At 34.6% G+C, this 72,089-nt stretch overlaps 3 protein-coding genes, 1 long non-coding RNA gene and 1 other non-coding gene across 6 annotated transcripts; 3 read left to right on the top strand and 2 right to left on the bottom strand.

Moving 5' to 3' along the window:
• The first annotated feature begins 26,098 nt into the window (after positions 1-26,098).
• Positions 26,099-26,719, top strand: LOC127126863 (ethylene-responsive transcription factor 1). Its single transcript, XM_051055866.1, has one exon. The coding sequence runs from the start codon at positions 26,099-26,101 to the stop codon at positions 26,717-26,719; it is 621 nt and encodes a 206-aa protein (XP_050911823.1).
• A 9,131-nt stretch (positions 26,720-35,850) lies between these two features.
• LOC127134163 (small nucleolar RNA R71) lies at positions 35,851-35,957 on the bottom strand. Its single transcript, XR_007807922.1, has one exon. It is a non-coding gene; the product is annotated as a small nucleolar RNA R71 (small nucleolar RNA).
• A 58-nt stretch (positions 35,958-36,015) lies between these two features.
• On the top strand, positions 36,016-37,137 carry LOC127130771 (uncharacterized). Its single transcript, XM_051059735.1, has one exon. It carries the CDS (start codon positions 36,016-36,018, stop codon positions 37,135-37,137), a length of 1,122 nt encoding a protein of 373 aa, XP_050915692.1.
• Positions 37,138-41,166: 4,029 nt separating this feature from the next.
• LOC127126862 (ethylene-responsive transcription factor 1) lies at positions 41,167-41,824 on the top strand. Its single transcript, XM_051055865.1, has one exon. The coding sequence runs from the start codon at positions 41,192-41,194 to the stop codon at positions 41,822-41,824; it is 633 nt and encodes a 210-aa protein (XP_050911822.1). The 5' UTR covers positions 41,167-41,191.
• A 13,923-nt stretch (positions 41,825-55,747) lies between these two features.
• Positions 55,748-57,115, bottom strand: LOC127126861 (uncharacterized). 2 transcript variants are annotated; one of them, XR_007805122.1, is made up of 4 exons: positions 56,917-57,115; positions 56,357-56,497; positions 56,144-56,255; positions 55,748-56,029 (listed from the first exon to the last, which is right to left on the bottom strand). It is a non-coding gene; the product is annotated as an uncharacterized LOC127126861 (long non-coding RNA). The 2 variants fall into 2 exon arrangements; XR_007805121.1 differs by having other exon boundaries at positions 55,748-56,255; positions 56,917-57,107.
• Between the last annotated feature and the right edge of the window lie 14,974 nt (positions 57,116-72,089).

The raw sequence follows: 72,089 nt of genomic DNA, 5'->3' as shown, positions 1-72,089 counted from the left end.
TCTTTTTCATACCCCTTAAATGAAGATGACCAAGATGTCTATGCCACAGCTTCACCTCCTGTTCTTCCTTGGCTGAGGAGAAAATTGAGGAGTAGTTTGAGACTTTAGGTTCCCATAGATAGCAGTTATATTTGGATCTGGATCCTCTCATAACTTCCTGATTATCTCCATTCGTCACAACACATAGTTCCTTAGTGAACTGAACATAGAACCCTTGATCACACAGCTGGCTTATGCTGATGAGATTAGAAGTTAGTCCTTTTACTAACAACATATTATTCAGTTCTGGAACTCCAGAGCTGCCCAACTTACCCACCCCTTTGATTTTTCCTTTAGCACCATCACCAAAAGTCACATAACTGGTAGAGTGAGGTTGTATATCCACCAATAAATTCTCCATACCAGTCATATGTCTTGAGCAACCATTATCAAAGTACTAGTCTTCTCTGGTAGATGCCCTTAGAGCTGTGTGAGCTAACCTAGCAACCCATTGTCGTTTCTTGATGGGGGCATTATGCTTATATGCCTTATGCTTCGGTCTGACATGAGGGGTTTGGTTAGGATAACCATGCAACCTGTAGCAGAAGGCTTTTATATGACCAAATCTACCACAGTAGTGACATCTCCATCTCTGAAATTTCTTCTTCTGATGGTTACTCATCCTGGTTCCCTGATGTTGAGACATTGGTTGTGACTTCTGCTTGAATTTCTGAACTTCAGCCTTTGAGCATTTGAGTTCAGCTGAGGATTTCTTCATAAAGCCTAAACCAGACATGGTTCCTGACTTCTGTCCCACCTTTAGGATCTCTTCCAATGTGTCCGTTCCTTTATTTAGTATTCTGATGGATTTTGTCATTTGATCTAGCTTGGAGGTCAGCAAGGTTATCTCACCATTTAGACCATCTATGACTGTCAGATGCTTCTTTTTCTCATCCTCCAGCTCCTTGATGAGGTTCTTCTGCTTTTCTCCTTGTACACACACTTCTGCACTTTTGACACATAGCTCTTTATATGATGCAACAAGTTCATCACAAGTCAGTTCATCTCCATTTGAGTCATCATCAGAGGCACAAATACTAGTTAGTGCAGTGACATGTTTAGCAGATTCTCCTTTAGATTCACTCTCAGATTCTCCTTCAGACCAGGTGACAGATAGCCCCTTCTTTTGCATCTTGAGGTAAGTAGGACATTCAGCTCTAACGTGTCCAAAACCTTTACATCCATGACACTGGATTCCCTTGCCTTGGTTGAACTTTTCTTCAGAGGTTGATCTTTTCCTGATGTCAGACGAGATGTTCTTGACTTTTGGTCTACCTTTTTGATCAATCTTCTTTATGAACTTGTTGAACTGTCTCCCAAGCATGGCTATGGCTTCTGATATGCTTTCATCACCTCCAGTACTTCCTTCTTCTGAATCCTCTTCAGTATTTGATACAAAAGCTATGCTTTTGTTCTTCTTTTCAACATTCTCACACAAGCCCATTTCAAAAGTTTGGAGAGAACCAATAAGCTCATCCACCTTCATATTGCAAATATCTTGAGCCTCTTCTATAGCGGTGACCTTCATGGAAAATCTCTTAGGCAATGACCTGAGAACCTTTCTTACAAGTTTCTCTTCAGCCATTTTCTCACCCAAGCCACCAGAAGTGTTGGCAATTTCAAGAATATTCATGTGGAAGTCATGAATAGTCTCATCCTCTTTCATCCTCAGATTTTCAAACTTGGTGGTCAACATCTGAAGTTTAGACATCCTCACCTTGGAGGTACCTTCATGAGTTATCTTGAGGGTATCCCAAACTTCTTTAGCCAGCTCACAGTGATGCACCCGTCTGAAGATGTTCTTACTTATTCCATTGAACAGTGCATTCAAGGCCTTAGAGTTTCCAAGGGCTAATGCCTCTTGCTCCTTGTCCCACTCTTCTTCAGGAATTTGCATACTGACTCCATCTTTACCTGTCTTCGTTGGATGTTCCCATCCTTTGTTGACAGCTCTCCAAACTTTGCTATCTAGAGACCTCAAGAAGGCTATCATACGAGGTTTCCAGTCATCATAGTTAGAACCATCCAGCATGGGTGGTCTATTTGAGTATCCTACATCCTTGTCCATGGTACTAGAAAGTAACTTCCCTAGATCTCACCCAAAAATTAACAGGCAGGGTGCCTGCTCTGATGCCAATTGAAATTCTAGTTAACAGACTATCGATGTCACACAGGATGTTATGACATCCGATTCTGCGCAGACAGGAATGTAAACAGCAAATAAGTGTAAGTGCAGTAAATAACACAAGGAATTGTTTACCCAGTTCGGTGTCACACACACCTACGTCTGGGGGCTACCAAGCCAGGGAGGAAATCCACTATTAGCAGTATTAATTCAGGCCTTAAACCACCTGTTTAATCCTATCACTTAATACCTACCCAATGCAATTTCAATCTTAAACTAAGACCAGAGTTCCTACTCACTCCCCCTCAATCACCTCAGTGATTACAACCTTTAATTAGATTAAAGTTAATGGTGAAGTCACACTTCAAACAACTCTTGATTGTGCTTAATAACTTTAATCAAGATACACAACACTCACGCTTAAAAGCTTAGAGTGACACAACACTTACAACTCAATGAACACCCTAGTCCAATGCAATCATCTACGTGATAATTGCTTGGCTCACAAGATACACCTAATACAAGACACACATAAAATACAGCAGTGAAGTATGATGGAACAATACAATCTTCACGCCTAAAAAAAACCCCGAGTTCTGAATGAAGGATTGCCATCCTTTTATATTGCAGCACTTGGGCCTTGTACTTGTATTTCCTAAAATTAAGGTCAAGCAAGTTAACCTAATTTCCACATATTAGGGTACTAACAAATAGGCTATTTGTTAGGTTCATTAATTGTAGCTCAGTTGTTAGTTTCCTGGATTTTAGCTCAGCTGTTGGATTCCTGAAAAATAGCCTGAGAAAAATACTGAAACAGAAAAACTAACCATCCTACAGTTTAGCATATGCTGTCAGGAATGAATGTCACAACATTCAGTTTGACGTCCAGAACATATACCATATGCTAAGTCTGTTATTTTCCTGAAAACAAACTGTACAAAATGCTGTACTGTAAAAGACCAACAGTCTATACTTCAGTATCAGCTTACAGTAATAAATATCAAAACATCCAATTTGACATTTACACAATGAGCCTTATGCCAGGTCTGTTATCCTCCTGAAGAACAGACTGAGATACATAATGAACTGTAGCAGAAAACCAACCTGCCTATTATTCAGTATATGCTGTCAATGATGAATGTCATAACATCCAGTTTGACATTCAAATAGTAGGCCTTATGCCAGGTCTGTTATTCCCTTGATAAATAGACTGAAATTAAATACTGAGTTATAACAGACAACCAATTGTTCTATACCTCAGTATCTGCTGTCAGGGATGAATGTCACAACATCTAGTTTGACATTCAGTAAATCCTGTATTAGCTAAACCTGCAGCATACTAGTCAAGTATGTCATGACATCAGTCAAGACATCAGAGTCCAGTTAGTGTTTTAACATAAAATGCAGCCAATCAAACATCTACAGAAGAGTTGCCACCGAATTTTATTTAGTTTACCTCTATCGGAGAGGAGAGGGGAAATAGTCGATAAAACCCTCGGAAAAGAGATGCGCACGGGAAGCGCTAAAAGAGAATAAGGAATCGGTCTCGCAATCGAGATTTGGGTTCGGAAGTCAGTTACGTAAGGGGAAGGTGTTAGCACCCCTTACGTCCATGGTACTCCATGGGAACCATTTGGATTGTTTTACATACATGAGATTTATCTATTATTGTTTTATTTTCAAAAGAATGTGTAAAAAGAAGGGGGTGTTTTTGTTATTATAGTGCTCGCCAAGGATTGTGGCCCTTGTGCCTACGTATCACTCATTCGGGGATGAGGAATCAGAGCTCCGTAGTTCGGAGTAGAAAATGTTTGTGTGTTGGTTGATTTTACCTTTGAGAAAAGGGTTTTCGGGATGATGCCCTAAGGCACAAAAATGAGTTTGATGAGTTGTATTATTTTTACCTTGAATAAGGGTTTTATGAAATGAGTGTTTGTGATTATATTGTACTAAAGTCTATGGGTGGAGGTGATTGTTCTAGACAACAAGCCAAGTGTCTTGCGTCAAAATAATCAGAGTAAGGGTAGGAATTCTCCATTCTCACTCATTCTCCACCACTTAAGGCTCGTGGCGCACAATAACAATCGTAATTATTAAGTGTTTTGAATTTGATTATGAAAATGCCGCTTGACGTTGAATCAAGGGTTTGATTTATTTTGATTATGAAATTTGGCTTATGCAACATGAATGCAAAGTAACCAACAAGAAATTAAAGAGTCTCATTGTAAGGTAGCCCAAGAGAAAGCCTTTTGTGTGCAAAAGTGACCTAAGCTAAACAAAGGATAATGGTCTTACAAACATGTCCCCCTAAGGTGGTGCCATGATGCCACTCTTACAACATGCATGTAAGTTACGGATGAAAATCCAAGTGTTTACAACGTATCACAAAGAGTAAAGGATGGCTTCCAAGTAAAGGTCCTAAGGTGAAATCCTCTAAGTCCAAGTTGATTAAGAGTGTAGTGAATATTTTTGGTCTTTATCATTTTATCATGTTTTTGTTATTTTTAATGTATGATGACAATAAAATAAATAACAAGTAAATAAACATGCATGATGAGTTTGTACAATGATGATGATAATGAGTACTTGAATGTAAATTACAAGGTAATGACATAAAAGTAAATCACAAGATAAAGAGTGACAATATCACAATAATAATGGTTAGTGAATGTAAATGACACATTAAGGGATAACTTATCATTGATGCAAAGTATTGAAGATGATTGAAAAATCAACTAACAATAGATTTGTAACAAAGAAAGTTATGCAACCCTAAGTGTGTGGTTAGTGAACAATAAAATAAATTGCAAGGAAGTAAAGTGCAATAATATAAATGTTAGAAGTTAGTAGTTAATGGTTAGTGGTTAGTAGAATAACAATAAGCAAATATAATAACAAGTTAATGTAAAGAGAATGGTTTCATCTATGTATCAAATGACCCAAACATGGTTGAAATAGAGGCAACCTATCAATGCCTCAAAGTATCATGAAGGATCTATTGATCAATCATTAATAAGTTTGAAACATTGAAGATTTTATCAACTCTAAACAACCATAGCCATGATTTAATAGATCTCATCAACCAATAAATATAAATGATAACAAGAAACAAAGTTTGATTGAAAATGGTGGATAAAAAGTAGTAAGAGCAAAAAATCCCCAAAAGGGTGTAAACCCAACAAAAAAACACTTGTCTCAAAGTTGACTCAAAACTCTCTCAAAACACAACCCAAGAGTAAAAACCCATTTTCAAACACAAAGCAAAACCAAAAATGTCAAGGAGTTTGAGTCCAAAATATTACCAAGATTGTGGTGTCAAAACTAGGTTGTTGTTGTGTTTGGGTTTGAGAATGAAGCAAAAAAAAAAGCTCGGAAGAGGGTGGCTATAGTTTTTGTGGTAGAAAAATGGAAGGGAAGAAAGTTGTATGTTTATGTGGTGGTGGTGAATGATTATGTAAGTGAAGGTTACAAGTTTGCTACTGTTTTTTGTTGTGTGGAGATGGTGGATTTTTTACATGGTGGTTGGGTGGTTCAAAGGAGAAAAGAGGGTTTGGGTGAGTTAGGGTTTAGGTTGAAAAGAGGGAGCTTGAATGTGATTTGGGCAGAGGTTTTGTGGCTTTCAAGCTTGAAAAATGAGTGTGGATAGTGCTCTATTTATAGGGGAAACAAAGGGGTTGAAGGGGGTGAACCAAAGGGTCCTTTGTGTAAAAAACAGAGCCATTTTTGCTGCCTGCGCAGGTGTAATCGGTTACCTTGATTAGGGTAACCGGTTACACAGTCCCAAAATGGCCAAAAAATCAGTTTTTGGCCTGGGTAATCGGTTACACTAATTAGGGTAACCGGTTACCCAATTTTTTTTATTTTTTTTTTTGAAATAATGAATGTATGCATGTGCAGTAGGGTCATGGATCAGATGAAAATTGTATCCGGGTAGGGTGAATTTTGGGGTATGACAAGTGTTTATGAACATATCTTGTAATATCCTTAATAAATAAAGCTTTCCTTTCTCTTTAGTAATGATAAACTACCTTTTAAATCCTTCAGTTATGGTTTATGCTCCAAAATAGGATAGCAGATGCACAAAATAAACCTTTTATTAATATGAACAAATGAATTACAGAGATAGGACACAAAACATAAAAATAACTAAGAAGAAGATCCATTCAGAAAGACCACCTTGACCTTAAAGGGGTCACCAGATCTCAAAGCTTATGTAAGCTTCAAATTATCTCCCCAGACTTGTGTTTCAACCTCAGTCATAGTTATCTCAACTCCTTGTTGAATGAAGAGTTTAGAAAGAACCATTCCATAAGGAATGAATCTTGACTTTCCCTCTTTAAAGGAGGCGAGAGCCATTTTTAGGTATTCAAACATAACTTGAGGGAAGTCAATGAAAGATAATAGCGACCCAAAACGCAACGGAAATTAAATTTTTCTCTTTAGTGATCCTTACGAATGGGCATGATCAGTGATAGAATCGTTACCTCTTATGGTGATTGAAACCCTTGATGCAGATCGAAGGAGTGATCACAAACATTGAATGGTGACAACGCCTCTACTCAGTCCACATGAACGAAATCCTTCAGTCTCAGTGCTAGCTGCTACGAATAAAGGCTTTGAGTGTGTGTGTGAGAGAGAGAGAGAAGCAAAATTTTAAGCTAATCAAATGCTTCTGCAGAAGGGTTCTATTTATAGAACCACTTGTGTGGATTGCAAGCTAAAAATCCCACTTAAGTGTATGTGGCCCATATCTTATGATATACCAAAATCACTTAAGCGCATGGTACCTTACCATATTTCGTATTCTACTTAAGTGCACCGTACCTTATGATGTTCTACAACTCACTTAAGTGCATCGTACCTTACGGTGTTCCTTATTTAGTCTATCTCTCATCAATTCGTCCTTTTGTGTGTGACCCTGTAGGTTCTCGCGACATTGGTAATTATATTAAATCACGTATTTAACATAATAAATAGTGAGCGGTATCTAGTAACACATCACTACTACCCAAGACACGAAAGTGTCATGTGATCTGACAAATCCTTTTATGATAATACTTATGTGTACAATTACCCTTTTGCTCTTATATCTATATTGAACACAAGGCATATACCGTGTCATCCTTGTCCAGTTCAATATTGGGCCCTTAGACATTTATCCTGTTACGCAGGATGAGCAAATTCCATCTAGGTTACTCATGTCCCTCAGCATGCTTCGTGGAGTACCCATCAACTGTCTTTATGGTCATCTAGTTACGGATAACGTTTGACCAACAATAAGATATTCGACTCTACATCTAGGGTCCATAGTGGTTTCAGGTCGAAGGATGATATACACCACTATCACCATGAGAATAACGTATGACACTTTGCATAACTTTCTATATAGTATTCTCATAGCGGGTCAATCCAATATAAATATTACTCTTAATATTCATACCTATGTTTAAGACCTGATAACTCCTTATCCATGATCCATGAGATGTGATCATCAGTCTATATACATAATAGTCTTAATGCTTTAATGTTATCCCACTTTACAACAAAGCTCGACTACAAATACTTTAAGAATAATGTCCTTATGTTGAATGAGATCTCATGATTAAGTCACACTTGATACATTAAACGGACTAGCTATTCTAGGGACTTTATTTAACAAACATAATAAAGAAAAAGCCTTTTATTATTAATAAATAATTTGATACAAGTACCAAAAGTATTGGCCTCTAGGGCTTACACCAACAATTAATCTTCAGATATGAGTTTAGAAGCAACATGGAAATATTTTTCATTAATATCCAAGGAAGTCGGACCTTGTTCTTTGGCAAGAAGTGTGAAATCAACATGTGATACCCGACTAATGCCTTATAATTAAGATTTGATACTTTGGATAGGTCAAAGAGGACTTCAAACATGAGATGATAAGATAAATAAGAATCCTAGAAAAGCATATCCATAACTACTCCTTATTCCTCACAATTTATTGAATTTGCAATAGATTTGGGAGTGATGGTGAAAGGAACACCAGATACTTCAGAAAGAATGACATATTCTAGACGCAAATCTTGAATATAAGCATTTACGCAAAACTCCTTGACTAAGTTAGTATAACAATGACCATAAAACATGTCAAAGAAATTGTCCCAACCATTATAGGTGACATTGCTTTGAAGATCAAAGCGATGAGCCATTATTTCTTCAAAATTAACTTGTCCTTCAATGATGATAGCTAACTGGTTATCCATCCCAAGATTAGAACAAGAAGTCACTTGAGACAAGAAATGATGCAAAAATAAAAGGTGCAAACAAACAAAAAAGAAGTTCCTAAAGAAGGAGATTTTATCAGAAGGATTCAAGACATCAATCTTTGCTTTAGGACCATTCAAATAATAGAAGCAAGAAAAAAAACATAAAGGAAATGTAAGATATGACAATATATATATATATATATATATATATATATATATATATATATATATATATATATATATATATATATATATATATATATATATATATATATATATATATATATAGATAGAGAGAGAGAGAGAGAGAGAGAGAGAGAGAGAGAGAGAGAGAGAGAGAGAGAGAGAGAGAGAGAGAGAGAGAGAGAGAGAGAGAGAGAGAGAGAGAGAGAGAGAGAGAGAGGCCACAGAGAATCCAAGGAGCAACATATTACAACTCTACAAATAGATCCATAACTAGCATAACAACTTTCACACATGTGGATGTTTATAAAAAGTTATAAATAATCCTTATTCTTTTTCTGAGTTTCAGAGCATGATGCTTTTCAGAGGCTACATATAATCAAAGTCTATTTAAGACTTTAATGAAGATGCTTCTGATTAGCATTAGTTTTTGATACTCTATTTTTCATAATCAAGTCCTGTTAAAAGAAGATCAGAAACCCTTTCTTAGATAATAATTAATCCCTTTAAAAGACGCAAAACAAATCATTAAAGAGTTTACTTGAATAATATCACTTTTATGATCAAAACTTTTGAGCTTACAATACTTGGTTCTGAACAAAGAATATGAACAAGGATACAAAAGAATATTTTCCACTTGTTCTGAAAATTCTTATGTAGACATGTTATATAGGATAGTTATGCATCAAGGAGATAGACACATAGACTAAAGTAAATAACTCTTTCATAAAAGCTGTCTAAATAAAAAGAAGGAGTTTAAACATACCTTAGATGTTGCTTTAAAACATCTTTTGTTTCCAACAATGTAATACTGATGGAATCAATCTTAAACACTCTTGTTGATGAACCTGGTCCTCGCTCAACACAGTCTTGGAGTAATACTAGTGACCATAGTACTTCTATAGTTTTTCTCCAGACTTCAACTATCCTTCCTCTTTCAGAGTTCGGATAAGAAACTATGATTTCCTCTTGAAGAGGATGCAGTCATATGTTGTCCAGACATTAGGATAGATGAACTAACACAAGCATATCAACAAATAGAAATTCAAAGTTTGGTACCCATAATCTTATGAGTCCTTTTGTGTTTATGACTCTAGGCCTTTTCTCAATGAGATCCCCTGCCTTAAGTTATGTTTATCCTTAATTCAGACTTTCTTCTTAAATAAATTATGTCATGGATAAGCTTTGACATTAGCTTCTGATCATTTCAGAATCTTGGATCCATAAATCTTGGGTGTTGAATTCCCTTGACTTTTTGACTTTGGGATCATGGTGTCTGGTTTCATCAAAACCACTAACTTTTAGATCTAAGGTCCTAACATCTGCAGAGCTTTTGAACTTGAGGAATATGGTTCTATCAGAAGCTTTGACTTCTTTGTTATTGACTCTGATGGGTCATAATTTTGGTCCCTTCAGTATCAAACACCAATAAGTCATAGACATGACTTGAAGAAGATGGTTTGGAAGGGTTCTTTCATATCAAGGTTCTGAAAAACCACACTTTTTATGAAAACCCATACCATCTCTTTTGCTATTGCTTACTCCATAGATCATGGGTGCAAGAAGACTTTTGCTAAGATCTATTGTTAAAAATAAAATTCGATTTATTTGTCCCATCGTTTTTCATAGATGCATTATAGTTCTGGAGTTAAAAAAACAGTTTAACTTGAGAAACTGCTTAAACGCATAAAAGTTTGTTGACCGGCCTCACATAGGGTGATTCCTACATGAATCACTTTACAATTTCTTAACACAACGCTAAATTCTATAGAATTTTGTTGATCGACCTCACATAGGGTGATTCCGACAAAGTGATTAATGTTCCCCAAGTGAACTCTGGTGTCAATAGAATTTCTACTTGGTTTCCCCAATAGATATCTCCCCACAGATTTTTCCCTGTAATTTCCACCAGTGAAATTTCATGAATTCACTAGGCGTTTCATATTAACAATATTCCTTAGAAGGATATCCCAAACAACTTTATCCTTAGCAAGTCTCTTCAAAGTACTTGTCCAAAAGGGACATCTCTTCACAAGGATAACTCAAATCAATAATCTCTCTGGTGGGTCTAATGTACAAGAGTTCCATAATAGATAAGCTTTACTGAATGATCCTTAGTACATCTTCAGCTAGTCTCCTGTGTGGTTATTCCCCAAAGAAAGTATTTTGTTTATTTCCCAGTAAATTTGCTTCAACCAAGAGAACTTGAATGCAATAGTTTCAGCCAGGATCTGCTGATTAAGATGTTTTCAACCAAGAGTAGTTGGATACATTATTTACATATATTATGTTTCGACCAAAAGCAATTGAATATTATATTTTGCACATTTTTGCTTTAACCAATAGCAGTTGAATACTACAGTTTAAGGAAAGAGTTGCTGATTGAGATGTTTTCAACCAAGAGCAATTGGATACATTTATTATCATATATTTATTTCAGCTAAGAGCAGATGAATACTATTATATTTTGCACAAAATTATCTTCAACCAAGAGTATTTGAAAGCAATAGTCTCAGCTGAGAGTTGATGGATATGACATCTTTAGCCAAGAGCAGCTGAATATGATCATTTGTTCCCCCCAGGAGAGGTTACATTCAATGAAGATCATAGGAAGAACAGTCAAGCAAGTTACTTCGTAACAAATCCATCTCCGGAGGAGTCTACCGCCATTCAAGAGCAGCTGAACATGATTCTCTGATCCCTAGTGATTTGCATAGCCTCAAAGAAATCAAGAGCATTGATTAGTTCATTTACATTCATGTTTAAGAAATTGAGAGTATTTCTGATCTCATTCACGTAACATCTAATAAATCAAGAGCATTTCTTAGTTAATTTACATTCATGTTTAATAAATAGAGAGTATTTCTTATTTTATTTACAGAGCATCTAAAAAATCAAGAGCATTTCTTAGTTCATTTACATTCATGTTTAAGAAATCTAGAGTATTTCTTATTTTATTAACATTCACACGGTTAAGAAATCAGGAGTATTTATTAAATCATTTGCATTCTCATGATTAAGAAATCAAGAGTATTTCTTAATTAATTTGAACTCATCTTTAAGGAGTTAATAGTACTTCTTAACATGTATATCATTAACAAATTGAGAGCATTTCTTAAACCATAATTTACATTCATATGATTAAGAAATCGAGAGTATTTTTTAAATCATCCGCACTCATTTTTAAGGAGTCAAGGTTACTTCTTAACATTCTCATGATTAAGTAATCAAGAGTATTTCTTAATTCATTTTCATTCATTTTTAAAAAGTCAATATTACTTCTTAAAACTTCATTTCATTCACTCATATCATCCAACGATTAGAAAATCAAGAGTATTTCCTAAATCTCGTTAAATTCATTTGCATTACCATTTGTTGATTAAGAAATCAAGACTATCTCTTAATCTCTTTTTGATCATTCATAATCATAAGTGTAACACCCTAAACCCCGAATAATAGATTTTAAATAAAAATAATAGGAAAATGATGTTACTCCATCATAAATACTTCATAGATTATAAAACAACAGATGTTGCACAGCAGAAATTTACTTAGAAACACCATAAAGCATGTCTGAATAAAACTGAATCAATACATTATAATAAAAATCTCCTAATAGTTGATTACAAACAAATCAAAGTAATGCAAACGAACACCCTTATCCCCAGTGTTACAGATCATAGCATTCTTATACGAAAACTAGAATATACGGAAGATAAAAGTCTATTGAGAGGCAATAACCATCTCACTGTAACACCTAACTAGAGTCCTGCTAATCACCTGTATAAAGCACACCACAAAATCAATAAACCAGAAAGGGGTGAGAATATACTTACATATAGTAACAGTGTGATTTTAGCAACAGAATGATATTAAAGAAACATAACATACATAAATGATATATATATATATATATAATATATATATATATATATATATATATATATATATATATATATATATATATATATATATATATATATATATATATATATATATATATATATATATTACAATCATAAACACACACCATAATAAAATGCAATGCTATGATCCACCAACTCCATCACCTATATGTATGTGGTACGAAAAATATATTGTGGAATCAAAGGAATGTTACTGATTTTATTCCACTAGTCCCTGGTCCTTCCCACCTAGACCAACGATCCCCACCAATGGATCTGAGGCAACCAAAATGGACCGAAGTCCCACCTAAACTCTAAAATACATAAATGCATGGTAATATGAATCACGAATACGCATTTCATGGACAAACATCATAATTCACCAAGATTATGTATAATAATATTCATAAACACCAAAATTATCCCAAAGGATATCACCAAAATATGTTCCATATACGAGCCACAAATTATCCAATAAGGATCATCCAAATTCAAATCACCTAAAATTTTATTTATTAAACAAGATATTCACTTTTCTTACACCCAAAATTATTTAGTTAATTATATTCCTAAAAGTGAGTTAAATATACTAACATTTTTATAATATTTAATAAAAGGTATATTTAATTACTCTAGGACTATTTTATCATAATTTCAACTAAGAACAAATATTTTGGTAGTTTTAACTTTATTAAAAAAAAAATATTATTATTCACCAGAAAGATTAAACAAAATTTGAAATTTATTATAATCAAAAGGTTAATCCTTATGGTATTGCCAAATGTCTTTAAATACATAAACAAATAAAAAATAAATTGTTGAAATTTTAGAAAATAATAAAACACTATTTTCGGAACTTAAACGAGTTTAAACAATTTAAAAACCGAATAGTCATTGCATAGCAGTGAGTTTGATATCTAGGACGATTCCCTTTCCGAAAATATATAATATGAGATATTCTAGCATCGGATGGCAAACTTGCGCAAAATTCTATTGAACCGCTCTAAAGCTCGGCTTCTCCCTCGATAGGTGCAACCAACCCTCCTACCTCAGATTTTCCAAGTTTCCACCTCTAAATTTCGAATTCTTACATCATACTATTCCCAATGACAAATTCCCAAAAATTATGATTTTCTCCAAAAGATTAATTTTAGAGTTTTTAGATTTTTCCCAAAAGGGTTACGGTTAACATAACCATAAAATAACGGAGAAAGAGTGACCAAATAAGATTATCTCTATAAACACTTTTGAGATATTATCATATAGAATTGACAAAAAAGGTTTATCACCTACATGTAATTTCATACCATACGGTGGTTTAACATCAAAATTTAATTTTATTAAGAAATCACCAAAAACCATTTTACCTATACAAAAATCATATCGATCATCATATGATCACCAAAACTGACCAAATGAAATCATCCCATTTGAGCACAGATCGTAACAACGATCGACTCCCAAAACCAAATTTTTAATATAAAACATATTCTATAAAACCAAAAACCAAAGGGGTTGGGCCAAGCCCCATATGGTCAGACCAACTGAGTATAATAAAATACTTGTATTTTGGTTTGATATATTTTACAGAGATGAAAAATAACAATAACATGACGCTGATGAGAGGGGTAAGGGAACCCTTATCATTCTGCTGCCTAAAACCCATCTTATAGTAAGCAATCTCCCCCTTACCTTATTGATTGAGCTTTCAAGGTCTTGGTGTTCCTCCCTCTCCAAATCGTTGCCTCAGGATCACACCCAAAATGGTCTCCCCAGACTTAGATGCGCTGTTTAGCGATATGTGTCAAACCTTAGTTTTTTCTTACGATATATATTATGTTTTAACCCAATTAAAGATTAATTCCCAAATATTTAATCCCAAAGAAAATATTTATTTAATTGATAAATAAAATACAATAAATCTTAAATTAAATAATTATTCAATTAAGCGTCACACCTTTAATATTTAAATAAAATATTTATTTGATTTTAAAAGGAAAAATATATTTTTAACATAAGGTGTCACCCTATATTTAAATAATTAAATAATTATTACTATAAACCTCGAATAATTATTATCGTTATTTTAAATAATGAAATAAAATATACCGCTCTTAACCAAATATTTTAATAATTATTAAATTATTAAATTATTAAAATACCCTCGAATACTCTAAAACTTCATAAAACACCCCAAAACACACCACATCGCATAAACAAATTATCAAATAATTCATAAAATGCTATAATTAAATAAAAACAATTAAATAAATTAGGGGTGTTACAACTCCCCCACTTAAAAAGATTTTCGCCCTCAAATATTACATGGTGAAAACAACTCTAGGTAGGATTCCTCCATCCTACTCTCCAGCTCCCAAGTCATGCTACCTCCTGCAGGTCCTCCCCAAATGACCTTAACTAGAGTTATCTATTTGCCTATTAGCTATTTAACCTCTCAGTCTGCGATCCAAACGGGAGCTGCTTCAACAGTCATGTTATCACGAACATGCATATCATCCATCTGGATTACATGCGAAGGATCATGAACATACTTCCGAAGTTGCGACACATGGAAAACATCACACAGGTTTGAAAGAGACGGGGGTAAGGCCACATGATAAGCAACTGCTATAATCCTCTGAGTAACCTGATACGGTCCACTAAAGCGAGGAGTGAGCTTCTTAGACTTCAGGGCTCTTCCAACACCAGTCACTAGAGTGACTCTCTCGAAACTTCAGAATTCCATTCTCCTCAATTTGGAAATCCCCATCGTTGCTTTGACCTACTAATGTTAGTCGATCAAGTAAAGCCAAATCCAATATCTGTTTCTCTTTGATCTCTTTAAGAAAACCACTTGTTAGATTCAACATGCCCAACTTCACACTATTCGAATTCACTTCACATACTAAGCTCAAATCTCTAAATTGTTCAATCATTTCTAGCTTCATGACCATCATTGCTCACATGTGCAAAGATGTCCTGCTCAAAGCATCTGCTACCACATTGGATTTACCAGGATGGTAATTCAAACCAAAGTCGTAGTCCTTCAAAAATTCTAACCATCTCCTCAGTCTCAGTTTAAGCTCCTTTTGATCACTAAAAACTTCAAATTTGGAACGATATAAGTAGTGCCTCCAAATCTTCAGAACAAAAAGAACGTAACTAACTCCAAATCATGTTTAGGATAATTCCTCTCGTGAATCTTCATTTGTCGAGAAGCATAAGCCACCACATGCCCATTCTGCATAAGCACTCCACCTAAACCCATCTTAGATGCATCATAATAAACAACAAACGATTATGTAGGATTACGTAGAATCAACATTGGTGCAGTTGTCAACTTCTTCTTCAAAGTTTGAAAATTTTCTTCACATGGTAGATCCCATACAAAAGGCTGACCCTTCCGAGTCAATTGCGTCAAAGGTAAGGAAAACTTTGAGAAACCCTCAATTAATATCCGATAATAACCAGCCAAGCCAAAAAAAATGATCTCAGTAACCGTCTTCGGAGCCTCCCACTGTAACAATGCATTAAATTTAAAAGGATACACCACTATACCGCCACTGGAAATCACATGAATCAAGAAGTTGACTTCCCGCAACCAAAACTCGCATTTAGATAGTTTTACAAACAAGTTCTTTTCTTTTAAAACCCGAAGTACAATACAGAGATGTTATGCATGCATTTTATCTGATTTATAGTAACTAAGAATATCATCAATGAATACCATAACAAACTTATCCAAGAACGGGTGAAAAGTTTTGTTCATATACTCCATAAATACACCAGGTGTATTAGAAACTCTGAATGGCATCACCGAACATTCCTAGTGATCATACCAAGTTCTAAAGGCAGTCTTAGAAATAACTTCATCTTTCACTCTTATCTGAGGATACCTCGACCTCAAGTCAATCTTACTAAACACACATGCTCCCCCTAGTTGGTCCATAAGATCATCAATTCTGGGAAATGGATATTTATTCTTGATAATTACTTTGTTAAGCTGTCTGTACTCCATACATAACCTCATACCGCCATCTTTCTTCTTCACTAACAATACTAGAGCTCCCTAAGGTGGTACACTGGTAAACTTCTTATCAAGTAAATCTTCCAATTTCTTCTTCAATTCAGCTAACTCTGCTGGAGACATTCTATACGGTGCCATAGATACCGGTCTAGTTCCAGGTATCAAATCAATGTTGAAGTACACTTCTCTTTCTGGTGGAAGATCATTAATATCGTCTAGAAATACCTCTGGAAAATGACACACCATCGGGAAATCATTTATCTTTGCTTTACTTTCTTCCTTCAGGGATGCAAACATCGTAAGAACTTGTGCTTCATCCTTCAGTAGTTCCTCCAATTAATTAGCAGAATCCTGCATCCATGCTTGAGCACCCTCTGGACCATGCTTTCCCTTGAAAGTTGGAGGTTTATTTCTTAGAAACCTGTTCAAACCACAATCACCTCCATCATCTTGTTGATTCTGCTGCCCGTCGCATGGGCCAAAGCTTCCAATGCATCAACGATAGCAAGGCCGATCCTTCCAGCCATATCTCTCTATTCAAGCAAGTAACTATTAGAAGAAACAATGTGTTACAGAGTTTAACTAAACTCGTCACACAAAAGCAAGTAAATAATTAACGAAATACTGGCCGATTGGATCGACTATGCTCTGATACCACTATGTAACACCCTAAACCTCGAATAATAGATTTTAAATAAAGATAAGAGGAAATGGATGTTACTCTATCATAAATACTTCATAGATTATAAAACAAAAGATGTTGCACAACAGAAATTTACTTAGAAACACCATAAAACATGTCTGAATAAAACTGAATCAATACATCATAATACAAATCTCCTAATATTTGATTACAAACAAATCAAAGTAATGCAAACAAACGCTCTTATCCCCAGTGTTACATATCAGAGCATTCTTATTCAAAAACTAGAATATACGAAAGATAAAAGTCTACTGAAAGGCAATAGCCATCTCACTGTAACACCGAACTGCAATCCTGCTAATATATATATATATATATATATATATATATATATATATATATATATATAATATATATATATATATATATATATATATATATATATATATATATATATATATATATATATATATATATATATATATATATATATATATATCAATTACAATTATAAACACACATCACAACAAAATGCAATGCTATGATCCACCAACTCCATCACCTATATGCATGTGGTACCAAAAATATATTGTGGAATCAGAGGAATGTTACTGATTTTATTCCACTAGTCCCTGGTCCTTCCCACCTAGACCAACGATCCCCACCAATGGATCTGAGACTCGCCCCTGGTCATTTCCACCAAGACCAACGATCCCCACCAATGGATCCGAGGCCACCAAAATGGACCGAAGTCCCACCTAAACTCCAAAATACATGAATGCATGGTAATATGAATCACGAATATGCATTTCATGGACAAACATCATAACTCACCAAAATTATGTATAATAATATTTATAAACACCAAAATTATTCCAAAGGATATCACCAAAATATGTTTCATTCACAAATCACAAATTATCCAATAAGGATCACCCAAATTCAATTCACCTAAAATTTTATTTATTAAATAATATATTCACTTTTCTTACACCCAAAATTATTTAGTTAATTATATTCCTAAAAGTGAGTTAAATATACTAACATTTTTATAATATTTTATTAAAGGTATATTTAATTATTTTAGGACTATTTTATCATAATTTAAACTAAGAAAAAATATTTTGTTATTTTTAACTTTATTTATAAAAAAATATTATTATTCACCAGAAAGATTAAACAAAATTTGAAATTTATTATAATCAAAAGATTAATCCTTATGGCATGGGAAAATGTCTTTAAATACATAAAACAAATAAAAAATAAATTATTGAAATTTCAGAAAATAGTAAAACGCTGTTTTCGGAACTTAAACGAGTTTAAACAGTTTAAAAACCGAGTAGTCATAGCATAGCCGTGAGTTTGATGTCTAGGACGATTCCCTTTCCAAAAATATACAATATGAGATATTCTGACATCAGATGACAAACTTGCGCAAAGTTCTACTTAACCACTCTGAAGCGCGACTTCTTCCTCGATAGGTTCAACCAACCCTCCTACCTTAGATTTTCCAAGTTTCCGCCTCCCAATTTCGAATTCTTACACCATACCATTCCCAATGACAAATTCTCAAAAGTTAGGATTTTCCCCAAAATATTAATTTTAGAGTTTTTAGATTTTCCCTAAAAGGGTTACGGTTAAAGGAACCAGAGAAAAAGTGACCAAATGAGATTATCTCTATAAACACTTTTGAGATATTATCCTATAGATTTGACCAAAAAAGTTTATCACCAACATGTAATTTCATATCATACGGTGGTTTAACATCAATTTAATTTTATTAATAAAATCACCAAAAACCATTTTACCAATACAAAAATCATATCGATCATCGTATGATTACCAAAAGTGACCAAATTGGATTATCCCATTTGGGCACAGATCGTAACAAAGATCGACTCCCAAAACCAAAATTTTAATATAAACCGTATTCTATAAAACCAAAAACCAAAGGGGTTGTGTCAAACCCCATATGGTTAGACCACATGAATATAATAAAATACTTGTATTTTGATTTGATATATTTCACAGAGATGAAAAATAACAATAACATGGTGCTGATGAGAGGGTAAGGGAACCCTTATCATTCTGCTGCCTAAAACCCATCATATAGTAAGCAATCTCCTCCCTTACCTTATCGATTGAGCTTTCAAGATCTTGATGTTCCTCCCTCTCCAAACCGCTTCCTCAGGATCGCTCCCAAAATGGTCTCCCCAGACTCACATGCGCCATTTTCCCCTAACTATCAGACTCTTCTTACGATATATATTATGTTTTAACCCAATTAAAGATTAATTCCCAAATTTTTAATCCCAAACGAAATATTTATTTAATTGATAAATAAAATAAAATAAATCTTAAATTAAATAATTATTCAATTAAGCGTCACACATTTAATTTTTAAATAAAATATTTATTTGATTTTAAAAGGAAAATATATTTTTAACCTAAGGTGTCACCCTATATTTAAATAATTAAATAATTATTACTATAAACCTCAAATAATTATTATCGTTATTTTAAATAATTAAATAAAATATTTCCCTCTTAACCAAATATTTTAATAATTATTAAATTATTAAAACATCCTCGAATACTCTAAAACTTCATAAAACACCAAAAACACACCACATCACATAAACAAATTATCAAATAATTCATAAAATGCTATAATTGAATAAAAACAATTAAATAAATTAGGGGCGTTACAATAAGCATATCAATCTACAACATAAAAGGGAAAAAATTGGATTTGTTTAGTATTTAAACTATCTTTCACCATGACGATCTGAAGACAAGTGTTCTTCATATCCTGCATTTAAATATGTTTAAATAGGGGCAACTGTCATACCCTAAATTTTACCCTGAGTTTTTACTTGCATCAACATAGTAAAATAATCTCATTTTATCATTCATTACATCCGTCAAAAAGCATTTATTGGACTTTTAGATGAAAAGTTAGGAGTTCTGACATTTTATCTGGTTTTTATGACATTCATTTAGTGATTTCGTGATTGAGAAGCCGAAAGACTTGTCTTCTCATTCTCAGTGCATGATTCATTCTGTTGCATCATGTTTTAGAGGTCCAGAGGATGGAAATCAAAAGTATTGTCATCATCTGAACCTTTGTAGAGTTTTAATTGTAATTAGAAATGAGAAGCAATTGGTCCATGAGCGCTTGCTTTGCATCTGATTATCTATTCACAATTATTCGATCTGTAAATCAATGCATTCACAAGACATATGCATTATATAATCATCACAACATGCATTTCATTCCGCATAACATTTTAAATATCGCTCGAAATAATTTTTCGGATCTACAGTTAGACTAGTTGAATCAATTTTCAAATGTACATAGAATTAAAGGGCGAAAAATTTCAAAATTGAGCTTGCAGACGTCAGTTTTATTAATCTAGGGTTCACGTAATTTAAACTGACGTGCTCGTTTTATTTTTTTGACTATTTTTTTGATCGCATTTTGATCAACCTGAGTCTTTTTACCGATCATTTTTTCTTAAAATTTTAATAAAAAATTATATGTTTTCCAAAGGTTTATTTTGTGCCGGTCAATTTAGTGCATTCATTTTAAATTTTTGAGTATTTCTTACGCTTAATTTTTATTCATTAAATCCTTTCATTTTTATTTGCTTTTCAAAATTTTCTAAATAATAAAATAATTTTTTATATTTTTGTTTTGATTTAATTTTGATTATTTAAATTAGTTTCATTTTATTTAATTTTTAACTAGTTGGGTCTCTTTTATCTATTAAAATATCTTTAAAGTATATTTTGGTATTTTTTATAATTAAGTAACCATAATATATAAACTAATGCATGGCTTCTGTTAAGGGAACCAATTAAGGTCCACAAACGGCGCAAATCCATACTCTATCATCAATTACGTTTCTTTATACATAAATGCTATTCTAACACTAGATTATGACACCAATCCATTTGACACCAATCCATTTGACACCTAAGCTATAAACATTATTTAGAGTGAGGCACAAATTCCAATGCACACAAAACTAATAAAATAAAGGAAAAAATGGTTTTTACAAGATATTCCCTCAGTCTCATAAAAAATTCCTATATGAACAATTTATGATTCTTAAGAAAATGATTAGATGAGTTGATTTTAATGATGAGATTGATATCATTTATTATAATACCCCTATTAATTATAGTTAAAAGAGTGGTTAAATAAAGTAAAAGTTAATAAATAGGAGTATGGTAGTGGAAAAATAGTAATAAATATTGCATTGATATTGTAAAAGCACAATTATTTTGAGACAGAAAAAAATACAAATGAAACACTCTTTATAAGGAGAAAGTATAATACGATGATATGATGTCAAATTAGAGTGTCAATATATCATTTCTCTTTTTTATATTTTCATTTTTTTTAGAAGAGGGGAGAGAAAAAGTTGACACCCAAACACACTCAGTACCTTCTCATCGAAAAAAAATAAAATTGAACAAGGAACTTGAAGAAAGTTTTCATTTCGTTTTCTTAAGGGATATTAACCATTCTTTCATTTGTTTTCCTCACTGCAACACCAATAAACCCTTCATATCTACCTCTAAAAACACAACTACAACCACATACATTATAGACACACGACAATTAACGTTACACCATTCATTGTGTTTCTTAATTTTCTTTTAAAAGTTTGAAAAAAGAAAAAGTGAGACTTTGTTTAAATAGAGGAAGAGTTTTTTTTTTTTCATTTTTGGGATTTTCTTCTTCCAGGAAATGTAGCGCAATACCACCATTCCTTTTTGTTTCATTTCAACTCACAACCGCCATCTCCTTTTCCTTCCACCTCCCTTCATGTGAACAAAAACCATCCACTCCATTTCTCTGCCATCACCATCTACATCTTAAACTCACCATACACATCCCTCAATCTCTATCTTCGAACTCACCATAGCTCAACTCCATACTCCCTCTGGCGAGCGTGTATCTTCCGCCTACGTGAAACCCGCGCGACCAACCATACAACCATACCGCCTTATTTTCTCGCTGCCGACCACCACCTCTGACCACTACCGCCGCAGAAAAGAGGAGCGAGAGAGAAGCAAATATCGGGAGACTTTGGAAGTTTTTTTATATGCGTTGTTTCTTTCCTTTTGATGTTTATTTGTTGTTATTCTTGTTTTTATTGAGCGAGATTAAAAAATGAGTTTGAGAAGTAAGAGATTAAGAGAAATGGAAGAAAGAAAGTGAAAACTTTATTGTTCTAGGATTTTCACGAGCAGCATGAAGAAGAGGAATTTGTGTTTTGCTTTTTTTCCTTGTCCTTCTTGGACACATGTCAGGATATAAGTGTTTTTTTTTTAATTTTTTGTTATGAGGTTTTGCTTTTTTTTTTTTTGCTTTTTTTTTTTTTTTTTTTCTTTTTTTTTGTTACTTTTATTTATTTATTTATTTTTGATTTATCTATTATTATTACTATCATCATTATTATTATATTGTTTATTATTATTATTATCTTTGATTATTATTACTTTTGTTAATTATTATTATTATTTTTATCATTATTATTATTGTTACTTATTATTAATAATTATTATTGATTTTATTTATTATTATTATTATTATTATTATTATTATTATTTATTTTTGGTGATTATTATTGTTAATTATTCTTATTCTTATTATTAATATTTTATCATTATTATTATTTTTATTAATATTTTAACATTATTATTATTTTTTGTTTATTATTATTATTATTTATTTTTAATTATTATTATTTTTATTATTTTTATTATTTTTATTATTTTTATTATTAATTATCATTATTTTTAGTATATTTATTGATTAATTTGATTATTTAACAAAAAAAATTTTAAAAAATGATTTATTTATCCCATCGGTTTTTTATAGATGCATTAGAGTTTCGGAGTTAAAAATTCAGTTTAACTTTAGAAACGACTTAAATGCATAAAATTTTGTTGATCGGTCTCATTTAGGATGATTCTTACATGACTCACTTTACGATTGCTTAAATAACGTTAAATTCATTAGTTCAAAACTCCGATTTATTTTTGGTTCCTTGACTTTCTCTTGCGCCTTCTTACAACGAGATTTTTGTTATTTACAGTTTGTTTATTCAGCTTGTTTTTGTCAATTACCGTAGTGTATCCTCATTCTACAAATTGTATCCTCATTCCCGTAATGTGTAATAAGTTTATCGCTTTCATTTATTCTTATTGTATTAGTTGATTGTTATCCAAAGATTAAAATCAATCTTTTTCAGAAAAAGAACAAAAATGAACACTCGATCCAACGTCGAGTCTTTTTCCCAAATCAAATCCAAATTGAATACAAAGTCGAGCACATTTCTCGATTAACTCAAACTCTTTTTATAATCAACTTGCAACGCTTGATCCAACATCAAATTGTTGTTGTAAAACTTTTTTTCATAATAAAATTGAAAGACAAAGGACCAAGAGATGTACATCTCTTAAGACCCCTTTATGGTCGAGCGTTCGAAGCACACCGAATTCAAAACAATTGTTAGTCTTTCAAATAAAAAACAAGTTAAAACAAACTTGGAATGAGGGACAATGAGACCACATCCATGCATACCCCGAGTAAACGTGCGCTTGGTGCACACCTCTGTCAAATGTTTACTCACCTTCCGTAAAGATCAAATCTTCATGATAAAAGCAACTTAACCAATCAAACTTGTTTTCTGCCCTATGTGCGACTTTGAAAACATTTTCAGAAATGAGTGTGCTTTATCGATAACCAAGTGAAACAAAAAAAGACTTCCGCTTCCAAGAGCGAGCAATAAGTATAGATTTAGTCACTCGATATGTCTAAAGGACCACCCCTTAAAAGCGATCAACCCAATAGTTCTTTCTAAGTAGAACTACATAGTCTTGAGTTCTCCATAGCACCTGGAGATACATAGAAGCAGGATTGAGAAATCTTATCAAACATACCTTAATAAAAAGCACCCATTTAATAAAAAATGTTCTTTTTTTCTCTTTTCTCACTCGATAAGTAGTAGAAGATCGCAAACAATATCACGCTAAAACTCTTACACGAAACTAACTAAATGGGCCTCATTGTGTACAACGGATATGAGGGGTGTTAATACCTTCCCCTTACATAAACGACTCCCAAACCCAATTTGGTTGTGATGACCATTTCTTTTTCTTTTTGTTTTTCGTAGGTTTTATCGATATTTTCCCTTTCCCTCTTTCGAGAATAAATAAAGTGCGGCGACGATTCTGTTTTGTTTTATATTTTGAGCGTTCCTTACGCTTATGTATTTTTCACGCCGCGACAGGTTGTACGTCAAAACTATTAGGTGGCGTGACATGAGTTTAAGAATGAGACTTGCTGATGGAGAAGGATCATCACGTCCATCTGTATTAACCGCTGAAATGCTAGTAACTGTGACAAACTTAGCGCATATCGAGGAAACACGTGAAACAATGATAAGAAATGCAGAAGTGGAAGAAATGAGGATAAAGCAAACAAAGATGGAAGAAGAGATGAGGAGAAAATCAATGGAGTTTGGAAATGAGTGCGTACATAGATTTGAACAATTTATGGGCTCACAAATGAACCAAGGTTTTGGTGGTGGATATGGAGGAGTCCGTGGATACAAAGGAGTTGATGAGGAGGAGGAGGAGGAAGAAGAAGATAATTAAATTGTTTGGAATATGAAAATTTTAATATATATTTTTAAATTTAACTTTGGTGGATATGGAGATTATTTATTTTTATTTCGCCTTTAATCATGAATTATTTTATTTTATAATTTTATTTAAATTTTATTATACGTAATTTAAAACTATCTATTTATTTATTTATTATATTGATGATATTTTATTATATTATATTATAATATTTATAATAATATAATTATAATACTTTTATATGCAATATTATAAACTTTAGTAAGGGATTAAACCCCTCACAAATAATCAGCCAATATGCAAGGGTTAATCCCTTCATAAATACCAAAACATAGATGCATTTCTCAGAGGCTTAGTCCCTAACAAAATACTAATACATTGCGTCATCTAACTTGCGCTTACGGCTGCGTGTCAGTAGGAGAAAATTTGGAGATTATATTTTGCGATGGGCTTAGTCCTAAACTAAATAGTGACGTGACAGACGCCTCGTAAATAATTTCCGATGACCTATCCCCTCATAAAAAAAATTGTGAAGAATTTTTTGCACTAGAAAGAGGTTTAACCCCTAACTAAAAATGTTTTTTTTTGTAGTGAAAGATATACTTAATGTAATAAAATTGGTTGCATTTAATTATTTTATATATGATTGAAAAATGATTGAAAAGATGAAAAAAAGGAAAATGAGAAAAACGTTAGAAAAATAATTTAATTATTTATTACTTAATAAAGTAAGAAAAATATCAATTTACCAATAAAATTCTCCTATTTTTATTTATGTGTCAGAATGTGAAGTGAAGTTAAAAATGAAAATTTTAAAGCATTTTGTTTTCTTAACTCTATAGGAGAAGTCAATAATATGATAAACGATGTAACATATAAAGAAAAAATGAGATGCTAAATAAATCTAGGAGAACATTATAAGATATAAAAATATTTTTGGTGATAAACAAATTATAATTTTGCACGCCGGTAACCAATATATTAAACTAATTATATTCAACAAAAGGAGAAGAGATTAAAAAATTATCAAAACAGAGGTTTTATAAATTGTATATTCATTTCACAACTAAAAAAATCTATGACGTTTCACAGAAGTTACCATAAATGGAGGAATATTATAATTAAACAAATGAAATAACACCACGCGGTTTCAATATCGATTTTTGAATAAACAAATCCATAAACCAAGAACTGTTGCTATATATAAATAAATAAACTGAATATAGCACAATATTCTCTCGGTGCTCCCTCTAACACTAAAAAATGGCTTCCACCATCAAAGAATCAGATTTTGAATATTTTGAACACATTCAACAATACCTTCTTTTTGATGATTCCAGCAGTCTTACATCTCATGAAACTTTCCCAAACCCTAAAAGTGACATTGATTTAGACACTGCTGTAGAGGTACGTGAAATCACGCCTCCGATATGGAAGCCATACAGAGGCGTGAGGCGTAGGCCATGGGGAAAGTTTGCAGCGGAGATAAGGGATCCAAAAAAGAATGGCGCTAGAGTTTGGCTTGGAACTTATCAGACTGAAGAGGAAGCAGCTTTAGTTTATGACAAAGCTGCTTTCAAAATGCGTAGCCGGAAAGCCAAGTTAAATTTTCCTCACCTCATTGGTAACGATGTCTCCACATCGGAACCAAAGAGGGAGGTTGTTTTGAAACGGGACTCGCCTGAACTTTCTTCATCTGAGGAAAGTTTTGGATCGTCGCCACTTGGATCGAACAGGAGGAAGGGTATGGCTGACCTACTTAACAAATTAGCTAAGAATAGAAGTCAAGCCATGGTGGTTGAGAATGAAAAGTCCTCAGAAGCAGATGATTTTGAGCAATGGGTGAATGAGTTGAATGATTGCACTACAATATGGAGCTCATAGAGTAGTTGTGTTCATTTTATGCTTTCTTTTAATTTGTGCAGTTTCATGATATTTTTGCATTACCCTCTTGATATTTGAGGGGTGATGTTTAAACAAAACTATAACAATGTTGTAACTTTTCCAGAAAAGTATTTCTTTGGTTTTGATGTTAAGTTGAAAAATAATGCATGTTTACGATGCACAAATTTCAGTTTTTGTTTCTATAAGGCAAATAATATATTAAAATTATGCAAAGATTATTCTTAGGTTTCCGATAAACAATCTTTTTTTTTCAATATTAGACCCTAGCATTTTAATATTCAAATGTATAGAAGTTACACACATTCTCAAGTGCCTTTTTAAGTAGCCATTTTGATCACCAAATGTGTTTTTTAAATCATTTTGATCCTCTCAACGCTCTTGAGCCAGGTGGTTGATGGAATTTAATGCTAATACATTGTACTTCCATTCTTGCATCAAAACTAGAGGTAATAGAAACCATATCACGACTTTGAAAGTCGAAGATAGTCGAAAATTACTTGATATTTTTCTCGATACTTTTTTAGGCTCAATCTGATTGATCCCACGTTGTTGTAATATGCTTTAAAATTTCAAATGAGAAAATATAAAAAAAAAACAAATTTTAATATTAATATTTTTCGGGCTTGTTTATCCGCCGTATTTAGGATCCATTTGGGTTTTTACAATTATAAATATGATTCTCTCCCATTTGTTGTGAACACAAGTTGTAGAAAGTGCATAAGGTATCAACTCAACTGAGAAGCAAAAAGTAAAATTTTATTTTTGTGATTTGACCGTCTTTGGGGATTATCTAAGAGATTTGAAAAACAATTTAAACACCTTGGGTTCGTGTGACTCTTATATTGATAGTTGGAGATATTGAGAAATACTTTGATAAATAATAAGATTTATCATTTTACTGTCCCTATACAACCTAATCTCTTGTTTAATTCGAGTAGATTTATCATTTTATTTATGTTTTAATGCATTATAGATGTTTTTGCAGTATTTAACTTAGAGCATAATAGGGGCTATCTCTTCTAATTTTGATGTATATGTTGCTTATTTTTTATGTAATATTCTGATGAGCTAAGGCAAGACAGTTGAAGACAGAACCTGGGAGTTCAAGCTGGAACAAAAATGAATTCAGTTAAGGAATGAAATGAAGAATCAACTGAATCCCTAGGGCATACGTTGATAAGGAGCTACATTTGGGAATGAATATTTGTTTGTGTGCTGGTAGAACTCCATTGAGTTGAGTGGATAAGACTCATGGCACTACAAGGCAAAAGAAGGTACAATATTGTTGTAAGAAATAGTGGAGAGAAAAAAAGTTTCTTCTTCTCATACCTTCTAGTGCTGACTACTGAAGCCTGGTGCGACTGAAGTCATCACTTGCTGGTTATCCACCACATGGAAGCTTTACGTTACTTTTAGGTTATAATTTCCTTTTCATCTCTTCTTTAAGAATGTTCCTTCAGAACTAGCTTTGTAAGTTGTACTCAACTCATCATAAGCTAAACCATTTATTTGTTGAGAAATGAGAAGTTAATCTGAAGTTGTTTTTATGTTAAAATGGTGTATTATTTAGTGCCTTGTTTTATTATGTGGTAACATGTTTAAATATATTTCTTTTAACAATCAACTTAGAAAAAGATAAAAGCTTGTTGTTGCGAGAGATCCAACAACAAGTGGATTTCATAATAAAAGTAGTTGCATGAGTAGGATAGAGGTATCCACTCACTTAGTTTGCTTAGAGATAAGAAACTTCAACTATAAAGGAATTTCAGAAGACAAACAAACGTATCCTAGGATTATAAGTGAGACTTAGAGATTTGTTACCTTGCCCTTGTATGCATATTTTTGATGTTGTAGAAATACATTTTGAGATCACTCGCTGATCTTTTCTAGAACGACACATCACATCATATACATATAATTACTTCATACATATTAATCGATCACACGTCAACATATACTCTCTTGATATATTCACAGCACTCTCTCTACAATATTGATTTACTGATTTGAGAAACATTGAACTTGTGACCATCTATTATTATTTTTACTCTTACTCATGCTTAATATCTAAATATAGTTTCTTATAAAATCAATCACTACGCCAAAAACTGGAATAGACAGCGCACCTTAGAGGGCGCTTTATTACAAAAGCGCCCTCTAAAGTGAAGCGAAAAATAAGGAGCAATAGACAACGCACTTTAGAGGGCGCTTTTGTAACAAAGCGCCCTCTAAGGTGAAGCGAAAAAATAAGGAGGAGATAGAGGGACAACAATACATGGCGCTTTTTAGAAAGCGCCCTCTAAGGTTACCCTTAGAGGGCGCTTTTAATAAAACGCTGTTATAAGTCCATGTGCATTTCCAGCTTATAAAGCGCTTCTGGAAAGCCTTAGAGAGCGCTTTCATAAGCGCCCTCTTAGGCCCCCTTTAGAGGGCGCTTTGTTTCCACAAGCGCCCTCTAAGGTGAAACGAAAAAATAAGGAGGAGATAGAGGGACAACAATACATGGCGCTTTTTAGAAAGCGCCCTCTAAGGTTACCCTTAGAGGGCGCTTTTAATAAAGCGCTGTTATATGTCCACGTGCATTTCCAGCTTATAAAGCGCTCTGGAAAGCCTTAGAGAGCGCTTTCATAAGCGCCCTCTTAGGCCCCCTTTAGAGGGCGCTTTTTTTCCACAAGCGCCCTCTAATGTCCCCTTTAGTAAACATTAAAATTATAACATACTGCGCGTTTTGTTATTTCACTATCTGTTATTAGCGTTCTTTTTCACGTTAGGGTTCTGAGGCGTTTTCCTTCCACCTCTGTTAGATCTACATGCGCGTTTCCTCCTTCTACCAATCAAAGGTACACGCTTTTCCCAATTTCTGTTTTACCTTATTACTGCGCGTTTCCTCCTTCTTTTTCATGTTATTGCTTTGTTTTAGCTTTGCCCAATTTCTGTTTTACCTTATTACTGCGCGTTTCCTCCTTCTACGTTTGTTTCGACCATGATAGCGGATGCAATAGGAAATTGACGGTTGGTTTTTAGTGACCATGATAGCGCATGCAATGTGTTATACGACCTAGGTCCGAATGTGTTTGAACTCTTCTGAAATTGTTTTTTGTTTATTCTAATTAGTAATGGATAATACATGGATGTCTTCCAATCGATTGTCGAGAGAGTACGAGAATGGGGTATCAGAATTCGTTAAGTTTGCCGTTGCGCACGCCGAAGACCCCAGTAGAATGATATGTCCTTGCTTGGGTTGTTGTTATGGAAAACGGGTTGACGCAGTTCAGTTGACATCGCATCTAATGAGGCATGGAATTGATCGAAGTTATACATGTTGGAATTTGCATGGTGAGAAAAGTAACGATAATGTTGAACCGAGGGATAGTACGACCTATGCCTCAAACTATAGTGGCGCAGATACATACGATTGTGATCGAGTTGAAGAGATTGCAGAAGCACTTGAAGGAGATCTTAAGGATTGTCCCGAAATGTTTGAGATGTTGGTAAGTGATGCAGAGAAACCTTTGTATGATGGTTGCACTAAATTCACAAGATTGTCTGCGGTATTAAAGTTGTACAACTTAAAGGCGGACAATGGGTGGTCGGATAAAAGTTTCACAGAGTTATTAGCCCTTTTGAAAGATATGCTTCCTGAGGATAATGTTCTTCCCAATCGAACATATGAGACCAAAAAGATGTTGTGCTCTATTGGCATGAGCTATGATAAGATACATACATGTCCAAACGATTGCGTTTTGTTTCGAAATGAGTATGCATCGTTAAATGAGTGTCCTAAATGCGGTGTCTCACGATATAAGAACAAGTTGTCTCCAACAAAAGTCTTGTGGTATTTTCCTGTTATTCCGAGATTTAGACGCATGTTTCGTAGTGAAACCGATTCAAGACACTTGACCTGGCATGCAGATGAAAGAATTATAGATGGAAAGTATCGACATCCGGCAGATTCACCACAGCGGTTGAAAATTGATAATGATTATCCTGAATTTGGAGAAGAATCAAGAAACCTTCGCTTGGCATTATCTACTGATGGAATGAACCCACACGGTATCCAGAGTATCTCACACAGTACACGGCCCGTGATTATTATGATTTATAACCTACCTCCATGGCTATGTATGAAGCGTAAGTACATGATGTTGTCTATGTTGATAACAACCAGGGAATGACATAGACGTGTACTTGAAGCCCTTAATCGAAGATTTAAAGATTTTGTGGGAGACCGGTGTGGAGGTTTATGATGGATATAGGAAAGAAAGTTTCAACTTGAGGGCGATGTTGTTTGGCACAATTAATGATTTTCCAGCATACGGAAATCTATCAGGGTATAGCATAAAAGGTCAATGTGCGTGTCCTATTTGTGAAGATAAAACAGATTGGAAGCGCTTGGAGTTTGGTCAGAAGAATGTCTTTCTCGGTCATCGGAGATTCTTAAATTCAAATCATCACTACCGTGGATGGAGAAAGGCGTTCAATGGAGAGACAGAACAAGGCAGAGCTCCACCTATATTGACGGGTGATCAAATTTTTGAAAAGGTGAAAGATTTGGATACTCAGTTTGGCAAGCCTTTTGCCCACACACTTGTCAAAAGTGGGTGGAAGAAGAGGTCAGTTTTTTTTGAATTGCCGTATTGGAAGTCCTTGTATGTGAGACATTTTCTTGATGTTATGCATATTGAAAAAAATGTATTTGAAAGTGTTATTGACACGTTACTCAATATACAAGGAAAGTCTAAGGATGGCCTTAAGGCAAGAAAGGACTTGATAGCGATGGGAATAAGAACTGAATTAGGACCCTTGAAGAAAGGAAAACGAACATATCTACCTCCTGCTGCTTATACTCTATCTAGAAAGGAGAAAAAAACATTGTGTAAGTTTCTAAGTGAAGTTAAAGTTCCAGAAGGGTACTCTTCAGATATTAGAAGACTTGTGTCTATGAAAGACCTCAAGTTAAAGAGTTTAAAGACCCATGATTGCCATGTTATAATGGAACATTTTCTCCCAATAGGTATACGTTCTATTCTTCTAGAAAAAGTAAGAAGCTCTATAACTAAGTTGTGTTCTTTCTTCAAGTCAATTTGCAGTAAGGTGATCAATCCTGCGATCTTACCAATGTTGCAAAAAGAAATCGTTATTACTTTGTGTGAGCTTGAAATGTTTTTTCCTCCATCATTTTTTGACATAATGGTACATCTAGTTGTTCATCTTGTGAAAGAGACACAATTGTGTGGACCAACTTATATGAGATGGATGTACCCTGTTGAACGTTATATGAAAATATTAAAAGGGTACGTGAAGAACCGAAGTCGACCAGAAGGTTGTATGGTTGAAAGATACATTGTTGAAGAAGCGATTGAGTTTTGTACTGAATATTTGTCTAATGTTCAGTCAATCGGACTCCCCAAGTCTCAGCTTGTCGAAAAGAAAGAAGGAAAAAATCTAATTGGAAATAAAATCGTGGCAGTATCAAGGGTCGAACGGGATCAAGTGCATTTGTATGTTCTGCACAATGAGAATGAGGTTGAGCCGTATGTTGAAATTCACAAGGATGTTCTCCGAGGTTTAAATCCCAATAGAAATGAAAATTGGATAGTACGAGAGCACAATCGATGTTTTATACCTTGGTTTAAGGATCATATTTATTCAAAGTATTATTCAGATCCCGCTTCAATAACAGAAAGGTTGAGATGCTTAGCATATGGTCCAAGTTTCCATGTTTTTTCTTATAGCACATACGCGATTAATGGATACACATTTTATACCAAAGAACAAGATGATAAAAGTACTATGCAGAATAGTGGTGTCACCGTGGTAGCTGAAGCAATGCACATATCAAGTGTGAAGGATTTAAACCCCAAATTTGCAAATCTGTCGTATTTTGGTGTTATCGAGCGCATTTGGGTGTTTGATTATGAGAAGTTTCAGATTCCTATATTTGGTTGCAAGTGGGTTGAAAATAATAACGGCATTCGAATGGATAAGTCAGGATTTTTGCAAGTGGATCTTAATAGGGTGGGATACAAAGATGAGTCTTTTATTCTAGCCTCTCAAGCTAGACAAGTGTTCTATGTCAATGATCCGAAAAGTACGAAATGGTCTATAGTTCTTTTATCCAACAAAGTAATTGATGAAAACACTGGAGATCAAGGTGATATTGATGTTGAGATTGAATCGTTTACCATAAATGATCAAGATGAGAATATTATATCAAATGATTCATATATTAGAAATGATCATAATGAGGGTATTTGGATCAATCCAACCGTCCGTGTTGTTAAGAGACATGTAGAACATATTCCAACCAAGAAAAGAAAGAGAACTTAGTGAAAAAGGTACAGGTCAAATGATTTTAATTGTTTTCTTTATTACAGGTAAAATGACTTTTATGATTTTAATTGTTTTTACATTTGTCATCTGATTTTAATTGTTTTCTTTATTACAGGTAAAATGGCTATTATGAAGTCAATTGATATTTGTTTAGGTGGAGATGTTCTATTGTCGTCAAGCCTCATTCGCGTAGATGATGATGCTGGATATTTGAAAGTATCCCTCTACGACAATGGAACATCTCCATCTAAACAAATATCAATTCTATCTTCAAAAGATAAGGGTGTAAAATTTGAAGTACATTGGAGTGCTGAAGACCAACTAATTGAGCCTAACGGTTCAATGTTGGCAAGTTACATTGGTTTCCTTGTTCGACAACATATTCCGATTACATGTGATAATTGGAGAAGTCCGGACTTGAAGGTTGGCAAAGAAAAAATATGGTCGGAGATATAGGTACTTACCATATATTGTTATATGTTTTTTGTTGCATCAACTTTGCAGCCCTGTATTGTAGGCAGAATTTAGGACTTCTCAAAGTTGATTTCTTGTTGCTTTGTCGTTCATAAAATACACCACTAAATTCTCTGCGTTTAATTTTTAATTTTTTTTCATCAGGCTTGTGTCTCAATAGAGGTTGGGTATCTACCTAAAGTTACTTTTGTAGTGGTCCAAAAGAGACATCACACCCGTCTCTTTCCTGTCAACCCCAAAGAGACCGATAGAAGTGGAAATATTATGCCAGGTTTTTTCAATATATTTCTCAACGCAGCTGGTATATATTATCATTTGAATTTATCACTTTTTGCTGATTTTGTTGTTCTAAATTCTCAAAGGAGCCGTGGTAGACACCAGCATTTGTCACCCTAGGGAATTTGATTTTTACCTTAACAGCCATGCAGGAATTCAGGTAATATTAGCTATGTCATTTAACTTTATGCCATTGTTTACTATTTGTTGCTCAATCGCCTTTTGACAGTTCTGTGTTATTTGCATTTGGACGTGTTCTTTTTGCAGGGGACTAGTCGACCAACGCATTATCATGTGCTGTATGATGAAAATAAATTCACTGCAGACCAGCTACAGAGTTTGACCAATAACTTGTGCTACACGTAATGGATGTGCGATAGAACTACTAGACAGCTTTTGGATATACAGAACATGTTTGCCACCATGGGTGGATGGGCGTTATTTTGTTTAGTATTGGTTAGAACTACTAGACAGCTTTTGGATACAGTGGTCACTGTTGGTTGCTATGTTTTATTCACTTAAATGTATATTGTTGATCAAAGAATCATATATTAATGTTGTATATATGGAGGATTAATGTTGTATATAAATGGATTCATGTTGTATATATCAATGGATTAATGGTGTATAACATTGGATTAAAGGATGAAATCAATATGAATTTTACACTTTTGCAGCATGCGAACAGGTTACCAATTAAATATATATCCACTGTTTTTCAAACAAATTTTTTTAAAATAGCTAACACTTTAGAGGGCGCTTTGTCCAGAAAGCGCCCTCTAAACACTTTACATTGACAACTTTAGAGGGCGCTTTTTCCTGAAAGCGCCCTCTAAACACTTTACATTGACAACTTTAGAGGGCGCTTTTTCCTGAAAGCGCCCTCTAAACACTTTACATTGACAACTTTAGAGGGCGCTTTTTCCTGAAAGCGCCCTCTAAACACTTTACATTGACAACTTTAGAGGGCGCTTTTCTTTAGAGGGCGCTTTTTCCAAAAAGCGCCCTCTAAGGTGTCCCTTTATGGACCACTCCAGAGGGCGCTTTTTTCTAAAAGCGCACTATAATGTGGCCACTTTAGACAGCGCTTTCTCCAGGAAAACAAAGCGCTGTCTTTACCTATGCCAGCGCCAGATTAGAGGGCGCTTAAAAGCGATGTTATAGGCCAAAATAAGCGCCCTCTTTTCCCTTATTTGGCGTAGTGAATCTAAGTTACTTCCACTCCCTGTGGGTAAGATATCCTTAATTTTTTATCACTTGCTAATTATAACGAACATGTATACTTGCATGTAACACGTTTTCAGTTAACAAGTTTTTGACGCCGTTGCCGAGGAGTGCTAAGTTAACATTTTGATTTTTTATTCAATACTATTTTTTTATTTAAGCATTTGAGCTTCTAACGTTTCTATAATCTGGTGTCTCGGTAGTTGCCTAGTTGTTGTATGCATGGGGCTTTGAACCCGGTTTACAGAGGCGATCCTGAACTTGAAAGAACTCTCAGGTTGCTAAGAAGATTTCAGTTTCTGGACGTTTACTAGGGAGTCCTCCTCCCTTCCTTGCTATAAACATAGAGGAACGACAAGGGTTTGTGCAAGAAGATTTGGTACAAGAAAAAGTTATCATGGAAAAAAACAACATCATTGGAATTTCATATGACAGAGCACGTAACATTAGAGACTATGATGTGTTTGATCCAAATGCCATGAACACAGGAATCATTAGCCTGAATTCATTGTGGCTTGGTTTAAATTCAAGCCTATGATGTTCAAACTGCTGCAAACCATTGGCAGTATTCAGGGTCTGCAAATGATGATCCCCACCTGAACTTGAGACAATGCCTGGAAGTTTTCAGTAACTTTATGATTCCTGGCATATCAGAAGATGCCTTCAGGTTGAGGTTGTTTCCTTACTCATTGAGAGATCGAGCAAAGATTTGGTTGAACTCTCTTGAGCCTAATTCCAAAGCCACTTGGAATGATTTAGCTGAAAAGTTTCTAGCTAAATACTTTCCCCCTGTTAAGAATACCAAAATGAGGAATGAAATTACCTCTTTTAGGTAAGGGGAAGATGAATCTTTATTTGATGTTTGGTAAAGGTTTAAAGATCTATTGAGATAGTATCCCCATCATGGAATCCCAATCTGCATTTAACTTGAGACTTTTTATAATGGATTGGTTCCTTCATCAAGGAATATGCTTGATGCTTCAAGTGGTGGCGCGTTGTTGTCAAAGTCTTATGAAGAAGGTTATAAGTCGATTAAAAGCATTACTACCAACACTTATCAATGGCCGGTTTCAAGAGATATCCCTACTCTTAGTCAAAAGAAGCCAAATGGAGTGCATGAAGTTGCTGAAACTACTGCTCTTGCTTCTCAAATAGCTCAGCTTAACCAAATGATGAAGAACATGATGACTAGTTCAGTCATGCAAGTTGCTGAACCTGTGAAGGTTATGACTGACACATCAGAAGTTGTGTGTGTTTACTGTATAGGTTCCCACCTATTTGAGGACAATTATGATAATCCAGTATCAATCAACTATGTTGGTAACAACAAGTATAACAACCCGTATAGCAACACCAATAACCCTGGTTGGCACAATCATCCAAATATTTCATGGAGCAACAATCAAAATCAATCCAAACCTCAAGCATCTCAAACTCCACAAATTCCACCTGGTTTTTCCACACCAAACTATGTTGTGGCTAATAAAGGGAATAACCGGTTGGAGAACATACTTAAATCCTTCATTCAAGAGACCAAACTTAAATTTCAATCTCAAGGAGTAAGCATTAAGAACCTAGAGAATCAAGTCGGGAAAATTACTACTGCCCTTAGCTCAATAAATATGGGTGCTCTCTCAAGCTCTATTGAAACTCCAGCCACAACATCTGGAATAAATAATGTTGAAACATGTAAGCTCATTATACTTAGAAGTGGAAAAGAATGTGAAGGAACAACCTCTACAAGAAATAAGGTGCCAACTAAAGAACTGTCAGTTCTGCACAGATCAGGCAAGAAGAAAGCTGATGTCAGTGAGGAATTGAGTTCAGAAGAAGGCAATGAAGAAATACTAATACCAGAAATAGCTATGTTGAAGACCATTAGAATTACTTCAAATCCTGAAAAGAAACCTTCATGCATGCTAGAGGTCGACAAAGTGCCTAGATTTACTCAAGAAAGACCACAACCTCCATTTCCTCAGAGAATTAGAAAAGCCAAAGAAGAACAACAATTTAGCAAGTTCATGGAGATTCTTAAACAACTTCATATCAACATTTCATTGATTGATTATATTCAACAAATGCCCAACTAATCCAAATTCATGAAACATGTTCTCACAAAAATAATGAGAGTAGGAGAATTTTCAATTGTTGTTTTAAGAAATGCCCAACTAATCCAAATTCATGAAACATGTTCTCATGCCATTATCCATATTCAAGAAATTGGGAATTAGAGTTGCCAGGCCTACAACACTTACACTTCAACTTGCAGATATGACTATATGATATCCTCAAAGAAAAATTGAAGATGTGCTAGTCGGGGTGGACAAGTTTGTATTCCCTATTGAATTTATTATCATGGACTTCAATGCTGATGAAGAGACTCCAATTATGTTGGGAAGACCCTTCCTTGCCACGAGAATAACTTCGATTGATGTGAAAAAAGGAGAACTCACGATAAGAGTGAATGGACAACAAGTTGTCTTCAATGTCCTAAATGTTTTTCAATATCCATATGAATAGGTAGCTGACTGTTCTATGATCTCAAGTTGGGAAAGTATCATCCACATGAACCTTCTCAAAAGCAACAATGTCTTAGAGCAAGAGTTGGGAAAGTTAGATAAAGACAACAACCAGCGGGATGTAATTGTGAGTGGACCTCTGTGTGAACCAAGTGGAAAGGCATAACCTATGGAAGTTCTGGAATTATCTCCAGATGAGAAGAAGCACAATTTCCTTTCAGTAGACAATCCTCCTAAGTTGGAACTTAAGCAGTTTCCTACTCACCTGCAATACGCTTACCTAGAGGCAGGACAAAAGTTGCCAGTAGTGGTTGCTACAAATTTTCTGATGAGCACTCAGAAAAGCTTTGGAGACTTCACTGGAAAAAAAGGAAACAAATTGAAGACCTTAAAGTCATCCAGAAAATTATTGAATGTGACACTCTGGAAATACACCAGAATCATCCAGAAAAGCATTCGATGCAAAAGGAATCCATACTCTGGGGAACATCAGAGACATTTAGAAAAGTATTGAACGAAAAGGAAACTCATTCTTACAAGATGTCATAGACATTCAGAAAAGCATTAAATGCAAAAGGAGATCTAAACTCCGGAAATATGACAAAGTCATCCATAAAAGCATTAGATGAAAGGGAAACCAATTCGGAGATTCTTGAGTAGACATCTAGAATAACATTGGATGGGAGGGAAACAAACTCAAAGGCACCTAGAAAAGCATTGGACCGAGCTATTAACGAAACTCAAAATATATTTAGGACATCCCGAAAATTATTAGATGAAGGGAAAGAAACTCGAAGGAATCCAGAAAAGCATTGGACCAAGTTATTAACCAAACTCATTGATATATTGAGGACATCTAGAAAAGCATTGGATGAAGGGAAACAAACTCGAAGGCATTCAGAAAAACATTGGACCGAGCTGCTAACCAAACTCATTGATATATTGAGGACATCCAGAAAAGTATTGGATGCGAATTGAAATGATTCTGAAGATACATCTGAAAACATTCATAAAAGCATTGAATATACGGGAACAAGTTCTGGAAGAACATCAGAACGAAAAACATATCTGAAAGAGCATCAGATAGGTGAAAAAAGGGGTTACAAGAAAACATCATAACGATAGGCATGTCCAGAAAAACATCAGATAAGCACAAAGAGGTCCTGGAAAAATATCATAACAAATAACAAACATATATGGTAGAACGTCGGATAAGCACAACAGGGTTCTGGAAAAATATCAGAACAATGGACGTATCCGGAAGAACATTGGATAACAAAGAAAAACTAAACTTGAATGGATAAATTAAGCATAAAATGCACTTTGAGCTATGCTTGATATTGAATTTTGCATGATATATGAATGATCGATGCATGACATGCAAATTCTTATGACAACTGAGTTAGACTCTTTTGGTGAGGTAGGGTTGGAACTTTGATTCCACAACACAGGGAACTTTGCCTTCGGAAGATGCTTTAAACACACTTCTGTGACACTTGTCAATGTATCAGACTAATGATCCCTTTGATGAGCTTGCTTGGGTATTTCTTGAAATAAACTTTCCCAGATTGACTGATTTTTGAACTAACTACTTTACTGTGCGCTTGAAGCGCTTGCCCCGACATGAGTCTTGAAGAGATTTTCTCTCGGTCAACTAATTATCGAGGTGGTTTGACTTGATTGACATATTTTAAACTGATCTTCTCTAAATAACAAGATCTTGACTTTGATATGCCCCTGATAGGATCACTGGTCAAGTTTCTCAACTGTTTGAATTTCCTTGAAGACGAGTGCTTACTTGGAAATAAAAATATTCATTTAAAAAATGGTAATTTTAATGTGATGCTCATGCAATTTTTGAAATGAAAACCATTATTGGAATGATATAATTGATGTATAGCAGTAGATCACTGATCAACGTAGTATTGGTTTAGACATTTAAAGTGAAAGATAATGTGAATGTATGACATCAAAATAAATGATTAACAAATCTCTTTGGAGCCAGTTTACGCAACCTTGCTGTAATACGCTTTCAAAATAAAACTAACCTCAATTAGGTATTATGAGGGTTGTAACATGACATGGTTCACGATTTTTGAAACAAAGGATATAAGACTAAAAAATTTAATTTAATCCAACTCATTCTCCATGATTATCTCCGACTCGACATTCAATTAATTCAACTTGTGCATTCAGGTTCCAAGAGACTTGGAATTGCATTGATGATGATGACTCAAAGGCTAATGAGATTTTTGAGATAACAATCACTTCTCCCTTTTTTTTTATAGTCACATCACTTTGTTCTTTTGTCAAGAATTTTAATTATCCTTTTGATTTTGAAATGACATTTAACTCATCTTGTTTTTGCTGAAGTTTTTTTTTATCCCTAATTTTTTTCTAATTATTTTTATTGGGATCCTGATTTACACACCTTCAGATAAAAAATTACTCAAAAACTAAATATTGACAATTTTCACCTACTCTAAAGTCATGTAAACAAGACGCATCTAACTTAGATAAGGTTTTTGCAGGAAACATTATCATTCTTGTGGTGCAACATAGGGTCGACACCATTCCAATTTCTTGGGTTACCAATCGATGTTAACCAAAGGAGATACTCTACATGGAAATCAATATTGGAGAATATAAGAGATTTTTGAGTTCGAAGGGTAGGTATTTATCTATTGGGGGAAGAGTGACATTATTAAACGCTACATTAAATTGTATCCCGATATATTGTGTATTTTTTCAAGATTCCAAAGAAAGTAGCTTCTTTTCGTAATGTGACCTTCCTTTCATTTCTTTTCCTTTTCCTCTAGTTTTCTTCGCTCCTACATAGTTAAGGAAATCCTTAACCCAGAAATAGAATAACCAATTAATGTTAATATAGACAAATTTCAGATTTCATGTCATAGACAAATTATAAAACCTAATCATTTTAGGTTTCATGTCAATGTCACATAGACAAATTTATTGACTTTAACTAACAGATAACATAAAAGATTATCGTAAAATATTTTAAATAATAAATAATTAAATTCATACTTGTAAAAGTTAAGAAATCAAATAAAACTCTCAATCAAAGATAAAATGAAAAATATATTTAATCTAAATAAAATGATTGCTTATAATATAAAAAACTTAGATTAGAATACAAAGGTGAATCAAGTTGGCCTTTATTTGGCCTACATGTTAATTTAAAAAGTTTCATCACTAAAAGACATTATCCGCATACAAGGTCATCTAATATTATATAGTGCATTATTTATCATTACCATAAATGGAATATTATCCATTAGGTATCTAAATATTTAACTATATAAAGCAAATTAACGTCAACGAAGGGAACAGACAACAGAGATTAAAAATATCAAAACCAAAGGCTTTGTATATTCATTTGTTTATAACATTCACTTGCACAACTCAAAAATCCATGAAGCTTCACCGAAGTGGCCTTAAAAGGAATATTAATTTAAAAATGAATAACACCACGCGGTTCAAATGTTAGTTTTTGAATAAACAATTCAATCAATTAGAATAGTAGTTGCATATAAATAAAGTATAGAGCAATATTCTTAGCACTCACTGTTAGATCTAAAACAACACTACTACACTCATTCAAAACATGGCTTCCACCACCAAAGATTCAGATTTGGCCTATTTAGAAGACATTCAACAATACCTTCTTTGTGATGATTCCAGCTTTCTAACATCTTATCAACCTTTTACAAGCCCTAAGAGTGACAGTGATTCAGGCACATATGTAGGGACGGATAAGGTAAGCGCGCCTCCGGTGTCATGGAAGCGGTACAAGGGGGTGAGACGTAGGCCATGGGGGAAGTTCGCGGCAGAGATCAGAGATCCTAAAAGGAATGGTGCTAGGGTTTGGCTTGGAACTTATGTGACAGAGGAAGAAGCAGCTTTGGCTTACGACAAAGCTGCTTTCAAAATGCGTGGCCATAAAGCCAAGGTTAATTTTCCTCACCTCATTGGCAACGACGTGTCTACGTCGGAGCCAGAGAGGGAGGTGATTTTGAAACCGGATTCGCCCTCGCCCGAACCTTCTTCGTCAGAGGGAAGTTGTGAGTCATCTTCACCTGGGTCGAAGAGGAGAAGGGGTATGGCTGACCTACTTAACAAAATAGCAAAGAATAGAAGTCAAGTTATGGTGGTTGAGAATGACAAGTCCTTAGAAGCAAAGGATTTTGAGCAATGGGTGAATGAGTTGAATGATTGCACTCTAATCTGGAGCTCCTAGAGTAGTTCTGTTAATTTTATGTTTTCTTTTTATTTGTGCAGTTTGCTAATTTTTTTGCATTACCCTGTTGATATTAAACAGGTGATGTTTAAGCAAAACTACAACAATTTTAATGTTGTTATTTTTCCTAAAGAACTTTTTTTTTGGATTCGATGTTAAGTTGAAAAGATTTTTTTTTAAGATGTACAGTTTCATTTTACTCTCTATCTGTTTTTAAAATAACTGTTGTTTAATGGTTTTCAATGCGGATTAAGAAAAATAATATTGTTTAAAATATTGTACTCTTAATAAATTAATTTTATTAATGTGTTAAAGTAATGTATAAAATAATAGTTAAATAATACAATTAGAAAAATAATAATTATTTATATATTAAAAAATTAAAATGATATTTATTTTAAAATATTTTTTTTAAGGTAACAGTTATTTTAAAACGGATAAAGTGTTTTTTATAAGACAATATTCATATGTGCGCCAAACTATACCAATCTTACTCATCATTGATGTCATGACAAATGAGTCCAACAGTTAGCTGAAAGATAAAGAAACCAATTTTCGTTACTTTGTACTCTAAAAAATGGACTATTAATTGTTGTGGGGATGAATACTCGCTTATACCGAAAAACATTTTTGGAAGACAGATTATAATTTATTGTTAATGATGGTTAATGGATTGTTTATAATCTAGGGTAATGCTAACTTGTGTCCTAAGGACATAAGTTAAGAAACCTATTTATAGAAAATTTACATTGAAAAAATTAATGAAAAATTTAATTATATATTTTTGTTAAAATAAGTGCACAATTTCCAAAATACCATTTTTATATTTAGTTCTTAATTTATGTTCCTAGGACACAAGTTAATATTACCCATAATTTATAGTTGATATTAATAATGATAGATAATTGATAAATTAATTGAAGTGTTTGATAAAATTAGATATTAACTAATTTAAAATGATATGATTGTTTATTATTCTATGTATTTAATATATAATTATTTTAAATTTCAAATTATTATAAAGGATCAAAGTGAGTTTTAATTAAAATAAAAAAATGTAAAAATGGAAGAAAAAAATAATAATTTATAAATTATAAACTAAAATATTATTTCAAATTTCAAAAATGAATTTAAAAAACATGAGAAGGTCCAATAACGAACCAATATAGCATTTTAGTCGCGGAACAGGTGGAACCTTTTTTCATGTCGAGCAAACAATTCCCCACATAGGATTTCTACCAACCATTCAGATCAGTCGTTAAGTGCAACCCACACCTTGCCACGTGCGCTCAATTGCCAACCACTTCTCTTATTTAAAGAGGAAATCGCGTCATTTTTCAGATATTCAGACCTCTCTCATTCAAACGTCATTTTTCAATTTCATATTGACTTAAGCATTGAAGTGCTAATTTTGCTGGTCAATCTCCTCTCCACAGCATATGAAACTCAAAATCACTGCAGCAAGCTCAACATCCTCACTTTTCAATCGACTATAGTTACACTACGAAATATTAATGAATCTCATGCTTTAAAAATAAAATAACTATAAATATTTACAATAGTATATCTCAAGCTTTTGAATGGAGATCACTCATTTCAAGCTTCCAAATAAGTTGGTTGGATCATTATGTTGGTAAATAATTTGTTAACATATTTTTCAATTGATTCCCAAATGATATGTAGGCGGTAGTTACCAATCCACTATCCAACTTTTTTTTGGAAGAAATATCAGTCAATCTCAATATGTTTTGTTTTGTCATGTTGAGCCGGATTATGTGCAATACTTATGACCAATTTATTATCACAAAATAATTTAATATGACACTCACATTGTATCTTTAATTATTCTAGAACTTGTTTCATTTCACAAATTCCTAATGTCATAGCTCTAAATTATTCTTTAGCGCTTGATCGAATAACTACAATTTGCTTCTTACTCCTCCAAGCAACAAGATTTCCACTCAAAAGGATATAATAGTCTGAAGTAGATTTTTTATCAATCAATGAGACGTTATAATCAGCATCATTGTAAGCCGTCATAGTTAGACTTTCACAGTTTTAAACAAGAGTCTTGTTCCTGGAATGGATTTGAGATATTGTAGAACACAATCAACAACTTGCAAGTGTCTTATCCTCGAGTCATGTATGAATTGGATCACCATACTAATTGCATATGCCAAATTCGACCTAGTGTGTTCCAAGTAAATAAACTTTTCCACCAACCTCAAATACTAACCTTGTCAACATTGACATTTTCTTCCTCATAGATAATCTTATGATTTTTCTCAAAAGAAGTACTAGTAGGTTTGCATTCAAGTTTCTCTATTTCTTGAAAAAAGATCAAACTCATATTTTTCTACAAGATAAAAGTGTCTTTATTTAATTGAGTTACTTCAATTCCCAAGAAATACTTGAGTTCTCCAAGGTCCCTTATTTTAAATTCAACTGATAACTTATTTTTAAGTAGTTGCCTCTTAGTCAAATCATCTTATGTAACAGTAATATCATCAAGATAAATAAGAAATTCATTTTTATTTCTTCCTTGTGTATGTTAAAAAAAATTGTGATCTCTTTGTCTTTTCTTATATCCCAAACACAACATTGCCTTTGTGAATATTCCAAACCATATTCAAATGGACTTCTTTAATCCATATAAGGCATTCTTCAATCGACACGCCTTGTTGGATCCATCCGCGGTACTAAAACTAGTGGAATCTCCCTATATAGTTCATACTTAAGTTTCCATGCAAGAACACATTTTAAACATTTGATTGTTATAATTATGTCCATAATAAGCAACAAGAGATAGTAATAAGATTTGAATTATATTCATCTTAGCCACTGGTACAAATGTTTCTTCCAAAATCATATTGGGATGAAGTTGTTTTGCCCATTTCTTATCTAATTAATTGTGTGTCATCTTGTATTATAGTTAATGTTAGTCATGTTCAATTTATGATCTCACTTTTCTTTTTTCTTCTATTTTACAGGGTCTCGAATCTAGAGTATTTGGTTGTATAGTTATAGTCCATATTCATAAGCAAGATTGAAATAAGTTGGATTTTTGTGCCCTTAGATGTGTCTTTGTGGCTTTACCTTCTAACAAAAGAGAGGATAAATGTTATCATTCTCCCAATCGTAAGTACTTTGTTGTTAAAGATGTCAACTTTCAGAAAAAATATGTTTTACATCAATCATCTTCAGCCTCAGTGGGAGATCACAAATGGCTTCAACTCTGAGTTTGAGTGTTTTACCATCATCCATAACTTCTTTAAAACATTCTAGTCTACTTCTGAGCCTAAGTTTTTTCCTATTATGAGTAAACTTGCTCCTAGTTATAGTCATGAATTTATATCTAATTCTAATTTCATTCCTCCATTGCCTTCCATTTTGAAAGAGCCAACAACTTTAGCCACAACTATGGTATATCAGGGAAAATTTAAATCTAAGATGCTCCATAAACAACTTCAATCGCATGAACCAGAGGTAAGTATTGAAAATGATGATTCTTTTGGTGATTATCAAATATTTTATACTTATGATATTGATCCGAATGATTTATTCAGTGCTTTAAGAAATAATAAAAATATTGTTCCTCCAAATATAGATAATATATTTCTCAATATGTCTCGTCTAAACATTTTTCCACGTAGTATCAATGTTTTATTGTAGATATTGATTCAGTGAGAATTTCAAGATATGTTGAATAAGCATTGAAATAAAAATATAGGGACCAAGTTATGAATGAGGAAATTAAAGATCTTGAGAAAAATGGTATTTGGGGTATTGTTTAGAGACAGGGAGGCAATAGCCAGTTGGGTGCATATGGTGTTCGCAAGTGTTTTTAACAAACAATCACAAGTTTAGTTCACTTGTGAGATTAACTCAAAAAATATCGAAAGCAATCTATACAAAATAAATATACAAGAAAATGTGTTTGTGAATTGAATGTGAATATATGTATGAAGACAAAATGAACACAAACTTTAATAGCGAAAAAGATTGGATCAAAACAAACAAAAAGTGCAATAAATGACATTACACCGAAAATGCAGTAAACGACAATTAAAGCAAAACGTTTCAATTAAGGATACGTGAAAACAATGAAAGAAAGGGACGCAAACTCATACATATTCCTCACAAACTATTTCTCTCTTTGACTCGGGTACTCCAGTTCTATAGAGAAATATATGAACTTTGCGACCTTGATTATAATGCATGAGCATGCTATTTATAATAATCCATAGATAATCATCTCCAAAAATTTGTTCTTAGAAAGTGGACATGAATCAAGAACATGCAATTTAGTCTTCTGAAACACCTCCATGTTGTCAGAACTTACAAACGGCTGAAAACCATTATTCCACATTCGTAAATGCTCCAAGCATATAACTGTCTTCTTGTCGAAGGTAATTTGTAAAAATATCTAGTGCTAAGACAACTCCTTTCAAGTCTTTAGATTCCAAAATTATCTTAGGTTCTTGACATCTGTCGAACGCTTCGACTTCGACATGGTGTCGAAAAATAAGCTAGATCTATTCTTGAGATTATACCAAACTATGTTAATCATGCTAGTCGAAATGCTCTAGTCGACGTATGTTTTCCTGTCTAAGCTTGTCAATAAATACTAACGCTTAGTATTTCCTCAATGTATCATTCTTTGTTGACTTTTCTTTAACTAGAAATTCCATGCTAATAAACGCCCCTTAAAAATGTCACTTCTATCATGTTTCAAATGGAAGAAATGTGGTGTTTTTTGTAACTCTTTTTCATTGTTCCAATAACCTGTACATGTCACATCAATTAGACGTTTATTATTATTTTTTTATTTTGTCATCATGATCACTTTCAACCAAACCATCACATCACAGACGCGCATACGACTGGTCATGACCATCCTTAATCTCCTAGGAGATTAATAAATCACCAACTTAAATGAAATTAAAAAATAAATCATTTAATTTCAATATTATCATCTTTTCCCATAACCTTTAGTGGCAATTGTTGATCTGAATTTCCATTTGCCCAAATGTTGGAGAGAAATTTGAAGTGTTATCTTGCCCCCTTTGGCTATTTAAATGCTTCTTCATCAACTCTCTTTTCTTTCACCATTTCCTTCCCTGAAAAAAATAAAACAAAACCATAGAGAGCTTCTACAACTTCTATTATCTTCTCCCACACATTTCTTTACTAGAAAACTTCTGAGAATCAACAATTTCTCCTAAAATTGCATTCAGACCTGCATCACACGCTCCCCTTCCTACTACCACTAAAGAACCTCTTTTTATAGATGATTGCACCTCCATACCTGAGCTTCCCATGGAATATGGGAGGAGAAAGGTCTAGTATTCAGACGTATTAATTCCTTACTCCATTTCAGGTACCACTTTCACTTTCATGGGTCCTCTTCCTAGGCACGTTAAGAAACCCTGTGTTCTGAAACATTTCTTCCCTAGTTACCCTTCGTATGAACCCTTAGTCTTTCAGGATGAACCTATTGATTCTAGTTTCTTCAAGAATAGGATATTTTGGCCATCTCTGATTGATGATGATTCCTTTTATATTCGGTTGTTGAATAGAGTTCAGCAAAAGAAAAAGCACTTCAAGAAAGATCAGGGCATTTTTCACCTGATACAACTCTCAAGAGTCGGACCTAGATACAAAAACCACATGCTCCTTGTAGCCATGTGCTTCTGAGACATTTCCACAAATACATTTCACCTATCTTATGGGATGGTAACCCATACGCTCTTTGACATCGCCACTATTGTCGGTCTTCGACCAAATGGAGAGCCTTTTGAGCCTTCAAAAACCACCAAGACCAAACTCGTATTTGTTTTTACCAAAACTACCTACAGAAAATTCATCGACATAGCATGTAAGAGATCATAAACACATAACTTTCCTGACTTACCGACTTTCTCACCATGTCTTCTGCTCTTGCTCGGTATTTGTACCTCTAGCCATCCAACTTCGTGAGGGGAGGAATGTTTGCCTCAGCAAACTGATCTTATGTGGCCTATATGAATCCTTGGTGCTAGCATCTCTCAATCTCAAGGAACGATGACATCCTGAAAGTCTCCAGGTGGGTGGCCCCATCTGGCTCATGCAATTGTGGCTTAACGCCACTTTTGAACCTTCTTTGAAATCTAGGATTCCTCTTAATTTAAAAGCGAAGGTAGAAGGCTTGAGGCTCGCTTAACTCACTTTAGATGATGGGAAAGCGGTGTCTAATGAGGCTTTTGAGACTTATTATGATATGCTTTACAGATTTAAAATATTTGTTTCAACTATGGCACCATTTGCCAGTTGATAATATGGACATGTGTGGTTTAGGAAACCATTTACACATCCCTCGCCAACCGAAGAGAGGGAAATTAATGACATCTTGCTAGAATGCTTCCAACCCGTTATTATGTGGAAAAAACTCAGCTCCTCAAAAATGGGGATAAGGGAAACTGCCTATCATCTAAACTTGGTGGCTAGGAAATTTGGTTTAAGTCAATTACTACCCAAATCCTTGATCCCCAAAGAAGACATTATCTTTTTTTCCACTGAAAAACCAGGCAAGGAATGGCTTATGAATTGTAAGGTTTTCTTCGGGAAGAAGAAGGTGATCCTCAATTCTCTCGAATTATCTCTCTCTTTCCATTTCACCAAAGAGTTTGAGGACTGATGGTCACTTTCTTACCAAAGCATGCCAGACCCCTACCTTATGGTCCAATGCTTGGACGACGCTTTCTCCTTTCTGCGAAACTTGGATAAGAAAAGAAAAGGTAAATCTTGTCGATTTTTTTTAGGATGTAAAAATACTAAGGATATAATTGCTTTAATTTTTTTTAATTTCCTCTTGGGCTTTAACCTATTTTTGTCAACCTATTACAGACATTTCCCACAATCCAAAATCGTAGACCGCTGTCTCTCAAGGAATGCGCAGTACAAGAGGGGTATGTGCTACCCAATAAACTTTACAGGTAAAATTTCTAACCTCATTTTTCCTTTAGGTCATTATTTTTTTGTCGACTTCCAAATCCATTGGTTTTCTCCTTCAGGATCGAAAGAAAGGTAAAATGTATTCTAATGTAAGGCCCTTAAGAAAAAAGAGCAAACAAAGCAAGGACGCTGAAACTTCAACTAGTGAAGAAACTCTAGTTTGCACTATCTATTTCTCACTCTTTGGAATTCATATTCCATCTTATTTACATCTTTAGAAACATGCCAGTCTCCACAGAAAGAGGTAAAGTTTGAAATAGTGAAGAAAGTCTGCAGTCACCCTCCAAAGTATCAGATAGAGGTCGCTATCAGAGTCGCTGATGTCAATTTAGTTGGTCAAGATTAAGATAAATCCTTTGTTGAATCTTCTAGCTTTCAACACAGGAAGAAGAAGAAGAAGATGATGATGATGATGATTAGACAAGAAACCATTATGGTTTTTAATGTTGAAGGTACTATGGAAAGTGAAGTTCTCAAAATGAAGAAGAAGAAGAGAGATAACATAACTCCTCGCCAACCTGCTCAGATCCCAGGGTGTGCATACTCAAGTCCCCATCTCGATGTTAATAAGGTAACTTACTACCTTCTTTCACTTTAATTTGACTCTGACTATCTTGAAACTCTAATGTTAGTCCAAACTCCTTTTTACTTAGGAAGCATGTTGATGTCGACCTTACAAACCTCCAGGCACAACCAAAGAAATTTTTCTCCCATGATGACTTCTCCAGTATCAAGTATACAATGCCTTCGACAACTAATTCACCATCTGACCATCCATATTCCAATGTTGAAGATAGTAGGACAATTGTTGATCAAAAAGAAAAAACAATTAGAAGGAATTTGTACCCTATTGTAGAGACTGCTGAAAATCAAGCAGATGAGCTTACGCCTGAAAGGAAATGCCCGATCATGCCTGAAACCAATCATCCCCAGACTAACAGGTTTGAAGCTCCAATGCCAAAGAATCCTGTCCATTCTAGTCATGCACAAAAGGCACCAGGAGATGCTTTGGTCAAGAAGATTTTAGGTATTGTCCTGCCTAACAAAGTTCAAGAACCTATTGGGTATTCCTCTCATGAGGGTAGGAATAAAGCATACACATTCATCCCTTACTCCAAGGTATCAATCCCAATCTTTTGAGAGCCTCAGTAATATTTTTGGATCGACAATAAGTGCAAAAGATATGGGGATCAATCAGGAAGAGAATCCAGCCGAGGCCTTCAAGAGAATTATGGACAACCAAGAAGACTTTATTGATATATCCCTTGCTTTGCCTGATGTTCAAATAGATGATGATTTTGCTGAGTTGTTCCAGCAGCTAAAGTCTAAACTTATTGACATGTACCTTATTCAAACCATCAAGGATAACCTAATTTTTCTCTTTGAAATCCAAGGGTTGTTATTGAAGCTAAATAAATCAGAGGTGCCGAATTCTATTGTTGACTTCGTATTAGATTTTGAGCGTCTTCTTGAGCATGTTGTTCAGTTTGTTAAGCTTAAACATGATTATGTTAGTCAACTTGAAAGGAGAACTGAAATTATGCTCCAGTAACTGGACTTAGTCTCTCAGTCTCAAAGTCGAGTTGCTGAATTGGAGGTAAAGGCTAAAGACAAAAACACACTAACTTATGTAGAGGCAGACATCCTATAATGGACTCAACAAATGGACTGGTTGCTGATAAAGATCAAAGCAGCGGAGAAGGAGAGGGTTAAGATAAATATTTCTTAATTTCCTTTTGTCTATGATAAATTGGTCGAAGAAGCCAATACTGACATTGGACATTCAAAGACTGCTTTCTTGTTGCATGGGGAGGTGAACATACTGAAGGCTAAAGACCTCATGATCGATAGAAAGCTTAAGCGTACAAAATTACACTTCAAAGAAATAAAGAATAAATTAAAGTCTTGAATTTCTTGTTTCCAATGTATTTTTCCTATTGTAGTGACTGTCTATTTTGGCATTTTGAATATATACCATTTTGGCATACTAATTTGTGTACATTATTTTTCTCATGACATTTTGACTTCTTGTAGCACAGGCTTATACCTTTTCAAGTATTTACCATTTATTCTCAATATTCGAATACCAAGACTTAATTCCTCAATCTCATAAGCGTTATTTGAAAACACTTGGATAATTTTAAATGGTTCTTCCCAGTTTAGTGACCATTTCCCTAAGGCTATATCCTTTCGATCCATATGTAATATTACCTTCCAGACATAGTCACCGACTGCAAAGACCTTCGACTTAACCTTTTTATTATAAGCCTTAGCCACTCATTTTTTTTCTATTAAGAACGTCTAGGGAAACTAACCTTTCTTCGTCCAAGTTGACCAATTAGTTCGTCATCATGTTCTAGTAATGGTTGGATGGGATCTCACTTTGCCTTTGGATTCTTACTGATTGCAAGTATATATTAGTAGGTAACACTACATCATATCCAAATGTCAATCAAAAAGGTGTATAGTTAGTTGCTTCCTTATGAGACATTTGACAAGCCCAAAGTTCTTTATTTAAAGTCTTATGCCAAATTTGTGGCTTCTGACCTACATGTCTTTTGAGTAGGTTGATTATGATATTGTTTGCAGCCTCGACTTGACCATTTTCTTAGGCGTGATAAAGGGTAGAGGTTTGAAGTTTGATTCTTAATTTTGAAGCAAACTCAACCATATTTCGACTAGTGAAAATTGAACATTGGTATGTGGTTAAAGTCTCAAGAATCTCAAACATGCACATGATGTGACTCTAAATAAAATTGATCATAATATCTTGGTCAACATTCGCCAAAGGCACTGCTTAGACCCATTTAGTAAAATAGTCGATACTTACTAAGAAATACTTATGACCTTTAGATGATGTAGGTCTAACCTTACCAATCAAATCTAAAGCCTGACCTCTAAATGGTAAAGGTTTGACAGTTGAGTGTAACTCACTAGTAAGGATATGTTGGATCCTTGCAAGCTTTTGGAAATCTTGACACCCTTTCGCAAAATCTATGAAATCTTTCAACATTATGGTTTAATATTTCCTTTGTAGAAACAACAAACATTTCATCTTATGGCGCGCTTGACAAGTGCCACGTGATCCACTATGGGCACTGAAAATTTACAAATAAGTTTTGCTTTCGTTAAGGCACTTATGTAAAACACCTCTAGACGTTTTTAAACAACTCGTTTCCAACGATGAAGTAACCTAATGCCATATATTTGATCTTTCGATTTTTTTGTTCTTGTTTGGTTTTTTAGGAACTCTATATTTGATCTTCGCCAATCATCATTAGACAGATGGTCAATGGCAAAAGTTTCAAAAATTTCAAGATTTAGGTCTTCCAACTCTTATACTTTCGCCAGCTTTGACTTTAACAATCATGGGAAAAATGCACTCGTTAAAATTAATTTATCTTTGACTTCGGTTAGATCTTCCAATTTTTCTTTGGAGGCTCTATACCCTGAAGCTATCTGGGCTAAATCATTGGCCTCTTCATTCTCAAATCAAGGCACATTTTTAATGTCGACTATGTCGAGTCTTCTCAACAATGAATTTTCCTTGACAAAATACATTACTAAATTCTTGTTGATGCACTTGTATTATTTTGTCAACTACTTCACCACTATTTCTGAGTTGCCTCTACTCTCGACTCTTGTTGCCCCCAGGTCTAATAATATCATAAATCCTGACCTTTCAAGGCGACAATAGGACCTTTCATGGCCTTTAACAGCACGTACGTCAGAGAATACTCAGTTAATGCCAATACCCATTTTCAAATTCTATTATGTAGAATTGGTTTCAACAACATATGTTTGACAATATCAAAATGCGAATAAAAAAACACATCCTTGATTTGATATAATACTTCAGTTTCATACAAGAGAAATATAAGGAAAGACACAACTTCTCTATTAAGCTATACGTAGTTTATGCACCATTCAATACTCAACTGAGATAATATATGGCTCTTTCGACGCCATTATCATCTTCCTCGAAAAACGTACTGCCTATCGTCGAATCCGATGCAGAAATGTATAATTTCATAATTTTCTCTATAATGGGGGGGGGGGGGGGTAAGAATACTTGAGGTTTCGACATGTACGTCTTGATGTCATCAAATTCTTTTTTATGTTATGGTTCCCGTCTAAATACTTACTCTTTCTTCATACATAGTAATGGCGGAAAAAACTATCGTCTTGCCACTTAGATTTGATATAAATCTTCTTAGAAAATTTATCTTCCCAAGCAGAGGCCGGAATGACTTTTTATTCACTGGAGGTTCTGTGTTGAGTATGGCCTTTGTCTTGTTCAAGTTTATTTTGACACCTTTCTTATGGACCACGACGTCTAGAAAATCCTTTACATGGACACAAAAATAACACTTTAATGGATTCGTCTTAAGTCTATATTTGCTCATCCTTTCAAAGGACCGTCGTAGGTGGTCTAAGTGACCACATTCCGAAGAGGCTTTGATGACTATGTCATCTGTATAAACCTACATAAAATTTTCAATAAATTCATAAAACATAGAGTTCATTACCCTCTAGTAGGTCACGCCAACATTTTTCAGGCCAAAGGGAATCACCACCCACTCATATGTGCCTAAGGCCATATGGCATCAAAAAATAGTTTTTGACACATCTTCGTTTGCAATAAAAATTTAGTTATAACTAAAATAACCATATAGAAGACTTAAATACTTAAAACTAGCTGCTGAATCAACTAACATTTTTGTTAATGACATTGGGTATTCGTCTTTTGAGCGGAAACATTTAAATATCTAAATTTAATACAGACTCTGAGAGTTCCATTCTTTTTAATCACTGGGACAATATTCTCTAGCCATTCGACGTACTTGGCATGTCTTATAAATTTGTTTTTGAGTTATCTATCAACCTCTTCCTTGATCTTCAACGTGACTTATGGAACAAATCTCCTCGGGGTCTGCTTTAATAGCCTTTTGTTAGGCCTAATTGGTAGTCTCAACTCCACCAAATCATGACTAAGTCCAGGCGTCTCGTCGTAATCTCAAGAAAAACAGTCTTTAAGTTCCTTCAGAACCTCATTTACTTATGTTTTCAAGCTTGGGTCGAGTTTGGAAGTTATGTAAGTTGGCCTTTTGGTCGTCCCATCTCCTAAATCTACCTCTTCTAAAGAATCTTAAGCTTGCATCTTTTTGGTAAAGCTTTTATCAAGAGCATGCAATTTATTCTTCTGAAACGCCTCCACGGTGTCAGAATATGCAAACTCCTGAAAACCATTATCCGACATTCGTAAGTGCTCCAAGTATATAATTGTTTTCTTGTCGAAGGTAATTTGTAAAATAACTCTAGTGCTAAGACCACTTCTTTCAAGTCTTTGGATTCGAAAAATATCCTAAGCCTTTGACGTCTATTAAACGCTTTGACTTTTACATGGTTTCGAAAGATAAGCTAGATATGTTCTTGAGATTCTTTTAAATTATGTTCATCACGCTAGTCAAAATGCTCCATCGACATGTTTATTTCTATCAAAGCTTGTCAATAAATACTAACACATAGTATTTCCTCAACCTAGCATTCTTTGTTGACTTTTCTTCAACTAAAAATTCATGGCTAACAGATGGATTCATATAATAATAATGGTTGTTGCACCCCAAAATTTGCCCTCCATTTTTGTTTTTCGCTAACCCATAACTTGAGATCTATCTATGCTCATTCGTGTCTCATTCATAGGCATCATTCACTCCATTAGTGGATCACCATATATTCAAAATTATTGGCTTGTGGAACTAGGGTTGGTATATGTAACAACTTGAAAAGTGTGACTTGGACTTTCATAAAAGCATAGGGGATGTTCATCCATTGAATGTTGGCACCTTTGCTTGATCCTCATCCCCTATAACCTCTTGTTCTTGATCCATTCATGGTGATTGCATGGTTTGGTCTCATTCACTTGAGCCTGAGTCCTTTGGGCCCCAACCCAAGTCTTGGGTTTTTTACATCCATTTTCTCTCATTCTCATGGAATTTCATCCGGTCACCCCTCCATGTCTAGCCCATAACTTGTTCATGCCTTGCTTGGCTTCATCCGGTCATGGGTCATTCAAGTTCACTTCATGTCAGACCGATGCCTTGGTTTTTGTTCATGAATCTTTCATTAGGTCATAGTCATTGTCCACCTTGGTCCTGGGTAGGGTTTAAGAATTCATCTAAGTTTTGTATCATCGATACACTTCCATTGGTTTGGTCATGGTCCATTCATATTCAAGTCTTATCATGTATCACATCTAAGTTTTGATTGCATAGGGTTATGTGATTGGTTGTTCAAAGTTCACTGGCCATATCATATAATTCGTCCCTTACCATGGTTTGATTAATCCAATTCAAGGTTAATTAAGTCTTGATTGATGTTCATCCAAGGTCATATTCATGGTTCATTTCAAATCAATTTTATATCATAACATTCAAAATACATTCTATACAAGGATTCATTCAATAAAAATTTATCCAATCCATTTCACCCAAAATACCAATCACATTCATTGTATAATCATACAAATCTTCATACAAAATTAAAAAAATAAATAAACTTTGACCAATTATTGACTTTGATCAACAATTGACTTTTTAATCAACTTTGACCAAAATCAACTGGATTACAATCATGAACCATTAAACCAAACCATTCCAAACATCCAATACAATCTTCCATATTAAAACTTAACCATTCAAAATAATGGTTATTACAATTTAATAAAAATTCAAGTCATTTTCCATATGCTAATATAAGTATTCAATGTAACTTTCCATTTTCAAACGAATCATTGAATTCCATTCAATACATTTCAATTCAAGTTTACAATTCAAAACCAATTTGGAAGTCATTCATATTCATTCCCATTAAACCATAAATCATTCAATTTCCACACATTTAATTCCCATTTTTCATACAAAATTCCAATCAATTACAATTCATCATTCATCTTACTAGTTATTAAGACCAATTTTGTTTACCATTCGTTTACAATCAAGTTCAAATTCTAATCCATATTTTGAAATTTTCGGTTACAATACATTACCATTCACAAACTACAAGGGAAAACCTATAGTACTATACTATTCCATCCAATTACATTTCAACAACCAAATGCCACGATCTTCTCTCCGTCAATGAGCATTGCTATAACGCATCCCATTAATCCAATGCGCAACCCAAGTCAGGCTTCATTAAGCAAACATTAACCTGCACCGGAATAAACAATTACCAACTGAATCAACCATAAGTCCAAATTCATATATAGAAAATAGAAAAAAAGAAAGAAGGATAGATGAACAAATGATAGAGGCGAGAATCTACATGAAAAGAAACTACCCTGCAATAGCTGCTACACACGCTCCAATCACGGAAGTTTCCGCCAAGAAACCAATTTCCGACATTGTCATCACTGCTATGCAGACGGAGGCTCAACCTGTTGTCATTAAATTTCAACTCACCGAACATTGATACTGTAAGGAAAAATCAAGGGCGAGTGGAAATAGTGTATTGTCGGTAGCTAATAATGCATCTCACCCGGAAAAGAGTTTGCAGGGGCAGAACTTCACGATTCCAGTTCAGCCATGAACTTCTCTTTCAAGCCATGAGTAACACCCGATATTGTTGGCAGCAACAGACTTCAGGTGAGGAGTTGAGGTGGTGTTATCCGAGACCTTCCTGCAGTATCAGTTTGCCTTACTTAATAGAATAAATTCCCAACAGGATTTCACAAGAGAAAGCTCACAGAATTTACTAAGCAGAATAGAACAGAAAATGAAATACCAAAATAGCTGACATAATGCAATCTTTCACACTAACTGATCTCAGCTAATCAGTTTATTTTTCACCAAGTAAATTCATTTCACAAACATTAATTTCATCTTAATTTGAATTTCTAACAGAATATAACATCTAACTAACTGTGCATTTAAATCTGAATTTCAATTTAATTTCTAACAAACTGAAATTACATTTGATATGAGTTTCATTTGGAATTTCCAACCAACTTGATAAAATCTCTAACTGAATATGAATTACAAAGAATTTCACCTGAATTTGTGAAGAAATTTCTAACAGATTCTGTTATAAAAACTGACCTCATTGTGACTCCAAGGGCTTCACTCCAATCTGCTTCACTCCATTCTTCTTCACTCTAACCTTCTTCTGCCAACACCTTCTTCTACCAATCTTCAAATTCTTCACACTCCAATCTTCTTCACTCTATTTCATCTGCTTCATTCTGCAAATTCTTGACCTTGTTACATTTGCCGTGAATTTTAGCTGGTGCCGGTTCAGGGTATAGTTGTTTGGGCCTACGACCCAAATGATTTTTTGTTCTTTCACCCATGGCCCGCCCATACACCTCTAGATTGTAATGCATATGTCTGTTGGGCCCAGGGTTGGGCCTCCGCGCCCAGGATATCAATGAGCTCACCCTATACAGGGCCTGAGTCTCCTTTCTTCATTTTAGGCCCAGTGTTATGATTTGTGATGGTTAATCATTTGGTTAATTAGTAAATTAGGGATTGATTTAGCTAGATTTAGTTTTCATTGATTTTAGAAATTGAATTGCAAATTAATTGTTAATTAGAACTTTTTGGAATTTAATTAGATTTAGAATGTTAGCTTCAGAATTTAATTAGGTTTTTTTAGATTCGATTAATGTAATAAATTTTTAGAAATGGTTAGAAATGTTCTTGATTAGGGATTAACCTTGATTAGAGATTTATTAGTTTAGTTTGTCTTAGAAATATGATTCATTAGATAATTGGATATCTTTCTAGATAATTAGATTTTTTAGGATAGGTTAGGCATATTTGTTTCTTGTTTGATTTTTATGGTTAGAAAATTAATCCAAAATCATATTTTGTGAATTGACCATTTTACCGTTTAGGGGTTATTTTGTCATTTTCACCATACAATTGCATGTTCCCTTAGAATTTTTAACATAGTATTTTAATCCAGTTTGAACCATTATAACATGCTCCCTTAGGTTAGATTGATCATTTCTAACCCTTAGATTAAAATTAATCTTAATTTACAATTGTTTCAAACCTACGATTTGAATTTATCAAAAGTAATTTTGATCAATTAAATCCTTTGAACTTGTATAATCCCACAATCTAAATTTAGTGGCCAAAAGACTCTTGGTCACTTAATAAGACTTTTTCTCTAAGCTGTGGAGCTTGAAGCCTCAAGTCAAATTCTCAGTCAAGGCATCCTCAGTCACATCAAGCAGCGGATTATACAAGATAAATCAAAGGTCAACACTATGTAAATACGATTCAAATTGTACGATACGAGTCTTAAGTAATAAGGAATGATGAGACAGAGTTTCTCTCATCCTTGTCTAGAGTGACTTTGCATACGGGGCGTAGGCCCTAGCTATTCAAAGCACTCGCCCTTGTTCATAGACTTTAGTTCAATATGAATCGAATTAAAAATACCAAGTCTCCTTCATATAAGACAACATAAACACAAAGAGCAACAATGAAGATTCTTCACAACAACTTGTCAGTTATAAGAAGTATCACACACCATGAGCCTTAAGTAGTAAGGAATGGTGAGATGGATTTTCTCTTATCCTTGTCTAGAGTGACTTTGTGTACATGGTGTAACCCCTAGCTATTCAAAGCACTCTTCCTTATTCATAGACTTTAGTGTGATTCTTGTCAATCAACTGTCAAGTCTCTCTCTCTCTCTCTCTCTCTCTCTCTCTCTCTCTCTCTCTTCACAATTACAACGAATAACGACAAAGACTCTTCTCCATCAACTTGAAAGTTAGGATGGGAATTATATGCCACGAGCCTTAAGTAGTAAAGAAGGAATGATACTAGAGCTTTCCTACATTCATTATGAATATCTTTGGGTGCGGGACGTTTGGCCCGTTGCTTATCGTATCTACCTTTATTCATAGACTTTAGTGTGACTCTTATCAAGTAACTATCAAGTCTATTCCACTCTTTCATTCAATCATTCTATCATCTCTTCTTGCCTTCTTAATCATATTGCTTTCAGCCCTAGTGGGTTGAACTATCAAAGCTCTGATTTCCTTATTGCATTATAAGGATCCGTAGGCAGGAGAATCCAGTTTCTTCGCGAGCTACCCTATTTATTAATCAATCTTCCTCCATTCATCAATCAAGACCATCTTTTTGAGATCAACTATACTTTTCCTTGGACTCCTTATACATCCTTTTAGGATGATATAGTGGCAGTCCACCTCATCAATTAAGAGTTGTTTGGATTACCTCCAAACATTTAATTCAGTCTTTTTGGGTTTAGACACCACCTTGCTCTTCGATTCAAAGTGTATCTCCTTCTTGGATCCAAGATACTATTCTTCTTTGATCTCGAACTGTTTGTCCCCCATCCAGTGATATAATGTTCCTTGTACACAATAATACTTTCTCTTGGCCCCCGCCTATACCCTTTTAGGACGATATAGCGGCAGTCCATCTTGCCAATCAAGAGTTTTTTGGTTGGCACCCTGACACTTATTTCAGTCTTTGTTTTTGGCTTTACCCTATAGCGGCAACCATGCTAGCCCATGTACTCGTAAATGCCTGTTTACTCTTTGATTTCAAGTTCCATCCATTTGTGGGTTCTGTTGATACCATTCTTTTGGTACAAGTTATATTTTTCATAATTTCTCTCCCTCTCTTTGTTCTCGTGGTTCCACGAACTACGATTGCTCTGACTTTCTCATTGCACGATGAGAATACGTAGGCACGAGGATGCAAATCCTTGGCGAGCATACTTCTAATTATTCATCCTTATGCCTTAGGGCATCATTCATATCGTTCATGATCCATTATCTACCTTCGATCATAAATCATTCACCCAGTGACATACTATCTCTTTGACATTGGAATACACTTTCTTTGGAATTCCATATATACCCTTTTAGGACGCCTAGCGAAAAGTCTGGATTTCTACCTAGAGTTGTTTGCCTTGTACCCAAATATTTAATTCCTTCTTTTTTGGCTAAATATCAGATGGTGGCAACCATGTTGTTCTACGTATCGTTTAACGTCATTTCCCTTTATGGTACAAATCTCACTTTTCTTATGGATTCCAATATACCTTGACCTTCGATTTCAAACAATACTTCCTCAGTCACTTATTACCAAATATTCATTTCTGTGACTTTGGTCACTTCATTCCATTCATCTCCATGATACATTCATATTCTACCTTCATTCACCCCATGTGATATACTAGTTATCTTTGAGCCAAATACACTACCTCTTTGTGCTCCTTCTTGCGTCACCTTGTGAACCAAGAGATGTTTGGGACTGTGCCCAAACACTTATTTCTTCGTATTTTCGACATTACCCTATAGTGGCAGCCATGCTAGCCCACGTACTGGTACGAGCCACCACCTTACTCTTGGGTTCTGTAAGACCCCAATTTTGACCCTAAGATCCCTCATGTTATCTCATCATATGCATTAACATTGGGATCACACCTTGACATCCTCCTTACCCTTCCTTCGTTGGGTTTACATTGGGAGAGATCACCAAGCATATTTTTTATTGTATCATACTTTGTTTTTCATTATTTAATAATCAAAATACCAAAAAAATATGTTAATGTATAGTTTGTTGCTTTTGTAGGTAGTGTGTATGCTCACCTATGCTCCATCAAGCTCATATCTAGGGTTTAAGACCCTTAGTGCAAGGAGTGTAATCAATAAATGGTTCACATTGGCTCTAAGCATCATATATGGATCCTCATTATCTTCACATTTTATTTTGATAAAGAAATCATCAAAAGTTTGGAGTTGGTTTGCCTTGGAAACCCTAATTCATCTGGGTATCTTGTGTGACTTCCTCAGCAAGTTTCTTCAACAATTGATCAAATATTTCAAGGGATACTTCATATTACATCATCTTATGCATATATGATCCTCCATGAGTCCCAAAAGTCAATATAATATCAAGCTAGCAAGTTGGTTCATGGTGGTTGATCAGAGAAAGTCAACTGGTCAAAACTGGGGTTCCCTAGACCCTATCTCCTACAACTTTTGTCATATGAAAATAATTACAAGAGAAAAGTTACTCAAAATGACATTAAAAACAATTTTCATGTTGAGGTCAAGATCTAGGTTTTCTTGGAAAGTCATTTTTTATGGTGAAAGATTATAGGTCATTTTGTCTGAACCCTAGTTTGGAGGTCAACTTCCCAAGACCATAACTTGCTCATTTTTTATAATACGGGAGCCATTCAAATTTCATGATCAAATTTAAGATGTCTACTTCAACTTTGATGTTTAGAGTAAGTTCAAATTCAACTTGAAAATGAAAGTGCCAAGAGAAAAGATTATAGGTCATTTTGGGCCAATACCATTGAACAAGTGATTTTCCTCAACTTCTAAAATGCATAACTCCTTCATGACAAATCCAAATAAGGTCAAATTTGTTATTAAATTAAAAAATATTTAAAGAGATACAACTTTGATGAAGGAATGTTTCTCATTTGAAGTCCATAGAAAACGTTATTCAATGTGGAAGAAGTGAACATTTGATTTGGGAGTTAGAAAATTTTCAAATATGTTTGATTTCCCAAACTTCCACCTAAACATTCATCATGATCCAAGCTTCAAATGAAAATATGTTCAACATGAAAGTTGTTCCCCTTGATCTCACCTTTCCAAAAAGTCCATGATCATCTCATTTGGCCAAAGTATGAAGGACTTACGCATGGGTGTAAGTTAAGGGACCATTTGGATAACTTCAACTTTCATTTTTCACACACATTTGCATGGACTTCTAACATGATTTCAGTATGGTGTACACTCAAATGTGGATCAGATCACATCATCTCATGGGCCTAGCATACACCCATGCAGCCATGTAAGGGAGAATTTCAAAATTTTCCAAAATTGGAAGTATGTGGAAATCAACCTCATGGCCTATAAATAAGACCCTCATTGCTCAGAATTAAAGACCTCATGCCCAAGCTTTGAACCTGCAACCTCAAACCCTCACCATTGCAGGATAAACTTGAAGATTTTCTTTGAAAATCGAGTTTCACTTCTCCATCTGTTTTGAGATTAAAACTCCAAGAGTCCACACCTTTCTTTGATCCATTTCCCTTCCATCAAGCATCTGAAGCAAGGCCAAGCATAATTGAAAGCAAGATCGTGCCAATCTGAAGCTCCATTGAAGGTGAATTTTCATCTCTTCGATTCTCCCTCAATTCTTCACTATTTTTGTTGATTTTTGGTTGTCTGAAGTCCTATCAATGTAGGCAAGAAGATTGAGTTGCTTTGAGGTCAAATCGAAGTAACTCAGTTCATGATCCTCAAAATCCAAATCCCTGTATCTTTTTATATACTTGGAATTGGAGAAAATTGAGGCCAGATTCGAGCTCCTGAGCATTTTTTCTTTAAACCCATGTCCTTGTTTTTCATTTTGGTGATGGTTGATGGTGGACCAGTCCGGTGAGGTCCACCGGAGAAGAAGACCAGAGCCCTAGCTCTGGTGATGTGTGTAATACCCCAAAATTTACCCTTCATTTTTCCTGGAAGCATGGGATTATGTTTTACACTTCATTAGCATCATATTAGGTCATATTCATTGCATACTGCATTAGTGACATGGAGATCAGGTTTTGATCGATCACTCCTTAACAGAAGGAGCCCACACAAAGCAAGATTGAGAATTGGACTTCATTTTCTAAGTATATAAGTCTCGAGAGTCTCAGGAGGGTCCAAGTATCTTATTATGGTCCTCAGTTCATCAGTGAAGGATTCAAAGCTATCAGAGTGTTCATCTGGATTTAATTAGAAATTAGGGTTTCATGGCTACCTGCAACAGGCAATGTTTGGTTGGAAGTAAAGGAGCTCATCCATGTCATGATTAGAGAGGCATCTTGGCCTAGGAAGATTCACAATTATCTCAGAAAGATCCATTGGCAATCAGTGCAATCAATTCCTGATCATTTTGCCCTAAAACTAGGGTTTGGTATAAAATCAGTTTATTTCTGATTCTTTGGGTGAAACTCTTTTCCATGGACCTCCATATGTCCACAAGGGTCTACATACAAAAAATCAGCTCTTTATTTGAGCTAGAAATGCTTCAATTGATCAATGGAATCGGGAATTAGACAATTTGGGAAAAGTCAATTGTGGGGCCAGAAAAGTCAACTCTTGACATTTTGATAGTGGAATCTCAAAATCCATGCCTAGGGGATCCTACTTGTGAAATTTTATCAAGTTTGGATCATGGATTCATCATTTAATCAGGAATTGGAAAAGTTACTTAATTTGGAAATGGTTGACTTTCCATTTAGGGCAAGTTTTCATTATCGTTGCGCTCACTTTAAGCCCATTTTTCATCAAGATAAAAGCTCCATTTGAAACTTTCTCCAACATGAAAGTTGTTTCTCTTGTTCCAAGCTTTCTAGAGATATAAAGTTTGCTCCATTTGGATTAGAATTGAGAAAGTTATGCTTAGTCAAAGTGAGACATTTTTTTAGGACACTTTGAAAAATTTCTAAGTCCAAAATCTTCAAAATTTGTCAAGACTTCTTGGCCAGTTTTCTTGCACTTCAAGGCATTATTTGAAAATACTTTCTTCATAAAAATTGTACCTTGCCATGTCCTATTTCACATCCTTTTGGAATCATCTCATTTAGACCCATGGTTTGAGAGATACATTCATTTAAAGTGGGCACCATGACTTGATTTTCTAGGCAGATTTTGGGCCTGGCTGACCCAATCAGATTTTCTAAGCATGCTGCACAAACCAGTCACGTTTTTTTTTAACCTTTTTTTGCCATGCATTGGATATCCATTCACTTAAGTTTAGCCCAAAATAACAACATTTTACACCTCACTTCACACTTTTATTCTTATGGATAAATCACTTATTAAAAAGCCCATGAGAACACCTAATCCACCCTATTTAAGAAGCTGAAACCCTAACCCTGAAGGAGCACTGAATTTCGTGGAAAGGAGGAAAAGCTTCATCACATATCAGATTCCATTCCACTTCTATTTTCCATTAGGTAATCATCTCTTCCATGGCCATGTTTTGATATATCTACGCTTGCTTACCATGTTCATCACCATTGCTCCTTCCATTTTCATATTTCTTTTTCTTATTTAAAATATTTTCTTCGTCCATAAAATTACCCAAAAATATTTTTCACTTTTCTTAACGTTTTATTTAATTTTAGATAATTTTTATTTTCGTATTTTTTTAATATTAATATTTTATTTTAATTATTTATTCTAACTGGTCCATTTTAACACACTTTTTTTATTGATTTTATTTTTATGACTTAAAATTATTGTTAGCATTTGATTTTTGGGATGAAGGTTGAACACTATCTCATGGTCAACCTGACCTTTTCTTGGAATTTTATTTCATATTTTTAATTTATTTTGGATTTACTTTTGACCTAGTTTGGTTGGTGGACTTTTAATTTGACTTCTGTTTTATTTTAATTAATTCACGTACCAATTTTCATTATTTTTAAAATCTTTTTGGGAGATGATGATGTCTTGACTCCACCTTATTTAGTTTAATTTGTCATAATTTTATTGATTAATTTACTATTTATTCTTGATTTATTTCTAACCTAGTCTTATTAATTGACTTTTGGTTTGACCTCGGTTTTATTTTAATTAATTTATGTACCAATTTTCGTTTTATTTAAAATATTTTTGGGGAACGATGATGTCCTGACCCCACCTCACTTTTAGACCTTCCGTGCGTCTCTGATCTTGTGGCATGTCAGTCCGTTCTATTGCAAAGAGGTAACTGCCTAAGACTCGATTCAGCGAGCTGTGACACCTACTGCTAGGACGTTGAACACACTGCCCACCCTCCTTTGACACAGCTGGTGTCCTCTTTTATAAGTCCATGTTCAGATGGCAATCCTTAACCCCTAGTTAGCCGAACTACGTTTTGCTCTGATTCTCATTCCAGATGAGATATGTAGGCATAAGACGCGACGTCTTACCGAGCACATTTCTCTTTAACCCATAGGTAGCCGAGCTACGAAGACTCTGATTCTCATACTCAGATGAGATACGTAGGCAGTGGATGCGACATCCTTGCGAGTCATTTTATTTTAACCTTCCTTTTAGTAAATAGTACTTTAGATATACCTACACCCTTTAGACTAGAACAACACTTATGAAAAGGGCTCCCTAGGAGTACCTAGGATGTTTTGGGTGCTTAAAACCTTCCCGTTGCATAACCAACCCCCTTACCCAGATCTCTGACATATTTACTAGTTTTTGATTCGATAAAACTTTTAGGTTTTTGTTCGCTTTCTAACCATTCCTTTGGATAAATAGAAGTGCGGTGGCGACTCGACTTGTATGGTTTACCTTGGATTTAGTCAATATCTCTAATGGTAACGAATACCCCGCTACAGAAAAGTGGTGACTCTGCTGGGGAATATCATTTGCCTAGTTGGTTTTGCCTACTTTTCATATTTGTTGTATTGTATGGTATATTGCTTTGTGACATATTTTTGTACAATTTGGGATTACTGTATTGTATGTAATGACTGAATTGTTTGAATATTAATTCCTTGTATGCTTGGTGATCTTCGTGAGATGAGTTCTATACCCGAACTCGAGTGCACTTAGGATAGGAGAATGGCATAGTCTTGTTGACTTGTATGGAGTTATTCCTTAGGAAGTTGACTTGCAAGCCCATTCACTTGGTGGAGGTTATGTTGGGATCAATAATGTCACACGAGTAGTCGTGGTTAGGCATTACTCTTTCCAATATATGCCTTAGAAGCCAAGGACCTTAGTTTACCACGCCCATCTTGGCCTATTTTTAGGACGTAGTGCGAAGATCGTTCAAGTGTAAGATTTGATACGATTGTTACGCGATACTACACTCATAAGAGTCTCTCTTGAGAATATTTTTGGAATACGAGTAGTCGTTTATCCGATAATATCCGGAAGATAGGATGATGACTATGGGAGCCTCTTGTAGAACATGATTGTCAGGTTTAACCATAGTACACTCCCTTTGGGCGGTTCTTAACCAAGACTCCATGCTCGCGACTCGCAACAAACCCTTGATTCATGGTTGATTCGTTCTTGTGTATCCTTAATATCAATGGAACTTGGGTGTTGATAAGGTATAAACCATAATCCACCAAAATGGATGATTGATATTAAGGATGACTTAATCCATCCCATGACCTTTGTGTGGTGTGATTTGCTTGATCCTTGAGTGTGATTGTTGCATCCATGCATTAATGCATATCATCAACAATGAGAAAACTTTCAAGGAACTTAAGAGGTCTATTTGCAAATTTTCAGACATGGATAAGCAAAGAAGGAATACGAAGAAGTACAGTTTCAGACAACCCGACTTGAAAGAGTTAAGGAGTTTGACATCCTATGTATTAGATCCCTTGGAATTCAAGGCTCGTCATGGGAAACTTCTGTCTATTCTGGCTACTCAAGTGGATGAAGGTCTAATGAGTGTGTTGGTGCAGTTCTATGATCCCTTGTACCGTTGCTTCACTTTTCCGGATTTTCAACTTTTGCCCACGCTTGAGGAGTATGCCTATCTTGTGGGCATACCTATCCTAGACCAGTTGTTGTTCAGTGGCTGGAGAGAGTTCCTTCTTCTCAAGAGATTGCTGATCTGTTGCGTATAGATGAATCTATTATTGGTGCCCATATGACTACCAAAGGTGGAATTCAAGGTCTCCCGTCTGATTTCCTCATTGATCAAGCTACTATGTTTGGGAAGGCCATGAGTGAGGACGCCTTTGAGGCCATATTTGTACTTCTCATCTATGGGCTAGTGTTATTCCCCAACATCGACAAGTTTGTGGATGTGAACACCATTAGGATTTTCTCTACTCTTAATCATGTTCCTACTCTGTTGGGTGACACTTATTTCTCTTTGCATATGAGGAATGCAAAGGGCGGTGGTACCATTGTGTGTTGTTTGCCTCTGTTGTACAAGTGGCGACTCGAGTTGTATGGTTTACCTTGGATTTAGTCAATATCTCTAATGGTAACGAATACCCCGCTACAATGTGTTGTCACACATCTCAGCTATAGGATCCAGTTGAAATGTTTTAATCTCGTGCGTTGCTTCTGATTACCACGCGTGTGGGACAGTTGACTGGAGAACATGTGGAACGCGCGTTTCCAACCATCTGATCTGCCACCTCAATTAATGAGGGAGATCATATGGCTCTTTTTTTTGAATTTCTGATTATTTCATTTAATCCATTATTTTTAATTAATTCATATTAATTCCATTTTTAATCCAAAAAATATGGCACTTTAACCAAAACAAATCAAATATTTTCCTCTTTCATTTTCTGAATTAAAATATTTTTTTTGATTAATTTTGATATTTTTCATGAATTAATTGTTTTTGTGCATATTTTTAATTGTTTAAAAAATACTTCTGACTTTTCAAAAATAATGAAATTTTTTGTCTAAGGTCCTTTGACCTAATTTGTCCTAGGATAAATCTCTTGGCCATTTATTTGGTGTTTTGAAGAGGTTTTAGGTTTTTATCAAACATAATTTAATTCAAATGCATTTTAATTTGATTTTTAATTGATTAATAGTGTATAAATCATGTCGAGCCATTTTTATTGACTTGTGAAGTTTGACTATGTGTTTGGGTCTTGGTCAAGGTTGATTTGAATTTTGTTGGATTAAAATCATTGATTTTAGGGGATTGATGAAATGTACATTTTATCTTCCAAAATGAATGAATTATTTTAATTTGATAAAATTCCTCCCATGACCAATTTGTGTTTGTCTCATCTCCCCTCCCTCTTCATCTTCAATCTCATTCTATCTCATCCCTTTCATTGACCAATGAAGTCTAAATATCCTAAGGCTAATTGGTTCATCAATAACTTCATGTTAGATGAACCAATACAAGTATGGATGAGATTAGGTCCATCCTTTGATCATTTTATTTTTGTGTGTGGTATGTTTTAGGAGTATGGTTCATTATACCATATCTATGACATGCATTAACACCAAAATTTCTATTGCCCGACCTCAGATAGTTGTGACTTCTACATAAGTCCAATTACGATTGCTTAACATAGTGCTAAACTTTGACCCAAAAGGCATAGCATTCTAGTAAGTGAGATTGTAAGTCTCCCCCCTTTCATGGTATTATGTGGAAACTTGACATTTTTTCCTTCCTTTGGAAGATGTCTTAGTTCAAGGATCCATGCTTGTGAATAGAGGGTTGAGTGTTCTCCAAATAATGACTTAATCAATTGAAAAGCAAAACTCCACTAACTTCTAATCAACTAACACTTGACTAACTTTTATTATCCTTGCTTTTAATTTCAAGTCATTTACTTTATGCAATTTAAATTTAAGTCATTTACCATTTCATTTGTCATTTTACACATCATTTAACTTGTTTATGTTTATGCCATTTTCATTTTGCTCACTTGAGCCATATATTGTGATTATATATATTTGTTTGTGTATCTTGTTTGTGTTTGTGGTCTTAGGACCTTAAAAATACTTAATAAACAACAAAAACCCTAAAAAAATTGTGTGGACTGTTGGATTTGATCTGAGTTTTGGACTTAGAATTAGGCAACATTCCCTATGCAAAAGGACTTGGCCAATGCCTACATTTCTGAAACCAAGTGATTGTGATTTGAGCTCTCATCTGATACAAATTTTGGGATCCACTTGAGTTCATCTTCTACATGGTCTTGATGCAAATGTTACTTTGAACCTGTGTCTAATGCCTTATTCTGAGCCATTCAAGGAGTATGTCATCTGATACATGGGAAGAATATGCAGAAGACTATGAAGTTGCTATCTTGGATGTGACTACCTTTATTTTATGCCTTTCTCTTCATTTTGCTACTTGCTTATTGATATTGCTTGATTTAAAGTCCAAAGGAAAAGTGGGTTTCTATATGACATTCTTATATATTGGATTGCATCCCCTTGGTCAGATCTTTTCAACTCTTAACTTTTAATTTTTGCTTAGGATTAGTCTCTTCATCTCCACCCATTTCTTAAATTTCAAATCTTTCCCCCTTTTCAAAATCTTCTTTGCTTGTGATTTCTAAACTTAGACCTTATTGCAAATTAGAAACTTTGGCCTTATGCCATTGCATTTTTTTACACTCTTTTCTTAATCACACTTGTAAATGAACTTAACAATATTGACTTAAAAATTTCAAAAGACAAAAAGAACTAATACTCATCCAAACTCTTTTAGGCCCCTTTGTGCCTCTCTTAAATTTAAATTTTTGTTAAAAGCAATTCATTCACTTTGAAATTGTTACCACAAACTACGAGGTTTTGATCCCTCATTTTTATGTTGGTACGTAGGCACAAGTCTGAAGGTTTTGTCAAACACAAAAATATAATTAATGAATTCTTTTCTCATCCCCACACTCTATTTATTGCAAACATAGTTTCATACCAAAACACATACACACATAAAAAAGGGCTCCCTAAGAGTACCTAGGACACTTTGGGTGCTAACACCTTCCCTCTGTGTAACCACCCCACTTACTTGTAATCTCTGGAATTTTATTAGTTTTGATTTGAAAACTTCTTATCTTTGGGTTTTGTTCGTACTTTTCCCTTTTCCTTTGGAAACAATAAAAGCGCAGTGGCGACACTGGTTTTTATTGATGTTAAGCTTATCCAGAGCTTACTGATCATGAATTTACCGCTACAGAAATTCATCATGACTCTGCTGGGAAGTAATCCTCAGTGGGTTTAGCCTACTTTTTTATGTGAATATAATTGTATATTTGATGTTTATATATTTGTTTGTGTGATATAATCTGCTTGTTGTGCTTGGTGATCTCTGAGTGGTGAGATAAGTTCTAACCCGAAATTGAGTGAAATTAAGATAGGAGGATGGTATAGTCATGTTCGACTTGTGTGGAGTAGTCCTTAACAAGTTGGATGGAGAACCATCTACTCAGTGGAGACCCTTTTTGAGTTATTGATGTCACACAAGTTATTTGTGGTTAGGCATTACTTTCTCTGATTTGGGGTTCGAGAAGCTAAGGACCGTAGAACATTTAACCCAACTTGGCCTATTTAGGACGTAGTGCGGAGACTGTTCAGGTGTAGACTTGATAATATTGTTACGCGATACTACACTTATACGAGTTTCTCTTGAGAATATTATGGGTCGATGAGTTAGTCATCCAAACCTATAATATCCGATAGATGGAATTAAGACTCTGTAAACTTTTTAGAACATGATCTACAGGTTTTTATCCTTAGTACACTCCTTTGGGATGGTTCTTAACCTGACTCCATGCTCGTGACTCACAATAAACCCTTGATTCTTGGTTGATCCAATCAAGTCTTATCAATATCAATGGAACTTAGGTGTTGATAAGGTGAAAAACATAATCCACCAAAATGGATGATTGATCTTGACAATGACTTGATTCATCCCTTGAACTTTGTTTGTTTGCCTTGTGCGTGATCCCTTATTTGTGGTTGTTGCATTCATGCATTCATGCGCATCATAACATTCATCACATGAAAAACAACTTCAAGGAACTGAGGTTTTATTTGCAAATATTTTCAGACCATGGATTATGGACAAAGGAACACTAAGAAGTACAATTTTAGATGTCCTAATTTGAAGGAGCTAAGGAAGCTATCATCTCTTGTATTAGATCGTTTGGACTTCAAGCAACGTCATGGGAATCTTTTATCTGTGTTATCTGTTGATGTAGTTGAAGAACTCTTGAGTGTTTTGGTTCAGTTTTATGACCCTCTCTACCGTTGCTTCACCTTTCCTGATTATTAGCTTGTGCCTACGTTAGAGGAGTATGCCCGTCTCTTGGGAATACATGTTTCTGATAAGTTACCCTTTAGTGGATTGGAGGAGATTCCCATATCTCTTATTATAGCTGAAGCTCTTCATCTGAAGAAGTCTGAGATTGAGGCTCATTGGGTGAAGAAAGGGGGAATGTTTGGGTTGACTTCTGAGTTCCTTATAGGGAAAGCTACTGCCTTTTCTCAAGCTGGTAGTGTTGATGCTTTTGAATCCATCTTTATGTTTCTCATATATGGTTTGGCTTTGTTCCCTAACATTGATGGTTTTGTTGATGTTAATGCCATTAGAATCTTCTTGATTAGGAATCTTGTACCTACTTTGTTAGGTGATATGTATTTCTCTTTGCATATAAGGAATTCTAAAGGTGGTGGGACTATTGCGTGTTGTGTTCCTCTTCTATACAAGTGGTTTATTTTCCACTTGCCTCAGACACCTACTTTTCTGGAAAACAAACAATGTCTACGGTGGTCTCAGAGACTTATGTCTCTCACTAATGATGATATTATTTGGTATGACTCTGCATTGAGTAGCTTAAATATTATTGATAGTTGTGGTGAATTCTCTAATGTGCCTCTCATTGGTACACAAGGAGGAATTAACTACAACCCTGCTTTGGCTCGTCGTCAACTTGGGTTCCCCTTGAGAGATAATCCTAATAACACTCAGTTAGAAGGTATTTTCTATCAAGAGGGTAAAGATCCCCAACATTTGAAGCAGAAGATGGTACATGCTTGGCATAATGTGCATAGGAAAAGAAGATCCGAGCTTGGTCCGTGCAACTGTGTAACTTTGGAGGCTTACACTACTTGGGTGAAGAAGAGAGTTTTGGAGTTGAAGATGTCGTATGCTTGTGAGAGACCTATGTATTTGGTTGTCGTTGAGCCATTAACTCTCCCTAACCAAGATGTAGAGTAGTTGGAAGACACACTTTCCAAGATGAAGCAAGAGAAGGATATGTGGGAAGAGTGGTTCCATGCTTTAAGCCGAAAGCATGAGGAGTTACAGCTTGAGTCGAAGGACAAAGATGCACTTATTGAACTTCTTAAAGACCGGGCAATGAAGAGACATAGAGAGCCAGAGGGTCCACCTTCCTATAGTATTCCTCAGCCTTCCGGTGCTTGGAAGAATATTGTTGATCAGCTTGTCCTTGAAAAGGCTCAGATGAAGACATCTTTTGTGTCCGATATTCGACGCATTCGAAGGAAGTACGCACCTGCAGCCAGATCGTCTAACAGTGTTACTAGGGATACTTAGGATGATTAGTTTACTTTTCTCTTGTGTTTGTATTTTGGTTTCTGAAATTGTACTCTATGTAATCCTTCCAAATTTTATGAATAAAAGAGATTTTTATGGTCAATCAAATTGTTATTATTGTTATTATATATTTACAAATAAAATAGTATGTTCCTTGAAAATAAAAACAATCAAAACACATTGCATTTCATGCATCA

This window comes from Lathyrus oleraceus, chromosome 3 (assembly GCF_024323335.1).
Source record: "Lathyrus oleraceus cultivar Zhongwan6 chromosome 3, CAAS_Psat_ZW6_1.0, whole genome shotgun sequence".
Lineage (NCBI taxonomy): Eukaryota > Viridiplantae > Streptophyta > Magnoliopsida > Fabales > Fabaceae > Lathyrus > Lathyrus oleraceus.
The sequence above is the reverse complement of the archived record's forward strand: the minus strand, read 5'-3'. Positions and strand labels throughout refer to the sequence as shown.

Coding starts and splice junctions, on each gene's coding strand:
- LOC127126863 (XM_051055866.1), top strand. CDS start 26,099: ATGGCTTCCACCATCAAAGAATCAGATTTTGAATATTTTGAACACATT.
- LOC127130771 (XM_051059735.1), top strand. CDS start 36,016: ATGCTTGATGCTTCAAGTGGTGGCGCGTTGTTGTCAAAGTCTTATGAA.
- LOC127126862 (XM_051055865.1), top strand. CDS start 41,192: ATGGCTTCCACCACCAAAGATTCAGATTTGGCCTATTTAGAAGACATT.